Raw genomic sequence first — 72089 nt, 5'->3', positions numbered from 1 at the left:
AAGAAAATTCGGCCCAGGGCAACAAGTCGACCCAATCATCCTGACGGGAGGAGACGAAATGTCGCAGGTAGTCATCAAGGATCTGGTTAACCCTCTCCACTTGTCCATTGGACTGAGGGTGGTAGGCAGAGGAGAAGTTTAATTTGATCTTCAATTGGGTGCAGAGAGCTCTCCAAAACTTTGAGATAAACTGAACGCCTCTATCGGAGACGATGTGTGTAGGAAGACCATGGAGACGAAAAATGTGTAAAAAGAATTGCTTCGCCAGCTGTGGCGCAGAAGGGAGACCAGGAAGCGGGATAAAATGTGCCATTTTAGAGAACCTGTCGACAACCACCCATATGACTGTGTTGCCATGGGATACAGGAAGATCCGTGACGAAGTCCATTGCTATGTGGGACCAAGGCTGTTCAGGCACTGGCAGAGGGAGAAGAAGACCTGCAGGCTTCTGGCGGGGAGTTTTATCACGTGCGCAGACAGTACAGGCCCGAACGAACTCCGTTACATCTTTCTCAAAGGAAGGCCACCAATAGTGTCTGGCAATTAGTTGAGTCGTCTTTTTAATTCCAGCATGACCCGCCAGGTGAGAGGAGTGACCCCATTTGAGAGTCCGCAGGCGAAGTTGTGGAGGAACAAATGTCTTCCCTGGAGGAACTGGTACCAGTGAAGCAGGAGCAGTTGAAATTAGACACTCAGGAGGAATGATGTGTTGAGGAACGGTCTCATCCTCGGAGGCATCGGTGGAGCGTGATAGGGCATCCGCCCTAATGTTCTTATCAGCAGGACGAAAATGGATTTGGAAGGTGAATCGGGCAAAGAACAATGACCACCTGGCCTGGCGTGGATTAAGGCGCTGGGCAGACTGAAGGTACGAGAGATTTTTGTGGTCAGTATAGATGGTGATCGGATGAGGGGATCCTTCCAGAAGGTGTCTCCATTCTTCCAGTGCCAACTTAATGGCTAGTAGTTCACGATCTCCGATGGCGTAGTTCTTTTCAGGAGGAGAAAAAGTTTTTGAGAAGAAACCGCAGGTGACGTTTCTCCCTTTAGCAGATTTTTGAAGAAGAACCGCTCCGGCTCCAACAGAGGAGGCATCTACCTCCAGGAAGAATGGTTTCAACGGATCAGGCCTATTCAAGACTGGAGCAGAGGCGAAGGCGGCTTTAAGACGAGTAAAGGCTTCTTCAGCTTGGGGAGGCCAGGATTTCGGATTCGCTTCTTTCTTGGTTAGGGCCACAATAGGCGACACGATAGTGGAGAAATGGGGAACAAACTGACGGTAATAATTGGCGAATCCAAGGAAGAGCTGAATAGAGCGAAGGCCTGAGGGGCGTGGCCAATCCAAGACTGCAGAGAGTTTGTCAGGGTCCATTTGAAGACCCTGTCCAGAAACTAGGTATCCCAGAAACGGCAGACAGCTACGTTCAAAAAGACATTTTTCCATTTTGGCGTACAGATGGTTGACACGAAGGCGCTGAAGCACTTGACGAACATGGCGACGGTGTTCCTCCAGGGTGGAGGAGAAGATTAGAATGTCGTCGAGATAGACCACTACACAAGTATACAACATGTCCCGGAAGATCTCGTTGACAAAGTCTTGAAAGACTGCAGGAGCGTTGCACAGGCCGAACGGCATGACGAGATACTCAAAGTGGCCATCTCTGGTATTAAAAGCGGTTTTCCACTCATCTCCATCACGGATTCTGATGAGATTATAAGCGCCCCTGAGGTCAAGCTTGGTGAAGACCTTTGCTCCGCGCAGACGGTCAAAGAGTTCCGAGATGAGTGGCAAAGGGTAGCGATAGTCAATACATGGGCGTAGTGACCCATCCTTTTTGGCAACAAAGAAAAATCCTGCTCCGGCAGGAGAAGAGGATTTCCTGATAAAACCTTTCTTAAGGTTCTCCTGAACGTATTCAGACATGGCCTTGGTTTCAGGGATGGAAAGAGGGTAAATCCTGCCACGTGGTGGCGTGGTACCAGGAAGCAAATCAATGGGACAATCATAGGGTCTATGTGGTGGTAAGACCTCCGCCTGCTTCTTGCAAAAGACGTCAGAGAAGTCCAGATAAGCCTTAGAAAGGCCGAGCAGGGGTGAGGAAACGGAGACTTGTCTAGTCGGTACCGACTTGAGGCAATGAGTGTGGCAGGTAGGCCCCCATGATTTAATGTCCCCAGAGGTCCAGTCGAGGGTAGGAGAGTGGCATTGGAGCCAGGGCAGACCAAGAAGGACGTCAGAGGTGCAGTTCGGTAGAACAAAAAATTCAATGGTCTCTTGGTGGAGGACTCCTATGGTCATGAGCACAGGTTCTGTGCGATAACGCACGGTACAGTTTAGATTCTCACCGTTAACTGTGGAAATGAAGAAAGGCTTGACGAGACGAATCACAGGAATTTTAAAGCGGTTTATGAAGGAGGCTCTAATGAAGTTTCCTGCAGAACCAGAGTCCAAGAAGGCCTGTGCAGGGAAGGAGACTTTAGCGGCAGAAGAAATCCGTACTGGAACCAACAAGCGTGGAGAGGAAGACTCTACACCTAGTGACGCCTCTCCTACGTTCACTAGGTGCGAGCGTTTCCCTGACGCTGTGGATGAACTGGACAGTCCTTTAAGAAATGTTCGGAACTCCCACAATATAAACATAAATTCTCATTCCTCCGACGAGACCTTTCTTGCTTGGTCAGGAGAGCCCGATCCACTTGCATGGCCTCCTCAGCGGGAGGCGCAGCAACCGGTTGCAAAGGTTGCTGGAAGAGAGGTGCCAGGCATGGATAATGCCTGTTGCGAACCAGATTCTTTTCTTGGCGAAGTTCCTGGCGTCTTTCAAGGAAGCGCATATCTATGCGAGTAGCCAAGTGGATGAGTTCCGTCAGGGAGTCAGGTATCTCTCGTGCGGCTAGAGCATCCTTGATATGACTGGATAGACCTTTTTTAAAAGTTACGCAGAGGGCGTCGTTGTTCCAAGTCAATTCGGAGGACAGTGTGCGAAATTGTATAGCATATTCGCCTACTGTAGCGTCTCCTTGGACGAGGTTTAGCAAGGCCGTTTCTGCTGACGAGGCACGGGCAGGTTCCTCGAAGACACTGCGGACTTCAGAGACGAAAGACTGGACGGAGGCAGTGGCAGGATCATTGCGGTCCCAGAGTGGCGTGGCCCAGGCCAAGGCCTTCCCAGACAATAAGCTGACCATGAAGGCCACCTTAGATCGTTCCGTAGGAAACTGGTCGGCCAACATCTCCAGGTGCAGGGAACATTGGGACAAGAATCCCCGGCACATCTTAGAATCCCCATCAAACTTGTCCGGGAGAGACAAACGGATTCTAGCGGAGGTGGCGGCCACCGGCTGCGGAGGTGGAGCGGAAGCAGAAGCAGAAGCAGGCGGCTGCTGCAGAGCGGGAAGAAGCTGTTGCAGCATGGCGGTCAACTGTGCCAGTTGTTGTCCTTGTTGGGCAATCTGCTGGGACTGCTGGGCAACCACGGTAGTGAGGTCAGCGAGACTAGGCAGCGGCACATCAGCGGGATCCATGGCTGGATCTACTGTCAGGGTCCGGACTGGCGGCAGGTGACGGCACTGGAGGTGGATCCTCTGTGTCAGTGAGGGATTGGCATGGACCGTACCAGGGGACCGGTTCTAAGTTACTACCGGTTTTCACCAGAGCCCGCCGCAAGGCGGGATGGACTTGCTGCGGCGGTAGCAACCAGGTCGTATCCACCGGTAACGGCTCAACCTCAAAGACAGCTGATTCAGACGCGGTACAGAAGGACAAGGCAAAGGCAAGGTCAGACGGAGCAAAAGGTCAAGGCAGGCGGCAAGGTTCGTAGTCAGGGGCAACAGCAGAAGGTCAGATACACAGGCAGGGAACGATACACCAAAAGCTTTCTCAAGGTACCAAAGGCAACAAGATCCAGCAAGGACAGGAAGGGGAAGTGGTTTTTTATAGCATTTGGAGTGATTGGACCAGGCACCAATTAGTGGTGCACTGGCCCTTTAAATTTCAGACCAGCGGCGCGCGCGCGCCCTAGAGAGCGGGGCCGCGCGCGCCGGGAGGAAACCGAACGGGAGGTGAGTGGAGTCCGCGGGCGGGAACGTCCCGCCGCGCGGACCGACTGAGTGAGGAGTGCGGGGGAGCGGTGCTCATGGTCGGGGAAGGTGACCGGAGCGCTGCTACCCGCAGCATGCCTCGAGTGCTCCGGGGACGCTGCAGGACCCGGAGCGCTCGGCATGACACTATCTGGATATCCAAACCCTTACCACCTAGTATTTCGCCATACGAACTATGGTGTAATCAAAGCCCGGAGCAAAGCGGGGGGATCTCTGTGATCTACAAGTCACTGTCTACAGATAGCACTAAAACTAACTAAATGTTGACTTGGGAGAGGGATCTTTCACAGGTTTGGGATCTAGATGAACGGCATAAAGCAGTTCACAGTGCTTACAGTGGAATCATCAACATATCCTTAATAGAAGCAGATCTAAAAGTATTGGCACACTGGTATCTGATTCCCTCCAGGCTAGCGAAATTATACCCCTCATCCTCTCCCTTCTGCTTCAGAGGGTGCTCCCATTTAGGAACAATGCTACATATATGGTGGGAATGCCCCAAAATAAGAGGGTTCTGGAACAGGATTTTTGCAACCATAAAAAAAGACAACAGGGTTGGTCGTCCCCAGAACTGCCCACTGTCCAATGTTTGTGAATCTACTTAACTTACGATGTTGACTTTTTACCTCTTCCATACCTTTGTCAGATTGTTATACAGTGCACCTACTTTCTGGTTTTAATTGAAATGTACTGTACCTGCTAAACTTCAATAAAAATGATTGAAAGAAAAATTGTGAGGTATCTGGAGAATGTTGAGGTCGTCCCCGAGGTGGTGTGGTGCGGTTGGGGACTGTGTAAGTAGTTACGCAGATACAAAGTGGATAATTGATACTTGTTACCTTGAAAGATCAGCAAACTTATGTTTCTTGTTATTGTATTATTATTTTGGTTCCTGTTTTAAGGAATGTTTGTTATATTTTGTTAATGGTTTAATAAATTGCCGTTACGGCCAATTTTACTCCAACAATTGTGTTTAGGTATTTTTTCTGCAGGAAGTTTGGGTAAAAGGGGTTGGGTTGGTTAGAGTTTATGATGAGTTTGAGGATTACATCTGGGGTGCCTTAGTCATGTACAGTGGAGGGGTCCTCAATGGACATCAGAACCGATGCATGGTCAGACCATGTGATGCTATTGATGGTTATGGAGCTGATCCTGGATAAGAGTCATTTGTCCACCGGGAAAAGGTCAATGTGTGAGTATGATCTATGCGTAAAAAAAAATGTATAGTCTTTCTCACTTGCGTGGTAGCATCTCCATGCCTCGTATAGATCCTGTTTGTGTATGAAGTGCTGGAATGATGGAGATTTGTGTATGGGAGTGTAGGTAGAAATTGAACCTATAGCTGGATCAGGGGTTACATTAAAATCCCCGCATAGTAGTAAAGAGCCTAATTGGTGTTTACGAATCTTGCGAGTTTGACCATGGAAGAAGTGTAGTTGGTGTTTATTGGGACCATAAACATTTACTATACTTTATATGTACCGTACTTTATAGAATTGATATCAGGATCAAGTATCTGCCTTGTGGATTGCGGATTTCTCTATGTAGGGTGAAGGAGACAGTGTCTTTGATTGCTGTTAAGACTCCTCTTTTCTTTGTGTTCGCATTTGCAGTGAAGATGAAGGGGAAATTTTTGTGTGTACACTTTGGAGGAGCTAGGTTGCTGAAATGGGTTTCTTGTGCGCATAGAATGTCGCATTTGTTTTGCAGCGCCTCCTGCCACATGGATTTCCATTTTACTGGGTGATTCAGACCCTTGGTATTAAATATCAGAAAGGACACTCCCATCTTGTCAAGTGAAATATGCTGGAAAAGTGGTTATAGATGTGATTAATCACGATTGTGAAGTGACTCCCTCTTGTGGACTTATTGCGTATTGCCCGTTCCATGGCTACGAAATGCTCCAGAGACTGAAGAGCTAGCACAGGAAAAAGGAGAGTTATCAAAATGGATGACTGTATTGAAGAAACAAGAGCAAAAAACATAAAGAAAATAAAAATCAGGTATATTTCAACCAGTAGACCAGTAACAGTAACTACTATAAGACAGTAGGAAGAATAGAAAAAAGAAATAGGTTAGTAAACCCGGGTGCAGCACAACGCCGATTAGGCTATTCAAGGGGGGGGAGGGGGGGTAACTTAAGCCTGAAGAAAATCTCCATTTCCCAGGGGATCTGGTCGTTTGCTGCAGCAATTAACCAGGTTCAATGATGTTTTTTAGAATTTTTTTGCAGTTATCACCTGCCATTCCGGTTCAACCCTTTTGGTGTTAGGGGTTGAGTTTGCAGAGTCGGTGGGTCCATGAGTATCTTCCAGGATCTGAGTAGAGCAATTACCCTATCCAAGGAGTCGATGACAAATGATGATCCATCTTTTGTAACGGTAATCTTAGAGGGGTATCCCCATCTATAGGATAGATTGTGATTCCGAAGGTAATGGTATTGAGGTTTCTCCTTTTGTGCATTGTGGATTGGGATAGATCTGCGTATAGATGGAGTTTGGAGTATTGCTAAGAAACATGTTCCTTTTTGCACATGGCCGCCATGAGCTTTTCCTTCACATGATAAAAGTGAAGTCTTAATATGACATCCCTAGGGACGTGAGAGGGGAGGTATTCCGGTTTAGGGAGACAATGGATTCTATCAATTGTGACATCAATATCACAGACGTCAGACAGGATAGCTTTGAACATATCCACAGCAAAAGTTTTTAAGTCTGCTAAATGCCTCTAATTTTCAAGTTATTCCTTCTCAATCTATCCTCTAAGTCAGCCAGCTTCATTTTAACCCATTCCACCTCTTCATCCTTATCATCTGAAGCATCCACCAGATCACTGGTGGTATAGGCAAATTCCCCCATTTTGGTTTCTATTTACCTTACTCTGGATTCTACCTCAATCAGTTCATTGTTAAATCTGTGCATGCATGCCATCATATCTGCTTGTAATGAACTTCATGTCTTTCATTACAGGATCAAGCACATGTTGGTTGTTAGTGGGGAATACCTCAATGGAGTCTGAACGCTCTCTTGTGTCCTCCCCAGAGTCCACATTGTTGCTCACCTCTTGTCTCCTGCTGCGATCATCCATCTTAAACCTGGCTTTTTCAGGGCTGCCAGAGAGAGGAGTGGAGGGGCAGGGACTTGTATTGTATGTGGATCCTCTGCTGTGCTCAGACATATTCTGCTGAGAGATCCTATGAGAGGAGTGGGCTGCTGGCGTGGAGGAAGCTGCGGCGCCATCTTGTGTGTCCCCAGGCCGCCGCTATGTAAAGAAAGCGGTCAGCTTCTGGGGCTTCCTAGCTTATTTCCTCTTATGAATCATGGCCCTTGCAGTGCAGGCTGCTGAAACGCCGTGGTATCGAGTTGAAAGGAATGCCTGGAATGTCGGATTGGGCCATTGTTTCCCCTGTGTAGTCGGAGCGGTGAGTCTAAGCCGCCATTTCCATCGGTGCCAGGCTCTGGCCTGAGACCTGAGCCTTAGCCATCTGGCCTCTAACTGAGCTGACCAGCCTGAATATGGGCTGGGTGGGGACAGCTGGAACCCAAGAAAATAGCAGTCCTTCTATGAGTCCAGCTTTTACAACAGTGTAGGTCCGTCAGTTCCCTGTGTTTCCGGCAAATGAGCTGACGGACCTACACTGTTGTAAAAGCTAGACTCATAGAAGGACTGCTATTTTCTTGGGTTCCAGCTGTCCCCACCCAGCCCATATTCAGGCTGGTCAGCACACAATACCGAAATTGCATATCTGAGACTTTGTCTAACCTCAGAACCTTTTCTACTATTCTCAAACGGCACCCCTGATGTTTGGCTGAAGCACGCTGATTACTTGTTTTTAACATTTAAGGGCAGGCTATTTGTTCGAAATCACCACAGTGGAATATACCACTTTCCAAGGGCACCCCTGAGGAAGGAGTAATTACTGATACTCCGAAACGCGTCGGGTATTTACCCTGGGACCATGTGGTCACTATCCATCTGTTAATGTGATGTATTACACAGCTTGCCATTTTTCTTAACTTTTTGTATTAAATTTTCTAATAAATATTCTTTGATATTCAATTTGTGTATATGTTATAATCGAGTGCCTATAAAGTCCCACCAATTGGGGAATTTCTCTTTTTGCTATATATTTGGGATGTGGCACCTTTGGGAACATTCAACATGAGCACTATTCGCACTCTGCAATTGAGAAGAAATTGAGAGCCATTCTTGGACTTGTCAATTACTGCAGAGACTGGGTCCCCAATATATAATCCAAACTGGGACCCCTTTATGAATTAACATAACAAACACCTTTCTACTGCAAGATTGGTTAAGTACAAAGTGGCTCTCCTAACACCTACTAACCTGACTCTAAGACGATGCACCATTTTGAACCCAGCGTCTCTTCATCCTGGTATTGAGGAGGAAGAGGGAAGGGGGAGATAATGTTGTGAAAAAATAACAATTTTCGAAACTTTCAAACTAACAATACTGTCAGGGAAATGGCCGTAGGAGAACTGGCAATGTTGCCAGTAGTACAACAGCGAGCAGGCGTATGCAGTGGCACGAAGGCACGAATTGCGAACACATGTATGCAACTCCGCACGCAATGCGTGACTGATGCAGCCACTTGCTGGCCTATACAAGACTGCTGTGGGATCCTTCAGATTGCTGGATTATCGTCAGCCTTCTTGTGTTCCTGAGCTCTTGTATACCTCCCTGTTGTGACCTGGCTTGCTCCTGACTCTGCTCGATCTCCTCCTCCTGGCATTGACCCTCTGGCTTACTCCACCAATCTTGCTCCTGTTGATCTTCTGTGTATGACCCCGGCTCACGTTACAAACCTTGCTACCTTCTCCTGCCTGCTTCCTGGCTTAAAGACCTTGGTTAGTTCCTGTTTTGCTACCTGCCTTATCCTCAGACTGAATTCCCTTTTTTGACCCTCTGCCTGGACTTTACCACTGCTTCCATTAAGCACAAGGTTGCCCAGCTCCTCTGGAGCTCTCAAGAGACTTCCACCTTTGCTGTGTAGCCAGCTCTTCCCGGAACTCTCCAGGTGTCCTCCAGCTCAGCTATTCTGCACCCTGTTGGTAACCTGTGCTACTTTTGGTGCTACACCTCCTGTACCACCTTCAGGGCTGTGCCGCACTTAGCCGCAAGGGGAGCCATCTCAGCACCTTGGGCTCGGATCAGGTACGTGACAAATATTAATCTCTCCAACCTAGTAGGACAACACGTTGAGGAGCAACATGACTGCCTTTCTTTGATGGAATGTGAATCAGCGGCTTTCAGTCCAGTGAAGGAGACTCCCATCCAAGACGCTAAGAACTTTTTTGTCGATGGTTCCAGGTATTTTACCCCGTAAGTTGCTGGAGTCTAGATGAAACAATCAAGTCGGATCGCGTCTCCCACTTTACCGGTCAGATTTTTGCAGAGGTATGTAAGGCTCTTCACATCAACCAGGGATAACATACCCCTTATCATCCCCAAAGTAGCAGTAAGGTTAAATGGGATCATTAAGAACAGAATCTCAAAAATGATGGCTGATACTGGAAAACCATGAATGTCTCCCAATAGCTCTCTATTACATCAGGAATGCGCCTAGACAGCCCCATGGGTTATCACCCTACGAGGTTTTGTTTGGGAGGCAACCAAAGACTGGATTATTTGTACTTTTAATCAATGCTTTTCTGGAAGAAACAATTGATGAACACCTTCTGGTTCTTCTAATAGACACTTCCGATACACAATCCCATCTTCCAATCGCAGTTGGTCCCATTCCTTGTAAACTACTTTTGCGCCATCAACCGGACCTTTCAAGAGTATCTGAAAGTCTTTAGCCACCAATGCTTTCTTGACAATGTCACATAGGGGATCCCAGGGCCGGCCCCGCCATGGGTCCCAGTGGGTCCAATGGACCCAGGCGGCAGTTTAAGCAGGGGCGGCCATGGGTGGCCGCCATCTCTAATATGTCTGTCACAGACGGACAGCGTCACCTCACCCCCTCGGCTCCTCCTCCTATGTACATTGCTGCCAGGGAGCGACCAAGCGGGACCAGCGGTTATGGTTTGGAGATACGTGAGGTGGGCGTGGCTTGGGGCGGAGCCAGAAGGGGCATGGGTTAGGGAGCAGAGAATGTTTCCCGGCGGGAAGGTGCACAACAACATCGGAGCATCCTCATCACAGTCAGTGTCAGTCTGTCAGACACACAGCATAACAGTACCCACTCATCAGAGACAGTGCTTCAAGACGAAAGAGGCTTAGGCACCACTTTGCCAGATGGTGAGTTAAGATTTCTGCTTTCATAGTAAATGTGAGGGGCTGGCCTGGCTTAATTTGTTTCTCTTATGTATGTTGTTCACTCAGCTCAGGGCAAGATCTTTGCAATCTTAGTGCCATCAGTGCCCCCATCAGTGCAATCACAGTGCCACCTGTGGCCCATCGGTGCAATCACAGTGCCACCTGTGCCCCATCAGTGCAATCACAGTGCCACCGGTGCCCCATCAGTGCAATCACAGTGCCACCGGTGCCCCATCAGTGCAATCACAGTGCCACCTGTGCCCCATCAGTGCAATCAAAGTGCCCCATCAGTGCAATCACAGTGCCATCCATGCCCCATCAGTGCCCCATCAGTGCAATCACTGTGCCATCAGGGCCCCATCAGTGCAAACACAGTGCCCCATCGGTGCAATCACAGTGCCACCTGTGCCCCATTGGTGCAATCACAGTGCCACCTGTGCCCCATCGGTGCAATCACGATGCCCCATCAGTGCAATCACAGTGCCACGGTGCTCCATCAGTGCAATCACAGTGCCACCTGTGCCCCATCAGTGCAATCACGGTGCCATCCATGCCCCATCAGTGCAGTCACTGTGCCATCAGGGCCCCATCAGTGCAAACACAGTGCCCCATCAATGCAATCACAGTGCCATCCATGCCCTATCAGTGCAATCACAGTGCCCCATCAGTGCAATCACTGTGCCATCAGTGCCCTATCAATGCAATCACAGTGCCATCTGTGCAATCACAGTGCCATTTGTGCCCCATCAGTGCAATCACAGTGCCACCAGTGCCCTATTAGTGCAATCACAGTGCCCCATCAGTGCAATCACTGTGCCATCAGAGAAATCACAGTGCCCTATCAGTTCAATCACAGTGCCATCTGTGCAATCACAATGCCATCAGTGCCCCATCAGTGTAATCACATCGCCATCAGTGCAATCACAGTGCCCCATCTGTGCAATCACACTGCCATCAGTGACCCATCAGTGCAAAACATTGCCATCAGTGCAATCACAGTGCCCCATCAGTGCAATCACAGTGCCATCAGTGTAATCACATCGCCATCAGTGCCCCATCAGTGCAATCACAGTGCCCCATCTGTGCAATCACACTGCCATCAGTGCCCCATCAGTGCAATAACATTGCCATCAGAGCAATCACAGTGCCCCATCAGTGCAATCACTGTGCCATCAGTGCCCCATCAGTGCAATCACAGTGCCATCAGTGTCCCATCAGTGCAATCACAGTGAGTCATTACAGTGCCCTATCAATGTCAACACAGTGCCCAATCAGTGCCCCATCAGTGCAATCTCAGTGCCCCATCAGTGCAATCTCAGTGCTATAACAGTGCCATCACAGTGCCCCTTCAGTGCTATCACAGTGCCATCACAGTGCCCCATCAGTGCCATCACAGTGTGTTATCACAGTGCCCCATCAGTGTCAATACAGTGCCATTAGTGCAATCACAGTGCCCCATCAGTGCCATCACCAGTAAATCTGATTTCTAGTTTTAATTATCATGAAAGGAAATAATGGATGTGGGACCCTTTGGTGGGCGTGATTTTTTTTTTTGGGGGGGGGCAGCATTTTATTCTTGGACCCAGGCAGCACAATGTCTTGGGCCAGCCCTGGGGGATCCTCCCATTGGTCCCTTCTCAGGTCTTCCTTTGTCAGGTGAGACAACTTTTGACTACTCACTTGAGTCAGATCACAGTAGTAGCGAGGTACTCCAGCCAGGGTGACTCCACAGCTTTGGCTCCTGTAGCTCCCGTATGACGATGCTCTACCCTTGACACACCACCTGAACTCCTTCAGGGGTCAGCTGTATCAAATTCCGGGCACTATCATCTGAAACATATGATCTTCTGAATAAAGCATCTGCATCCTGATTTCCTCTTACAGGCTGAATTGAAACTCAGACAGTGCAGCCAACCACTGATGTCCAGCGGCATCCAACTTAGCAGTAGACAACAGATAGGTCAAGGGATTGTCATCTATTTTTACCACAAACAAAGCACCATACAAATAGTCTTGTAGCTTGTCTACTACTGCCCCCTTGAGGGCCAGAAACCCCAACTTGTGTACCGGGTAGTTCTTCTCAGAGGTGGTAAGACTTCGACTCACGTAAGCTACTGGACGAAGCTTCCCTGTCGTCTCCTGATACAACACTCCTCTGAGCCCATCTCGGTTAGAATTCACATGCAGTTCATAAGGCTTGGAAGGGTCAGCATAGGCCAAAACCGAAGCTTCTGTAAGGCTCTCCTTCAGACGTCTAAAAGCCTGTTCACACTTCAGGGTCCACTGATCCTGAACAGACTCACGTGGTCTTCAAGGCCCCAATGGCCATTGCTCCCTCTAACTCAACTTCTGCAACTCTTCGTTTCCTTCCCTCTGTAACAACTCGTTCAGGGGTCTCGCAATCTGCACAAAGTTCTTCACAAACCTTCTATAGTAGGAGCAGGATCCTTAAAAGGACCTCAGTTCTGTGACTATTCTTGGCCATGGTCAAGTGGTAACAGCCTCCAGCTTCCGCGGGCCAGTGGTTACTCCATTTGACAAGACCACATGCCCCAAGTCGGTAACTGATGTCTGGTAGAATTTACATTTCTACATTTCAGCCCCTTTGAATGAGGCCTCTGCAAAACCTTTTCGAGTCGTGCTTCATGTTGTTCTAGTGTCTTGCCGAACACAATGATACCATCCAGATACACAACTACCTCTATCAGATTCATATCTCCCACTGTGTTCTCCATCAACCTCTGGAAGGTGGCTGGGGCTCCCGCCAATCCCTGTGGCATGCGATCAAACTTGAAGAAACCTAATGGGCTGATGAAGGCCGTCTTTACCCGGTCATCTGGGTCCATTGGTATCTGGTAATACCCGCCCTTCAGATCTAACACATTGAACCACTTTGCTCCAGATAGACACTGCAACGCATTTTCTCTTCGAGGGGTAGTGTACTGATTGGGAATAGTCCTTCGGTTTAGGGTCCGGTAGTCGATACACATCCGAGTGGTTCTACGTTTCTTATGCACTACTACAATGGGGAATGCGTAAGGGCTGAAGGTCTTCAAAATCACTCAGAGGGATCCATAGTCTGTTGCGACAACGGGGTTTGCTCCACCACTTTTTTTGGCACATTTCTCACTTGTGACTTTGCAGTCTGAGCCCTAACTAACTTCATCTGTGGTGATAGAGTCCTCTTTTTCTTTCATTTAGGAGAGGGTGCATTGACCTCTTGTTTCTTTCCCCCCAACCTGGGCGACTCATTTTTAGATACAGATGGAGAGGTAGAAGGACACACAGGGCCGTGCCCTTTGCCTTTTCTTGGATATTTTTCTAGCGCTGGAGCTCTGTTTGGTCTTAGGACGCTCAATTGGCTCCTTCACTGAGGTCCCCGGAAGTTTCCCTCCTTCTTTGGGAAGAGTACCTTCTGTAATGCTTTCAACACATTCTCCAGTAACTCGGGAATAACTCCTTTCTTGGGGCACAGAAATGTCCAGCTTCTCCACGCCCTGAAATGTCCAACTTCACCCCATTCAAAACATCTCCTTTCTCTGGTTGGGAATAGCCTGATCCTCCAGGGTTAAATCTTTGCTCCTGTGTTTTCCCTTGAGTCTACATCACCCACATCAGCTCCTGATATATCTGAGCTTAAACTTGAGCAACTTGGGTCATCAACTCTGCCGATTTCGGAGTGTCAGCCGACTTTTTGCTGTCTGGGCTCTCATGCCCCTCTGGATCTACTTCAGTTTTACTGTCCTTATCTGAGAAACTAGGTTCCGTGTGAACAACATGGGCAGAAGTTCTTTTCTCCTTTTCCCCACTTGCCACTAGCTCTCTCGCCCATTGACTCTTTTCTTCCAACAAAGCTTCCTTCTCCCTTACTTCTCTCATCAGTTCCGGGTAAGTAGGGAGTGATCGTCCTCCATTCAGCAGTAATTTAAACACAATGGGATGATTTGGACGGGCCCCTTTTAGTACTCGATCCAGTCGAGCTTAGTCAGCGTCCTTGGGGTCTATGCCCCTCTTGATGATGATCTAATGTAACATCCTATCCACTCGAGAGATGTATTCAGACTGTCTCTCCCCCCTTTTGTTGGGGAGTGTGATTAAACTTGTACAACAGATCCGGGGTCTTCTCTACCCTTCCAAACACAACATACAAAGCATTAATATAATCCATAGCTACACAGTCCTTCTTTCCCATCCACAGGTTACGGATCATTTCAGCCGCTGGGCCCCTGAGGCTCTCACTAAGCCGCTGTCTCTTTACAGCCTCCGGCACACTCCATTCTTCTACCGCCTGAGTGGCCTGACTCATCCAGGTCTCAACTTCCTCTTCTCCAGCCAGAGTCGATAATTGCCCTGAGAAAAACCAGAGCTTCCTATACCCCTGGCCCGCATTACTGGAGCCATTCTTCACCAAGCTCTTGACTAGCTGGCTCATGTCCGTATAGAACAAAACGGGAACGGCACCAGTTCCGCAGGCGTCTGTACCAACTGGCCCCGTTGTCCCCGCATTGGCTTGCGGTGATGGTAGCTCCTCCGCGGTCTTTTCCCTCTGTTGCAGCGAGAACACTCTGCAATTACTTCTTCAGTTAAGGTTGCCTCTTCTTTCCGGAAACAGGCAGGAATATCTTCCTGCCACTACATCAGCACCCACACATAGTCCACAGTAAACTCTGCCTTCACATCCATAATGTGGGCCCTCTGCTCTGGCACTAAGGCCCTCACCCACTGTCCGATCTCCTTCTCTGTGCATTTACTTCCTGAGATCCCCAGAACAGTGCTTCGCTCCATACAAGCTCCTTGGGCCCTTCTCCAGGAGGCTGCAACAACCAAGTCCATCTCTTTCCCCTCTCATTGGCTTGTGACTGGGCTGACTAGAGCCTGCAGCAGACAAGAACATCCCGGACGAGCCCCCAAATATAGCCCTGCCCCTTGTGGGTGGCTGGTAATTGTATGTTCTTCTGTGATACTTTGACCCTGTGAACCGTCCAGCCCTGTGGGTGTTTCAGGCGTGCCTTATATGTCCACAGCCTCATCAACCCATGGAATGTAGAATATGTCCCTCCGCACTTTAATCGTTAGCGAATTCCCTTTAACAAGTGGAATGGCAGAGCAGCCTAAGGTGATTAAGGCTCCAGTCTCTTCGGGGTTGTGGGTTTGAATCCCACTGCTGCCAAGCTCTTTTAACAAATGCCTATCTTCAAGGGCTCAAGCATCTTTAAAGTTCCTTCTGCACTTTGCTGGAGTTTCTTGCCCAACACACTGGAATCTCAAAGAACAATCAGCTGTCTGCTTTAGCAGCTTTAGGAACCTGCATTCGTTGCATGTTTTGATTGAGAAGTCTTCCAAAGGGCACACTTCTGATTAGATTGTAGAACTGCCCCCTTGAGGGTTGCTGGTAATTGTATGTTCTTCTGTGCCACTTTGACCCTGTGAACCGTCCAGCCCTCCTGACACTCTAGGTTCAGACATGTTGTGTATACCTTTAAATGACACACTGACACAATGCAAATAGATTTTTGACCCCTTAGTTCAGCTTTACTCAAGGAAAAGGATTGAAAAGAGCATTAATCAACTAGGTCCTGGATAAACAGCCAGGGCTCAGTTGAAATAGCACTAAAGAACAGTGAATAACCAATTATAATAACAAGTAAATACATCAAATATACACAGTATCTTGCAGTAAGTGAATTAATCTCTTAGGAAGCTATAAATTGCTATAAGAAATGCTTTTACTAAAGGGGAACCCCGGGCCAGCCTATAATTCCTGTATCTTAATGAGAGATGAGATAATCTAGATACCAGTAAGGTGTCCCCTTTAAGAGCAATAATATAGCCATGTTCAATTTGGAAGACCTTGCTAAGATCTTCACCAGCAGTTGGAGCTCAAAGAACAAATGATTCCCCAGTGTAACACAGTGTGAAACAGGCAATGCAGAATAGCTGGTTCTGATTATCGATGATCCACTAACTGATCCGGATGTAGAGTGTCTATGTTCAGTTTGTAAGAGAAACTGTAGTAACTAGTAACTGGACTTTGAGCAGGTGCTCTCTCACCAATCCTGATGTCCTTCTTATGAGTCCTGGAAGAATAGGCAGCGGCAACTCTCCACGCTGTGAGACACTGAGATGGCTGCACTCTGCTGTCTCAGTGAGTCCCGCCGACTTCACTCGATCAGCGATACTGCAGTGATGGTCCCGCCTGGGCTGAGTCTGCAGGTGGTGTGCAGTAGGCCGCAGTCTGCGGCAGACTGATGTACACATGATGGATCCCGGGAAGCGATCAGCAGATCCCTTTATAGTCTCTCCCACAATTCTGTCCTGGAGCCCATGGCTTGCTGGAGAGTACAGTTCTTAAACAGTTCAGTAGTGCAGTAATATCCTTGTAGAAGATTAAAGTTCCCACAATGCCTTTCTCCCAGTCTCAAGAGTATGATGCATGAAACCTGAGACCAACACTAGGGGATTATAGAGACAGTCTGAGAGCAGAAAGTAAGTCTGCAGTGTCAGATAATGGTAGTCCACTCCCGGCTACAAGATGACAACTGAAATGTGGTCAACATTACAAAACAAGTTCAACTGAATGTGACTAACTCCTGAAAGCTAGATTCCACACTCACACTTTAAGTGTGGACATCAAAAAACAAGCAGCAGTAATGAAAAGCTCTTAGGAGAGTGCCAAGTGAACTTGCCAGAATGCTACAGCCAAAGTCCACTCTAAAGCTTAAGGTGACCACAGCCTGCGGCATGAATAAGAGGACTGAAGCACATAAGTTGGCATCTTTGCCATCTGTGTCAAACTTCAAGAACCATTTAAATGGGTTAAAGTGGTGAATACTTGGAGTGAGAGTTTTGAGACCTCCAGCGCAAGCAATGAATGCAGAACATCGGACCGCAGAAAGACACGGTTGTACACATACGTATGCCTGAGACAGTAGAGAGTTAAACATCAACCACATGGCCCATAGGTGAATCGAACCCACTACTTTGGTGGTATTAGTACCATGCTTTAACCAACTGAGCTAACCGGTCAACATGCTCTACTTCTGCTGGGGCTGTGTCTTGCTCAGACATCCCAGACTCTCATTTCGGACAAGCTGTGGGTGTTCCAGGCATGCCTTATATGTCCACAGCCTCATCAAGCCATGGAATTTAGAATATGTCCCTCCGCCCTTTAATCGTTAGTGATTGCTCTCTCACAGGTAGTATGGCCAAGTGGTATAGGGTGCTGAGTTAAGGCTGCAGTCTCTTTGGGGGTGTGGGTTGAATCCTGCTGCTGCCAAGCTTTTTAACAAATGCCTATCCTCAAGGGCTCAAGCATCTCTGAAATTTCTTCTGGACCTTGCTGGAGTTACTTGCCCAACACACTGGAATCTCAAACAAATCTTAGCTGTCTGCTTTAGCAGCATTAGGAAACTGCCTTCATTGGATGTTTTGGTTGAGAAGTCTTCCAAAGGGAACATTTCTGATTAGATAACTAGTGAAATGTGGTCAACATTACAAAACAAGTTCAACTGAATGTGACTAACTCTTGTAAGCTAGATTCCACACTCACACTTTAAAGCGGAGTTGCGGCCGCAAAATCGTCACAATAGATTTTGTGCCATCCGCTTCCTTAGTGTCACCTGAAAAACAATTGGATATTCCCGATTTTTTTTTTTTTACTTACCTTGTTTCAGAAGAAAATATACTTACCTTCCTTCCACTTCCTCCCTCTGCGGCTGTGGCCCGCGCCGTCACTTCCTGTCCTGCAATGCGTCCTGGGAGCTCTTACTCATCACTCCCAGGAGGCAGTGGGCAGTGACGTAGGCGGCCGGCCGCTCCTCTCATCGCGTTATTTGCAAACAGGAAATAACGCGATGATAGGCGTCCCTTACTATGCCGATCGCATAGTACTGGGCATGCGCGAGATTTCGCGCTGCATTCATCTGCCCCATCGAGCAAGAACCAGGAAGCAGGGCATACATTTTCATACTGCGGCTTTGGTAGACCACAAAAAAGATGGCGGCGCTCAGCAAACGATTTCTAAAGTAAGATTTTATGATTGCAAATCACTTATTAAACTGTGTAAAACCAGATTAGCGGATGTATGAAGGGTGGTGGATCACTATTTGGGAAGTATTTTTAAAACAAAAACGATTCTGTGGCCGGAACTCCGCTTTAAGTGTGGACAGCAAAAAACAAGCAGCAGTAATGAAAAACTGACACACCTCTTAGGAGAGTGCCAAGTGAACTTGCCAGAATGCTGCAGCCAAAGTCCACTCTCAACCATAAGGTGACAACAGCTGGTGGCCTGAAACACATAAGTTGGCATCTTGGGCTTCTGTGTCAAACTTCAAAAACTATTCAAATGGATGGGTAGGGTTGCCACCTCATCCCTTTAAACCAGGACACACATTATTTACACAGGTTCTGTGGCTGATTAGGAGTTAAATAAACTCACTCTGTGCCTTATGTGCATTATATCAGCCTCAGAACCTGTGTAAATAATATGTGTCCTGATTCAAAGGGATGAGGTGTCCACCCTACTTGCATAGTTGCCAACATTTGAAAAAAATTTCCAGGGACACTTTGCAGCACAGCTATTAATTACTCACCACACCCACTTCCCGAAAGCTCCACCCACTCTGCATAATTAATCTCCGCCTACTTATCATCAGCTTCTAGGGTCTACTCAATAAAGAGAGAATTACAGGAAATTGAAAAGGGAATTTCAAACTTAAAGCGGAGTTCCAGCCATTTGACTCACCTGTCCAACGGTCCAGCAATGCGGCCGCCCGAAGCCTCGATCCTCTCCCTCGGCGCCGGCATCACTGCTGTGGGCACCCGGCTGTGACAGTTTGCGGCTTCACAGCCGGGTACCCACTGCGCATGCGCGAGTCGCGCTGCGCGCCGTGATTGGCCAGCAATCTTCTGGGACCTCTGACATGTCCCAGAAGATTGCAGGGAGGGAGGGGGAGAGGAGAACTTCCGCTCAGGGTGCCGCGGCGCTCCGAGCGGAAGTGGGAGCGGGTACCTGTCAAAACTAGGTACCCGCTCCCCCCCAAAAAAAAAATGACATGCCAAATGTGGCATGTCGGGGGGGTAGGACCACCTAAAGCGGAAGTTCCACTTTTGGGTGGAACTCCGCTTTAAGACCAAAGTAGCAGAGTTGTAATAATTCTCCCATTCAGCTGCAATACTTCTGCCTAAAGTTTAAAATTCTCATCACAATTCCCTGCAATTCTAAAGTGTGAAATGTGCTCAGGTGTGACCATAGAAAAAATGTAATATGTAAATATAGTTAAAGTGCAAGGTGTAAATAAGTACGATTATACTATCTGTTATAATTAGGTTTTATCCTACTTATTTGCACCTTGCACTTTATATATATTTAGATATTACATTTTTTGTGTGGTCACACCTGAGCACATTTGACACTTTATTCACATGTCATGTTACCAGATATTTTTTCACATATAATTGTTGCTTTCATCCTACCTACCTTCATGTCTGTGAATGTATCTCCACTCTCCGGGGGTCCTTCTCTGCTCTGCTCTGGTGGCTAGGGCCTTTGATTTAACCACTTTACAACCGACTCACGAGGATTTACTGCGGCACTCTGCCACTTACAGGCAAAGCGACGTAGACCTACGTCGCTCGCCCACGAGCCTGTAGGGGGCGAGCGCGCGCCGCCGCCGCGCTCCCGCCCCTGCTCGTTTCCTTGGGAGCCAGCACGTGTGACCAGTGGCTTTGATGGCTGCCGGTGTTGTAAAATTTTGTCTGACCCGTGAAAAAATCGGACCTCGTCACTTCCGGTGGACAGAGCATCACAAAACAGCTGATGAGAGTCGTCCGTGCGCATGCGCAGAAGAAATTTTTTCGAGGTTTGGCAAAATTATAACAGAGAGCGGACAGCTGATTGAGAGGAGGCGGGGCTGAGGTGCGACGGAGGAGGGAGGACACCGCCGCTTCACTGAAACATTACAGGGACGGAGGCACATCTGCAGAGCTGAATAGAGGAGGCGGGACGGAGGTGCGGCCGTAATAGATGCAGGGCTTAAGCGACTCCTTCTGTTTTATTATCTTTAGTAATTATCGTATTATTCATCCTTAGGATTTCATTACATTTAGTATTTCTTATTTTGTATTATAGAAATACTAAATGTTATTAAATCCTAAGGATGAATAATACGATAATTACTAAAGATAATAAAATCGGAGTCCCGCCTCCTCTATTCAGCTCTGCAGATGACGCGGCGGTGTCTTCCGTCCCACCTCAGCCCCGCCTTCTCTCAGTCAGCTGGCCGCTATGTGTTATAATTTTACCAAACCAAGATAATGTCTTGTACGCATGCGCACTTGAGACTCCCGTCAGCTGTTTCATGACGTAGGACCACCGAAAGTGACGAGGTCCGATTTTTTCATGGGTCCGAGGAAATTTTAGAACACCGGCCACTCGAGATATCCCGCAGGAGAGGGAGAAAGACAGACGGCTGATGTAAACACAGCCATCTGTCATTCTCCCTGAAGTAAGCACAGAGGCTATGTGATCCTGCTATATAGGATCGTATGTCTCTGTGGTTACTTCACTAGCCACGCCCCCTGACAGTTAGAATCACTCCCCTAGGGACACACTTAACCCCTTGATCACCAATAAAGTTAACCCTTTCCCTGCCAGTGTCATTTTTACAGTAACAGTGCATATTTATAGCACTGATTACTGTAGTAATGTCACTGGTACCCCCAAAAGTGTCAAAAATATCAGTTAGGGGTCCGATCTGTCCTCTGCAATGTCGCAATCCCGCAAAAAGAATCGCAGATCGCCGCCATTACTAGTTTAAAAAAAACAATAAAAATGACATAAATCTTTCCCTTAGTTAGTAAACGCAATAACATTTGCACAAACCAATCAAAATAGGCTTATTGGGATTTTTTTTACCAAAAATATGTAGCAGAAAACAAAATTGGCCTAAAATGTTGAAAAATTTTGATTTTTACATTTTTTTTTTGAGAATTTCATATAAAAATGTGAACAATATTTTAATTTTTTTAAATCGTCGCTCTTTTTTTGTTTATAGCGCAAAAAATAAAAATTGCACAGGTGATCAAATACCACCAAAAGAAAGCTCTGTTTGTGGGGAAAAAAAGGGCGTCAATTTCATTTGGGTACAGCGTCGCACGTCCGCGCAATTGTCTGTTAAAGTCACGCAGTGCCGAATCGCAAAATAAGGCCTGGTCTTTGAGCAGCCAAATTCTCCGGGGCTAAAGTGGTTAAAAATGGCACCAGGCGGCGCTATTACGTAACTGCGCATGCGCCCGCCCGAGCTTGTACGAGCCTTCCCGAGCCCGGCAGGCGTCGGAACGGCGCATGCGCCGTTACAATGTCGGCCTGAAACCATTTTTTTTAAGGGCACCGGCAGTCCGGAACGGGCATTTACGGGCAGCCCGATTAACGGCGCTTGCCGGGACAATGTAAATTCCCCGGGACAGGCTCCTATTTGCCGGGACTGTCCTGGGAAAAACGGGACAGTTGGCAAGTATGTACTTGAGGAGCTGTGATCAGCGACTTATGCTGAGGCAACACCTCTGCAACAAAGCCACACCCTCTCCCAGCAGGAAAGCCACACCCTCTCCCAGCAGGAAAGCCACACCCTCTACCAGCAGGAAGTTTTGATGCTTCTATACTGGAAAGCGCTTTTTGAATTCTTTTACAAGGAACTGAGTGTAATGACAGGGTCACTTTAAACAGAAACACGGAGAGGGATTTGGGTTGGCTGTGGGCTCTGATGATGATATTATAACAAATGATAATCCCATGCTAAGGATTGTGCTTATCTTACACATCTAATGTCATACTTTCTGCTGTGTGTTGTTCTGTAAGTGACAGAACACAATCAGACCTGACACACTATTCCACTCCCCGCATGCGTAGAGTTCTGCAGTAACCTCTCTTGTTGTTCTGATTGGTTGGCTCCTACAAGCTGTGATTGGAAAATATGTTTGGTATTTCCGCCCTTCCTTTTCTGCCATTGGCCGTATGATTAATCGCAATATTTGATTGGCTTAGGTGAAGGGATTGGTTAGTGGAAACCGGAAGAGCCCGGCAGGTGAAAGATGGCCGGTGTTTGGTCGCTGTTAGTGTGTGCGGTGCTGGTGTTCGGGGCAGGCGGGGCGGAGAGTGTGAAGGCCGGAGATTCCTTTCAGGAGGAGCTACTGCTCACCCCCCTCCGCTCCGGAGATATCGCTGCCACCTTCCAGTTCAGAACCCGCCTGGACTCCGACCTGAGGAGGGAGAGAGGTGAGAGACACCGGAGAGCACTGAGCTCATCACCACCGTACTGTACAATACTGACCTCCCTCTACTGTACAGTACTGACCCCCTCCCCCCACCGTACTGTACACTGACCTCCTCCCCCCCGTACTGTACACTGACCTCCTCCCTGTACTGTACACTGACCTCCCCCCCGTACTGTACACTGACCTCCCCCCCCTGTACTGTACACTGACCTCCTCCCCACCGTACTGTACACTGACCTCCTCCCTGTACTGTACACTGACCTCCTCCCCACCGTACTGTACACTGACCCCATCCCCCGTACTGTACACTGACCTCCCTCCCCCCCCACCGTACTGTACACTGACCTCCTCCCCCCCGTACTGTACACTGACCTCCTCCCTGTACTGTACACTGACCTCCTCCCCACCGTACTGTACACTGACCTCCTCCCCCGTACTGTACACTGACCTCCCCCCGTACTGTACACTGACCTCCCCCCCGTACTGTACACTGACCTCCTCCCCCGTACTGTACACTGACCTCCCCCCCGTACTGTACACTGACCTCCTCCCCACCGTACTGTACACTGACCTCCTCCCCCGTACTGTACACTGACCTCCCCCCGTACTGTACACTGACCTCCTCCCCCGTACTGTACACTGACCTCCCCCCCGTACTGTACACTGACCTCCCTCTCCCCCTACTGTACAATACTGACCTCCCCCTACTGTACACTGACCCCATCCCCCGTACTGTACACTGACCTCCCTCCCCCACCACCGTACTGTACACTGACCTCCCCCCGTACTGTACACTGACCTCCCCCCCGTACTGTACACTGACCTCCCCCCCCGTACTGTACACTGACCTCCCCCCCGTACTGTACACTGACCTCCTCCCCCCCGTACTGTACACTGACCTCCTCCCCCCCGTACTGTACACTGACCTCCTCCCCCCGTACTGTACACTGACCTCCTCCCCCCGTACTGTACACTGACCTCCTCCCCCCGTACTGTACACTGACCTCCTCCCCCCCCGTACTGTACACTGACCTCCTCCCCCCCCGTACTGTACACTGACCTCCTCCCCCCCCGTACTGTACACTGACCTCCTCCCCCCCCGTACTGTACACTGACCTCCTCCCCCCCCGTACTGTACACTGACCTCCTCCCCCCCCGTACTGTACACTGACCTCCTCCCCCCCCGTACTGTACACTGACCTCCCCCCCCCCGTACTGTACACTGACCTCCCCCCCGTACTGTACACTGACCTCCCCCCCGTACTGTACACTGACCTCCCCCCCGTACTGTACACTGACCTCCCCCCGTACTGTACACTGACCTCCCCCCCGTACTGTACACTGACCTCCTCCCCCCCCCGTACTGTACACTGACCTCCCCCCCGTACTGTACACTGACCTCCTCCCCCCCCGTACTGTACACTGACCTCCTCCCCCCCCGTACTGTACACTGACCTCCTCCCCCCCCCGTACTGTACACTGACCTCCTCCCCCCCCCGTACTGTACACTGACCTCCTCCCCCCCCGTACTGTACACTGACCTCCTCCCCCCCCCCGTACTGTACACTGACCTCCTCCCCCCCCCCCCGTACTGTACACTGACCTCCTCCCCCCCCCCGTACTGTACACTGACCTCCCCCCCGTACTGTACACTGACCTCCCCCCCGTACTGTACACTGACCTCCCCCCCGTACTGTACACTGACCTCCCCCCCGTACTGTACACTGACCTCCCCCCCGTACTGTACACTGACCTCCCCCCCGTACTGTACACTGACCTCCCCCCCGTACTGTACACTGACCTCCCCCCCGTACTGTACACTGACCTCCCCCCCCGTACTGTACACTGACCTCCCCCCCGTACTGTACACTGACCTCCCCCCCGTACTGTACACTGACCTCCTCCGTACTGTACACTGACCTCCTCCGTACTGTACACTGACCTCCCCCGTACTGTACACTGACCTCCCCCCCCCTGTACTGTACACTGACCTCCCCCCCCCTGTACTGTACACTGACCTCCCCCCCCTGTACTGTACACTGACCTCCCCCCCCTGTACTGTACACTGACCTCCCCCCCCTGTACTGTACACTGACCTCCCCCCCTGTACTGTACACTGACCTCCCCCCCTGTACTGTACACTGACCTCCCCTCCGTACTGTACACTGACCTCCCCCCCCTGTACTGTACACTGACCTCCCCCCCCTGTACTGTACACTGACCTCCCCCCCCCCGTACTGTACACTGACCTCCCCCCCCGTACTGTACACTGACCTCCCCCCCCGTACTGTACACTGACCTCCCCCCCCCGTACTGTACACTGACCTCCCCCCCCTGTACTGTACACTGACCTCCCCCCCCCCCCCCCCCGTGCTGTACACTGACCTCCCCCCCCCCCCGTGCTGTACACTGACCTCCCCTCCCCCCGTGCTGTACACTGACCTCCCCTCCCCCCGTGCTGTACACTGACCTCCCCTCCCCCCGTGCTGTACACTGACCTCCCCTCCCCCCGTGCTGTACACTGACCTCCCCTCCCCCCGTGCTGTACACTGACCTCCCCTCCCCCCGTGCTGTACACTGACCTCCCCTCCCCCCGTGCTGTACACTGACCTCCCTCCCCCCGTGCTGTACACTGACCTCCCTCCCCCCGTGCTGTACACTGACCTCCCTCCCCCGTACTGTACACTGACCTCCCCCCCCCGTACTGTACACTGACCTCCCCCCCCCGTACTGTACACTGACCTCCCCCCCCCCCCCCCGTGCTGTACACTGACCTCCCCCCCCCCCCCGTGCTGTACACTGACCTCCCCTCCCCCCGTGCTGTACACTGACCTCCCCTCCCCCCGTGCTGTACACTGACCTCCCCTCCCCCCGTGCTGTACACTGACCTCCCCTCCCCCCGTGCTGTACACTGACCTCCCCTCCCCCCGTGCTGTACACTGACCTCCCTCCCCCCGTGCTGTACACTGACCTCCCTCCCCCCGTGCTGTACACTGACCTCCCTCCCCCCGTGCTGTACACTGACCTCCCTCCCCCCGTGCTGTACACTGACCTCCCTCCCCCCGTGCTGTACACTGACCTCCCTCCCCCCGTGCTGTACACTGACCTCCCTCCCCCCGTGCTGTACACTGACCTCCCTCCCCCCGTGCTGTACACTGACCTCCCCCCCCCCCGTGCTGTACACTGACCTCCCCCCCCCCGTACTGTACCCTGACCCTCCCGTACTGTATACTGACCTCACCACCATACTGTATACTGACCTCACCACCGTACACTGACCCCCCCCCCCCCCCCCAACGCCGTACACTGACCTGGAAGCATAGTTCGGGATTTTTCCCAGAAAAGGTGCCAGTCCCAAATACAGCCTGCTGACAACATCATGGCTGTATTTCCCCTTTTTTTACCGGGTAGTAGGATCTTCTCACTCCAACCTCCAGACACTTGTGAGGTCTGGAGGTTGGAGTGAGAAGATCCTACTACTCGGTAAAAAAAAAAAAAAGGGGGGGTATCCCCTCCCCCCTTCCATTGGAGCCATAAAGACCACGCTGCAATAAGGCCCATTACCCCTGCAGGGGTATATACCTCCGGTGAGTGCGGGAGTAATAGGAGGGGTGCACCTGTGTGTTATTGCCCATCACTCACCCCACTCCCTTAAAAAAAGCACTGCAAGCACCTTACTTTCACCCGAACAATTTTTGGCGAACAACCATTTCTATACTGGTTCCTTATTCACGGACTCACTCAGCAATATAATAGAGTTTTGGACTGTTTTCAGTTTGTTCACAGCACGAGCACTTTTTAGGATTGCTTGTATTTATTATTGTGAATGCACTGTGCTTATATATTTATAGCTTATGTTATATGAGGCACGATTTTACATTTATACTTATATTTGATCTTTTTGACACTATATTTACGCACATTCCACTATACCACTTTAAAGACACCCCCACTAATTTATTTATTAATTTTGATACCTTTATGATATTTTATTAATTTGCACCTTTTGCACACATTCCAATCGTATTCACTGTAATCGTATGGTTTATTTAAATGTTTTTCTCTGTCGCTCATTGACAGACGTAGTCTTCTTGATTCACAAGAACTGGGTTATGTTGTCTCCGCAGGAGTAGGACTAGGCAGAAAAGAAAAAACGTTCTGGCTCCACCTTAGGGGCAGTCCCAGAGGGTATATCCTCCCTCTCTCTGCTACAAGGCATCAGTTTTTTTCTGTCTAGTCAGGAGTAAGGACCTAAGTTCCTTGCTGGGATCTCTGGTCCTGGCAAGATTTTTTTTTTAGAAAAAATTTTTAGGTAGTTTTTTCTCCAGTGTTTTTTCCTGTGAGATCTTCAAGCAAATACGCCGGACTGGGCGACACCAGTGGTCACCCCAGCCGGCCTACGAGCGTGCGCAGACCATTGCATTGCGCTTGGTCGGCCGCGACACATTCAAGTAAGTATGCGGGGCCGGGCGACGGGCTGGATGTTGAGATCCAGTGGTCACCCCGGTTTCTGCCTACGAGCGCGTGCAGACCAGAGCTCCACGCTGGGTCGGCCGCGACGGAGTCCCATTGGAGGGACTGACCTTGCGAGTTAAGTCTCGCTTGGACGCCAGGAACCAGAGAGTCCAGGCGTCCGGAGTGGTCCACAAACCCCCACCCCGGTGGAGAGGGTATTGTGAAGAGAGGGTGCCTGTCGGTTCGGTATGGTGAGTAAACGTTCCCTTTTTTCCTCGTTATGAGGCAGTATGAATTATGGGCCCCTCCATATATGGTCAGTATATATCTGACACTAAAAGTCCCCCTTGTAAATACAGTATGTGTTTGGTGGGAAGTGGACTTGGTTTGAGAGCTAACACTCTACCCAGCAGACTGTAGTATTACAGCAGACATAGGAGGTATAATCCTACCTTAATTGTAGTGTAACTCCTGCAGATCGATAAAACCGCCATTTAGCAGAGATGCAGGTGGATGTGCTGGGAAAAACGATTTCGGCAGTCCGCCGCCATTTTGCCGTAGACCGGGTGCATGAATGTCCTCAGGTCACGCCGGCCGCCATGTTTTTGGAGTCTATTGTCTCCTGTATGGGGGCGGCCATATTTGATGAGCCCAGCTACCTCGTGGAGAGCTGGGAACGCCGGAAGGCGTACACAGGGGGCGGAGCCACGTCCTTCTACCCGGGAAAACTAACACAGCTCTTTCCAGTCTGTAAAAGACAGACGCTGACTGCAGTTGGTTGGAAACTTCTCTGCATCGGGTGGTGAGCCTTGAGGGTCCCTCTCTCTCTCTGTGGGGATCGAGAAGCAGGTACTCTGAGGGGCGCTATTGCGCTAGGGGGATACACATAAAAAAAAAAAAAAAAAGTTTTTGTTTTTTCTGGCAAAGGTGTCCTGAATTAACATGGACCCTGCCACTCATGTATCTCCACCGGATCCCCTCGAGGTGTCTGCAGGATCCTCCAGCACCCCACTGACGGTTGAATCATTGTCGGCTATTATGGAAACTTTTGTGTCCCGGGTGGAAGTGGCTTGTCAGGGACAGGGCGCAAGAAAGCGACCCCCGCCTAACCCCTTATTATCTGAAACTTCGGATTCAGAATCTGAGCCTATTTCTGCAGTTGCAGGTACTTCATCTGAGATTGGAGTCTCGGGTCCTGTCTCTTCAGACAGCGAGGAGGATGTTTCGGCATCAGCCATAGCCCGAGAGGAAGCGTTGGTAAACGCACTCATTCTATCTGTTCAAAGAAACCTTAAGATTACAGGGTATTCCGTCGGAAATAGCTGAAACTGAAATCCCCTTTGGGACTAAAAAACGCATCAAAGTAGCGAAGGTTTTTCCATTGCCCAAATGTTTTGGCAATCCAATCAAAGAAGAATGGAGTCTGCCAAAACGCACTTCTGCTATTTCTAAACGCATTAACAGGCGTTATCCGTTTGAGGAAACCCTCATTAAGAAATGGACAGAACCACCTGTGGTGGATTCACCTATTGCTAGATTGAATAAAGCCACGGTTATTTCTTTAGAAGACGCCCCATCTTTTAAAGATCCAGTGGATCGCAAGATATAAGCTATGTCTCGCACCATGTTTTCCTTGATTGGATCAGCTTTCAGACCAATAATTGCTATTGGACTGGTTTTGCAGACTGTAACTGAATGGACCAAGTGGTTGCGCCGGGACTTAGAAGAGGTCCCCCAGGCGGTATCAGATTTGTTGGAACAAATCATACAGGGGTTACAGTTTGTGTGTGATGCGGCGTTAGACGCCACTCCATTATTGGCGCGAGCATCAGTTTCAGCAGTGGTTCTCAGGTGTACACTGTGGCTAAAAGGTTGGTTAGCCGACCAAGGTTCCAAAAAAGCATTGGCTAATATCCCCTTTTTAGGAGAGCGTCTATTTGGAGCCAACTTAGATGAGATCATTAAGGATCTCACGGGAGGAAAGAGCACCTTTTTACCGCAAAATGTTAAAGGTAAAGGACCTCGTCAAAGACGAGGGCCTTCTTTCTCTGCTCACAAAAAGATTTTTCGTCCCGCGGGTGAAAAAATTAAGTCCTCCAAAGCTCCTTCAGGAGGCTTCAGGGGACGTTGGTCGGGCAAGCAAAAGCCCGCCCCCTCCAGACCTGAAGATAAATCGTCCAAAGCCTGAAGGTGCGCCCCCACCCATAACTGGGGTGGGGGGACGTCTTCGCCGGTTCCCGGATCCATGGCTTTCCAAGTGGGTTTGCGAAGTCATAAGGTCAGGGTACAAGATCGAGTTTCGATCTCTCCCACCGGCGCGATTCTTCCCTTCCAATATCCGACTATCCCCGGATCGTCGAAGATCTGCGGAAAGCAGTCACGGATTTACTACAACAAGGAGTGGTAGTCCACGTTCCTTGGACAGAACGTTTTCAGGGGTTTTATGCAAACCTATTTACAATACCCAGGAAAGAGGGCAAAGTGCGTCCAATTCTGGACTTAAGGGCACTCAATTCCTTTCTCAACATAAGAAAATTCAAGATGGAATCCATTCGCACAGTAGCAGCCTTCCTGCATCCAGGGGATGTCCTAGCGTCCATAGACATCAAGGACGCCTATCTTCACATTCCCATTTTCGCAGGACATCAGCGGTTTCTACGCTTTTCCGTAGAAGAGAACCACTATCAGTTTGTGGCGTTACCTTTCGGTCTCGCCACGGCTCCTCGGGTCTTCACAAAGGTGTTGGCCCCAATGTTGGCACTACTGCGCCAAAGAGGCATATCGATTCTAGGTTACCTAGACGATCTCCTGCTTCATGCAGAGTCTCCTCAGACCCTGCTACAAAACATAGAAATTACTATAATTTCTTTACAGGAATTCGGGTGGCTGGTGAACCAGCAAAAGTCATTTCTGGTTCCCACCCAGAGGCTCGAATATCTGGGTCTAATTCTAGACACAGTCAGGACAAGAGTTTTCCTTCCGGTAGGGAAACTCCGGAAGATTCAATCAGCAGTCCAGTTGTTACTATCCAACAGCTGGTCTTCTCTTCGAACTTGCATGAGGGTTCTGGGGTTGATGGTGGCTTCCTTCGAAGCAGTCCCATTTGCCCAGTCCCATACCCGAATTCTTCAGCAACAGATTCTTCTCAGATGGAATCGGAATCCGGAATCCCTGGACAATCGGATCCGATTGAGCAAACAGACCAGAGAGTCTCTGGTCTGGTGGCTTCGGTCTCCGATGCTCAGCCAGGGAAAGTCATTTCTGCCAATATATTGGACGATAGTGACCACGGATGCCAGCCTATCCGGATGGGGAGGAATTCTCGGTCAGTTATCTGTCCAGGGACTTTGGTCCCCGGAAGAATCCAGGTTGCCGATAAATGTATTGGAACTGAGAGCGATCAGACTTTCTCTGATTCACTGGACCGAGCAGCTCCAGGGGAGCCCAGTTCGGATCCAGTCGGACAACGCCACGGCCGTGGCTTATGTCAATCACCAGGGGGGCACCAAGAGTGTCCGAGCGGCCAAGGAAGTGGCTTGCATTCTTCGCTGGGCGGAACGATTTGTTCCAGCGATCTCTGCGGTGTTCATTCCGGGGGTGGAAAATTGGCAGGCAGATTATCTCAGCCGTCAGACTCTGGATCAGGGGGAATGGTCCCTCCATCCAGAAGTTTTCCACCAGTTGTGCCTACGTTGGGGCACCCCGGATGTGGATCTGTTGGCATCACGATTCAACAGAAAAGTACAGAGATTCGTAGCTCGCTCCCGCGATCCTCTAGCAGAGACCGCAGACGCACTGATCGCCCCGTGGGGGCAATACCAGCTAATGTATGCCTTCCCTCCTCTCGGGTTACTGCCAAGACTTCTTCGCAGGATAGAGGAGGAAGGAATTCCAGTAATCCTGGTAGCTCCGGACTGGCCTCGCCGAGCGTGGTACGCCGACTTGGTCAGACTGGTGGCGGATGTCCCGTGGAGACTTCCTCTCAAGGAGGACCTACTGTCTCAGGGACCGATCTTCCATCCTGCTTTACGATCGCTGGCTTTAACGGCCTGGCTATTGAGACCCAGGTGCTGAAGGACAAGGGTTTGTCAGCTTCAGTTATTCCTACTCTAGTTAAAGCAAGGAAAGCGACTTCCAGAAAGATTTATCATCGCACATGGAAGTCCTACATTGCATGGTGTGAACCTCTGGGGTTCCGTCCACGGTCTTATTCGGTTAGTCGAATATTAGCTTTTCTGCAACAAGGGGTTGAGCAGAAACTGGCCTTGAGTACTATCAAGGGTCAGGTCTCAGCCTTAGCTATCTTCTTTCAGAAGCCTTTGGCTACTCATTCCTTGGTGCGGAATTTCATCCAGGGGGTGCGACATCTGGCTCCGCCAGTGCGCACGCCGTTACCACCCTGGGATCTTAATTTAGTATTCTCGGTTCTTCAGAAACCTCCCTTTGAAGATATTAGGGAGATTCCTCTACCTACGTTGTCCCAGAAGGTGGCCTTCTTGGTGGCTATCACTTCTGCACGCAGGGTGTCAGAACTGGCCGCATTATCTTGTTGTTCCCCATATCTGGTGGTTCATAGAGATAAGGTGGTTCTTCGTCCAAATCCATCCTTCCTACCAAAAGTGGTTTCAGAATTTCATCTGAATGAAGAAATTGTATTACCTTCCCTGTGTCCTAAGCCCAGTCATCCTCGGGAGTTTGCTTTACACTCCTTGGATGTGGTCCGGGCGATCAGGGTATACTTGAAAACGACAGACTCGTTTCGCAAGACAGATTCACTTTTTGTGGTCCCGGATGGACCCAAAAAGGGTTTGCCTGCATCTGCCGCGACTATTTCCAAATGGATCAGACAGACGGTGGTACAGGCTTATTCTATTAAGGGTCGGGAGCCCCCGTTCCCTGTTAAGGCGCACTCCACTCGGGCACTTAGTGCGTCATGGGCCTTTCGCCATCAGGCGTCAGTGGTCCAGGTGTGCAAGGCGGCTACCTGGTCGTCGGTGCATACCTTTACAAAACATTATAAAGTTGATGTAATGGCATCGTCTGATGCCTCGTTTGGCCGCAAGGTTTTGCAGGCCGCCATTTGAGGAGACCAGTGGTCTACCTCGAGGGTTTTTTTCCGTTGGAATTTTTATTTGAGTCTCATTCTTTGTTTATAATGAGCCTTTAAAACTTCTAGTTTGGCACCGGTTGGGCCTTCTAGATTGGATTTTGATTTCTGTCAATCCCACCCCTCATTTGTGGCACTGCTTCTGGATGTCCCAGTTCTTGTGAATCAAGAAGACTACGTCTGTCAATGAGCGACAGAGAAAATCGGATTTTTGTAAGATCTTACCGTAAAATCCTTTTCTCTTAGCTCATTGACAGACGTAGTACCCGCCCCTCTATCATTGAGTTGGGTTGGGTTAAATTCTCTGTTGCTGCTTTGTGACAGAACTGATGCCTTGTAGCAGAGAGAGGGAGGATATACCCTCTGGGACTGCCCCTAGGGTGGAGGCAGAATGTTTTTTCTTTTCTGCCTAGTCCTACTCCTGCGGAGACAACATAACCCAGTTCTTGTGAATCAAGAAGACTACGTCTGTCAATGAGCTAAGAGAAAAGGATTTTACGGTAAGATCTTACAAAAATCCGATTTTTTTTTTTTTTTTTTTGCTAAGTATTCTATTCTATTGGATTCTATTATTGACTTTTTATTACCTCCCTTTCTATTTCCCAGTTTCTCACTACAGATTATTTCCCAAAGTTTTGGGTCAAGTGATCTCCAAATACTCCATCCAAGAGCTGCACCTGTCCTTCACTCAGGGGTTCTGGCGCACAAGATCCTGGGGTCAGCCTCTTCTGCAGGCCCCCGCCGGGGCTGAGCTCTGGGTTTGGTTCCAGGACACCGTCAAGGAGTAAGTAATTTTTCCTGTATCAGAAAGGGCAGCTTTATTGGTGTTAATCTGGTTTATACTGCTCCATAGTGATATTTTGTGGCATGCCTCACCCAACACATGACTGAATTTTAGGTTCAATGACATGGGACTGCTGCTCAAGGTCACTGTCACTTTGTCTCCCATCATCTCATCCTGTCAAATATCCTACATTTTGTTTTCAGTTTAAGATCGGCAAAATGTTTTTTAAAATGAAACCAGGCAGGGTTCAGGAGTGTGTGACACAGTGGGAGGGTGCTAACACCCGGGGTGCAGGGTTTAGGAGTGTTACTCAGTGGGAGGGTGCTAACACCCGGGGTGCAGGGTTTAGGAGTGTTACTCAGTGGGGGGATGCAGGGTCCTCGAGAGCGCTGACACCCAGGGTTCAGGGTCTAGGAGTGTGTTACACAGAGTGGGAAGGTTCAGGAGTTCGCTAAGCACCGGATGCAGAGTTCAGGTGTTCACTTATGTATAGAATGCAAAGTTCAGGAGTGTGTTACACAGTGGGAGGGTGCTAACACCCGTGGTGCAGGGTTTAGGAGTGTTACTCAGGGGTGGGGGGTGCAGGGTCCTGGAGAGCGCTGACACCCAGGGTTCAGGGTTTAGGAGTGTGTTACACACTGGGAGGGTTCTGGAGTGCATCACGCATAGGGTGAAGGGTTCAGGAGCGCATCTGCCTCCCCCATCACATCTCACTATTGCACAATTGTGTTCTATTAAAAAGTACAGTTCCTCTGCCATTGTGTTTTTTTTTTTTTTTTTCCCAATTCCCTGTGTTTATTCAACACTCTCTGTGAATGAATGATGCAGCTTCCAATTTGCAATAGCTGGGTAGAGAAGAACCCTCAAATTCTGTAAGGGGTATGTTTTAAAGGTGGGTTTGGGGGGGGGGGGGGGGGGGCGGTTGCATGCTGACCATGTTTGATTTTACAACCTGAATATAGGTGTAACATAAACATGGTTAGAACGGTAGAACTAGTATTTTGGGGTATGGAAAGGTTCCAACTCCCCCCCCCCCCCATGTCAAGTTTTACTTATCTCTGTGCTCCATTAGAGAGAGATTGCTTTTTCTTCCTGTTCTGGGGACAACCTTTTATCATACAGGAAGTGCGGGAAAAACTTCAGCAGGGAAAGAAACAATTTAAAGCTGAAGGGTTCTATTCCACACACACACACACACACTTAAAGTGATGCTAAAATTTGATTTTTGTTTAATAAACAGGTTCTAATAGTATTGCCCAGGAAGATCACTTGTTTCCTCTCCTGGCAGTCCCCGCCAGGGCAATACGCTCCTTCTTAGTTTGGGTATCTCCTGTAGAAAGCTGGGAGCTAAGGAAGGGACCTGTATATGTGAGCTCCCATTGGGTCTTGAGCTGGGCTGGGAACTGTGTGCATTTGTAGACTCACACAGCATCACTAAGCCTCACCCCTGCTCCGCTCCTCAGATTAGTTTGACTGAGGGCAGTAGGAATCTGTCTTCCCTTCCCTCAGTTTCTACTGTAAAAGCAGGAAGTGAGGGGAGTGCTTTCTTGGCCAAAAGACGGCACTGGAGCGTTGACATGGAACCAGGTAAATGTTTGACAGAGGAGGGGTAGGACAGGTAGTGGGTTTTTTTTTTTTTTTTTATCCTAATACACAGAATGCATTAAGGAAAAAAAAAAAAATTTAGACTTTAGAACTATAACTTAAAAAAATGCATTTTTGCTTCTATTTGTTGGTTGCTGTTGGAGAGCTTCCTAACTTTCTCTAGGGTTTTCTCCAGAACAGGAAGTGAAGATAAATCTCTCTAAAGCCTCGTACACACGCAACGATTTTCCACCGACCGGTCGTCCGTCTTTTGTCCAGAGTTGTGTTTTGTTGGTTGGAATGTGCTCTAGACTGCACACAAATTTTCTCACCCGACAAAATTCTACTTCAGAAGTGATGTCATGTGTTGGGTTGCTTTCTTTGTGTTCTTTCTTCTCTGAGCATGCCCAGTCTTGCTCATAAGATTTTTCCCTGTCGAAATCTGTACTGACTGCACGAAAATCGGACGTGTTTTGACGGGAGGACAAAAATTTTATAGCCTGCGCACCAGATTTTTTTTGGCTGAAAAGTCGAAGTTGTTGTCGGAAGCATCATACTAACAAGCTGAAAATCGGCAGATCGGTTGTCGGACGAAAATTCCCTGCCGAATTTCGATGCGTGTGTACGGGGCTTAACAGCGTCCCAGGTAGCAGTAAAACTGACTACTAAATCTCTTCCCATCCTATCCAGATCTAAAGTTTTTTTTTTTTTTTGGTATAGATTCATTTTAATGATGTACACATATCATCTACGGGTTTCAGTAGTTGTTTGACTGAACGCTACTTGGCTCCTTTATGTGTATGATAAAGGTAGGGTTGCTCCGATTGTTTTTTTCGGTGACTACCGATACTTTCGGTCAAGTACTCGCTGATACTGAGTACCAATACTTTGTGGACCGCCAATCCAGTGGGGAAAATAATTATTTGATCCCCTGCAGATTTTGTAAGTTTGCCTGCTTACAAAGAAATGAAGGGTTGATAATTTTTATCATAGATGTATTTTGAAATGATAGAGACAACCAAAAATCCAAAAAAAACACATGATGCAAATGTTATAAATTAAGTTGCAGTTCAGTAAGTATTTGATCCCCCAAGCAAAACATAACTTAGTACTTGGTGGAGAAACCCTTGTTGGCAAGCACAGAGGTAAGAAATTTCTTGTAGTTGGTGACCAGGTTTGCACACATCTCAGGAGGGATTTTGGTCCACTCTTCTTCACAGATCTTCTCTAAATCCTTAAAGGAGTTGTAAAGTCAGAAGGTGCACTCAAAGGCCACATGTAGATTCTTAGGCCACATGGAAAAAAGGTGTTTTGGTCAGATGAGACTAAAACTAAAATATTTGGCCTCCACACCAAACGATATGTCTGGCAGAAATCCAATACTGCTCACCATCCACATAACACCATTCCTACAGTAAAACATGGAGGTGGGAATACCATGTTATGGGGGTGTTTCTCTGCAGCAGGGACTGAAACAATTGTCAGGACAGAAGGAAAATTGATGGGTCAAAATACCATCAAATTCTTAAGAAAAATCTTCTGCCCTCTGCCAGAAAGTTATCAATGGGACGAAGGTTTACCTTCCAACGTGACAATGACTAAAAACCCAGCAAAAATGACCACACGGGTTGAAGGAGTAAAAGGTGAATGTCCTTGCATGGCCTAGTCAGAGCTCGGACTTAAGGCTACTTTCACATCTTGGCGTTGCTATTTACAGGCGTTTTTTCAGGTGTTTTTATGGGCGTTTTTTTTCAGGTGTTTTTAGGTTGACAAGTGACCAATGGAAAAAAAATAAAAACGCCTGTAATCTGCCCAAAAAGAAGCTCATGTACTTTTTTGAGCGTTGGGGGTTTTTCTTAAATCGTCAAAACGCTCAGATGTGAACAGGGGCCATTGAAATGAATAGGATTTGTCTTTTTGGGCGTTTTTTGAGCTGGCCCTAGAGCAGAAAAATGCCCCAAAACACCTACATGTGAACTTAACCTCATTGAAAATCTGTGGAATGACTTGAAGACTGCAGTCCACAAATGGTCACCATCAAATTTAACTGAACTTGAGCAGTTCTGCAAAGAAGAGTGGGCAAATATTGCAAAGTCTAGATGTGTAAAGTTGGGGGGGGGGGGGGGTTTTGGTGCCTTAGGCCAATAGGGTGGGACTTTGTGGGCAAGTGATGATATACACAAATATATAAAAGAAAATTGGATTTATTCCATTAAACATATAGTATACAATAGTGAAGACTGTGCTTGGGTTGAGAGCCCAAGAGTGAGAAAAAGGTAGAAAAGAGATTCAAGGGAATCTGTGACACATGTGGGTATCGTGACATAGGTGTGGATGTTGTCTCTGTTTCCTGTAGGTATTCCAGGAAATGGTGGGTCACAGAGTTCATCCAGATTTTTGACGCGTTTCGGCTATTGTAAAAGCCTTTTTCAAAGATTTGTCACCCAGTATAGATTTTGCCTTTTGTTTCTGCAACCTTTTTTCTGTGTCCTTGTGTAACTGCAACAGGAACCGTGGTAAATGCGGCAGTTGGTACTGCACACGTTTGCAGTGATGTATCGGTTGCCAGGAGTATTTAGAGCTGATTGGTTGTTTGCCAGGTATTCAGTAAAAAAAGGGGGGTTTTCCAGAGCGCTGCAGTCTCTGTCTGTCCTGTTCCCTCTCCTCGAATTTTACAATAGCCGAAACGCGTCAGCAATCTGGATGAACTCTGTGACCCACCATTTCCTGGAATACCTACAGGAAACATAGAGACAACATCCACACCTATGTCACGCTACCCACATGTGTCACAGATTCCCTTGAATCTCTTTTCTACCCTTTTCTCACTCTTGGGCTCTCAACCCAAGCACAGTCTTCACTATTTATATGTATACATGTATACTATATATTTAATGGAATAAATCCAATTTTCTTTTATATATTTATGTATATCATCACTTGCCCACAAAGTCCCACCCTATTGGCCTGAGGCACCAAAAACCCCCCTTTCTACGTATATAAGGACTGAGGCAAAACCTACTACAAACCTCCTCGAGATCAAACCCCCCCCCCCCCAGATGTGTAAAGTTAGTAGAGACATTTCCTAACAGACTAAAGACTGTAAAACGAAAGGTGGTTCAACAAAATACTGACACAAGGGGGTGATCATTTTTCCAGTGCTTTTTTTTTTTTTCTGGTCTGATGGTTTTCTATCTTTTACTTGGATGATATAAGATGCACTGTGTAAATACAGCTGGATAAAACATAAGCTGTGTCTCTCTTAATTTCAGGCTGCAAAGCAACAAAATGTGATTATTTTATAGAGGGGTGATTCTTTTCTATACCCACTGTATCTGCAGTGAATGGGTTTTGTCAGCTTAAGTCAGGAGGTATGTTGCAAGATCCCCAGTTTAAAATAAAGGGAGAAAAAAATATATATATTTTTTTTCCTACCACATCTCTAAGAAATGGTATTCGCTTTATATTTCTGTTCTTGGGTTTTCATATACATTGAGCGTGCTGCTTCTTCAATTTTTTGCAGTGTCGATAAAAACTGGAAGGAACTGACTAACATCTTGTCGGGGATTTTCTGTGCATCGCTAAACTTCATCGACTCGACTAACACCGTGACTCCAACTGCATCTTTCAAGCCCCTGGGATTAGCCAACGGTTGGTGTACAAGTCCTTTCCATTTACACCTCCCCATTTCTATCCATTATTTCTTACTGAAGATTTCTTTTTATTTATTTTTTTGTTTCACAACATAAATCAATTATTTAAAGCCTATTACAAATTTGTTAGTGGAAGAATGTTTTTGATGCACAAGGGCAAAGAAAGGTGATTTGAAGAAAAAATGATTCTGCTCTTTTGCTCCAAACTTGCTGTTAGTAAGAGAGGAAATTTTCGCTTTCTGCAGCCACCCGGGAGTGGGGGCAGCAGTTGTCTTTCATGCAGACCTAATGCTTTTTAGTTACATGCCCTGTGCAAAGCCAAATAATGAAGATGGAGGAATAAAGATTAACTCCAGGTGCAAATTTATTTAAAGCGGAGTTCCAGGCTAAAACAAAAATTTAAGCTAAAAATACCCCCGGGACAGTCAGGGCTAGTGCATTTAAGCAACGATAGCCTCTGAACTGTCCCCTGTTTCACTTACCTGTAAGAAGAAATACTTACCTTGAAAATGTATTGTCCAGCGCTGCCATCTCAGGTGTGGCCTCTCGGTGACGTCGGAGTCCCAGAATGCCCTGCTCGTCACTTCCGGTGCAGGGGAGTGGGTACCTGGTTTTCACAGGTACCGTTTCCGCTACTTCCAGTCAAATTGCCATGGCGGTCTGAGCAGATGTTGCCGCCCCCCCCCCCCCACCACACCCTCTTTTCCCTGAAGCCTTCTGGGACATGCCACATGTCCCAGAAAGCTGTGGGACCAATGAAACAGCACAATGCAGTGAGCATCCAAGTGTGAAGCTGCATACAGTCCCAGTCGGCTGCCCAGTTAGTATGCCGGTGACAGGGACCGACCCATGGTGAAGAAACCAGCCGGGTGAGGACAACCTGGGGCGGGTGAGTGTCCTATTATTAAAAGTCAGCAGCTACAGTTTTAATTTTTGAACTTTAGACCGGACAACCACTTTAACAACACCACTAACACAGCTCGCAAAAGCAATGCATTTTCCCCGCACTGGATCACATGACACAAAAGTACCATGCAGTCTGGGTGCAGTGTGTTTTCAAAAGTAGTGCATGTACTACTTTTGGTGCAGTGCGATTTTAAACCCATTCAAAATGAATGGGATGAAATCGCTACACACAGGACTGCGTGTGAATCACAAAGGAACGCACAGTGCATTTCTGGGCAATTCCTATGTGGGCATGGTGTGAACTGACTCTTAGGCCGGATCAAGTTCATTTATGCCCTTGACCACCTGCAAACAGCTTGAAGTAGGTAACATAAAAAAAAAAAAAATAATAATAAGTTGGGATTGTTGATACAGTTCGTTGTTCCCTACAGTGACAGATCACCACCTGCTGCGTTACGCCACTCTACCCAGAGAAATAGTATGCACAGAGAATCTCACCCCATGGAAGAAGCTGCTGCCTTGTGGCTCCAAGGTACTGTGTCAGTCTTACTATTGCTCTTTGTAGTCTGATCTAGGACCCTCTTTTCATTTCTTCTTTTATCTATACAGGTGGGCCTGGCCTCCCTATTGGAGGCAGAACGTCTGTATTACAGCAGCTACCACTCCCAGTCGGTACACATCCGGCCAATTTGTAGGGTAAGAGATGTACTTCAAGGTGATCCTTCTGTTTTTAGCCTAAAGCCCCGTACACATGTACTGATCGTCGGCGAACGATCGGCCGTCTTTTGTCCCCGGGCTGTCGGTGTCTGTTGAAAAGTGCAAAGACAGCACATGAATTTTGTCCGCCGACTGCAGAAGTGATGTCATGTGATGGTTAACTTTCCGTGTGTTTTTCCTTTTCTGAGCATGCCCAGTCTTGCAAATCTGCGGTCTGTCGGCCGAATTCTGTACTGACTGGCGAACAATCGGCCGTTCTGGTGTCGGCATACAAAAATTTTAATGCTTGCATGACAGATTCTTGTCGGCAGAATGTGCGCTGACGGCTGTCGGGGGCATCATACTAACAAGCGTACAATCGGCAGATCGGTCGTTGGCCGAAACTTTTCGGCCGACGATCGGTACGTGTGTACGGGCCTTAAGACAGCGCCATCTTGGCTTCTGTTTAGATCTATAGTTGCCATGGTACTGCACATGTGATCAGTTGCCTGCACATGTGATCACCAGCCATTTGAGGTTTTGGAAGCTCAGTTGGGAGCTGACATAAGCACACTGGCTACTGACAACTCTCACCAGAGACATGCCTAAAATGTAAATGTTTTTTTAGGCCCGTTTACACCACATGCAGTGCTTCTTTTTTTTTTTGCATTGAAAATGCATGGAAAGTAGGGTATATGGGTTCTGCTGGCATAGTTTACATCAGAGCAGTGTGTTCCAGTGCTTTTCAGTTCCAGGGGAAAAAAAAAAAATATATATATATATATTATACTGTATATATCATGGTAAGTGTAAAAAGAAAAAAAGCATCTGGAAAGACATCCATCATGGATCTTAAAGTTTTTGTGGTGTGAACGGGCACTAAGAAGCCTATAAATTGATGGTTTTGGTTTTATGCTTTTACAAATTCATTAGTTACAGCATGAGGTGTGTTTGTTTTTTTTTGTTTTTTTTATTGCGGTATTAAACGCAAACCAAAAATGTAATGTATTTTACCTTACCAATCATTAGATGAGGTGGCTGCATTGGTTTTCCTTTTTTTTTTGGTGTTATTCCCTCGGCTTTCACGTGATCTGGCTGGTAACACACCTCCTGTATTAGTGCCCCACTCTTGATGGAGGGGCACATTTAGACAGCAGCATTGTCATCTGGGTAGGGGGGCGGAGGGGAGTTAGATGTACTAGCAGATTTAAATACACTAGCTAATTGAAGCCAAACTCCAGCAGGCACTTGTAAACCGTTACAGCAAACTTTTTTTTTTTTTCTTTCCCCTTTTGGGATAAAGGTTTTTCATAAAACTGATCATTGTTACCACTCCTGTCAGTGTTGAATGGTTTCTCATTCATGTAACCGATACATCTGCAGGAGAGCTTGTTCTTTTGGAAAACAGACTTACCGGCCAGATCACTGGATGAAAATAGAAGAAAAAAAAAAATTAAAACAAATACAACCATTATATCTAAGAATTGGTTGTTCTAAAGGCAGACAGTTTTTACCCTAATGCCTTCAATGGTAAGGTAAAAAAAAATCCTTCTGGGGGCAATCAGCCTCCCCCCCCCCCCTATACTTACCTGAGCCCCATCCTGATCCAGCATTGTGCCTGAGTGAGAACTCTCATCTCCATCTCTATTAACACATTGACTGACTCACACAGCATGGGGAGGCATTGGCTCCTGCTGCTGGCAATCACAGCCAGTTAGCCAATAAGGCAAGAGTGGGGTCGAGGCCAAGTCACACTCCTTGTGAATAAACCATGTTGACTACTCTTGTAATGACTAGGTAAATGGACCTGGGAATTCAGAATCCCAGAGTTTAATGTGACATCAATATATGAAAACCTGGAGGGAGGATTTGGAGTTCCATCTACCAGCAGAAATATCTATTTCCTGTGGGCAAATAATCACATAAAGCCATATGATCTTGTGGTATTTCAGGAACCAGATTGTTCAGAAGTTTCCTGGGAGCTGCGCCAATCCTTAACAGTGGTGTTTGATATGTATACCAACGGACAGGGGAAAAGAGGTATGTTTTGAATATTGGTTGGTCCATATCTTGTTATATGAAAAGAAATGACTGACTCTTTTTGGTGGCTGCATTAGTTCTAGTCTTTCAGGCTTCTTTTCCTCTGGTGATCTGCCATTAGTGCGCTTCCTGTCCTAGAGTGTCAACACTCCCTGGACTGTACCTATGGAGGAGCATTCTTGTCACCCGAGGCTGCTGTCCTGGTTTAGACTATAAACCCCCCCCCCCCCTTTGCTTCCCTTTCCTCCTTATCATAATATATGGGGAGGTGTTCTGCAGTTCACAAAAGTTAGCTGGGCGAGCTGATTTCAGTTCAGTGCACACAAAGTTATGAGGTTACTGAGTTTCTGGCAGGGTCATTGGGTATTTTTCTTTACTTGTAGAAAATTGTTTTTTTACCTGAAAGAAGAAAGCATAGCTTGTGTGGATTATTCTAGAATCTGCATTTGTTTGCAGGGCATGCTGACTACACTCCTGATATATAGTTTAACCACTTAACCTCCGGAAGATTTAACCCCCCCCCCCCCCCCTTCGTGACCAGGCCATTTTTTGTGATCTGGCACTGCGTTACTTTAACTGGCAATTGCGTGGTCATGCAATGATGTACCCAAATTTTTTTTATTTTGTTTCTCCCACAAATAGCACTTTCTTTTGGTGGTACTTGATCACCTCTGCGTTATTTTTGCTTTTTTTTTTTTTTTTTTCCCCGCTGTAAGCAAAAAGACCGACAATTTTGAGAGCAAAAAAACATTTTTACTCTCTGCTATAAAATATATCCACTAAAATAAAAAAATGTCTTCATAAATACCCAATAAACTGGGATGTATTTATGGAATTTGTATTTATTTTTTTATACTAGTAATGGCAGCGATCACTGACTTATCACGGGACTGCGATATTGCAGTGGACAATCGGACACTTGCTGACACTTTGCTGGAATCAGTGACACTAATGCAATGATCCGTGCTAAAAATATGCACTGTCACTGTACTAATGACACTGGCTAGGAAGGGGTTAAATATTCAGCGCGATCAAAGGGTTAATGGTGTGCTTAGCCAGTGTTTTTGTGTACCATGTGTCAGCTGCTTTTACTAGGGGAATAAATATATTTTACTCCTTGCTTTGCAGGGACACAAAATCCATCCCTTCCAACCCCCCCCCCCCCCTTTACCCTATCAGAACAGAGATATTCCTTGTTAACATGGGCAGATCTGTTCTGTGTGTTGTGCTGGCGGACATCCAGCGCCCGGCACCCACAGATCCGCTTCTGCTGTGAATAATGACCGCAGAAGCAACCCGTCAGCAGCGCGTTCGCACCCCCTGTGGACAGACAGTGCAGAATCGCATATATACACATGATCCTGCACTAGAGAGTCGCCCTATAGCAGTAAATCTGCCATAGGGAGATCCAGAAGTGGTAAAAAAAAGTAGATTTACAGTATGGGACAGCAAGCATTTAAAACGTGACATTCTATTGCATCGGTGATAACAAACTGTAGTATCTTTTTCAATGAAATGCTATATAAACATGTAAAATCTGTTCTATAGTACTTCTTAGCTGTGCAGAAGTGCCAATCCCTTTTCCGTGTCATTTCTAATCTTTAGAGATAGAATGTCAGTGGTGCCTCCCATACAACTTCAGTGCTCCTCCTACTTTTACTATTTTTAATAGTGACGGTTCAAGTGTATCATTTTTGTCTTTTTAGACTGGTCGTTATTTAAGATGTTTGCTCGAACAGTAACAGAGCCATGTCCCCTTGCTACACAAAGCAAGATCTTTGTGGATTCATCTGGATTTGAAAAGGTAAAACACGCTACATTGACACTAAAATAGTGTTTTTTAAAGTGATTGTAAAATCTGGTTTCTTTTTTTTTTTTTTCTCCTAAAATAACAAACATGTTATATTTACCTCCTCTGTGTAGTTGTTTTTGCACAGGGCAGCCGGGATCCTCCTCTTCTTGGGTCCCTCTTCTGCTCTCCTGGTCCCTCCCTCCTGTCGAGTGCCCCCACAGCAAGCAGCCTGCTATGGGGGCACCCGAGATGAGTCCAAGCTCCCTGTACCCCTTTTCTGCTCCACCCCCTCTCTCTCCTGGCTAACTTGAGTTTGACAGCAGTGGAAACCAATGGCGCCACTGCTGTGTCTCAGCCAATCAGGAGGAGAGTCCTGGACAGTTCAGGTAAGTACTAGGGGGTGCTGGAGGGGGACTGCTGCACACAGATTTTTTTTTTTTTTATCTTCATGCATTAAGATAAAAAACCCTTTGACTTTACAACCACTTAAAAACTTGAAACTATTTTGCCCTCTTACTCAGCGAATCATTCCACCATTGACTTAGTTACATGTTAAAGTATAAAAAGAAAGTAAAAGTAAAAAAAATCCCAAATTGTGGGTTGCCCACATAAAAGTTAATAGAGGGAAATCTTCCAATGGGGCCACTAGTTCTTGCGACCTGGGGGCTCTAAGGAATTCCCTTAATTTTCAGGGATTTCCTCCTCCATTCCTGTTTGGCTATGGGACAGGAAGTGAAGAGAACTCTGCGCAATAGGACAGATGGCCAAAAAAAAAAAATAATCTCAGAGTTTATAATCCTCTTACTCTGTCCAAAATGGGGGGGGGGGTTTGCATATAGATCTACTGTAACCAGTTCCCACCTGGCCAATAGCAAATTGACGGCCGGGCGGTGGCTCTCCCATCCTGACTGGACGTCCTAAGATGTCCTGTCAGGAAGCGCCAATCACGTGGCCATGTCCACAGGATACAGCTGATGACTGATGAGAGTACTGGCTCACTGCCAGTACCATGTTACCCCCATGATGAATCACGGCAGGTCACATGACAGTTGTACCCAATGGTTGGCTTCTTTTCATACCATCCATTGTGTATATTGTTTTGCTAGCTGTGATTGGTCAATTTGATCACATGGTACAGACAGGGCTAATCACAGCCCATCTGTACCTTTTATGATTTAGTTATGACCAATCACAGCTAATCACAACCAAACACACTTTCAGTTTAATTTTAGTAAAATGCTTGCTTATAGAAATGTAATAACCTTCTATAAGCAAACATATCGTGTAAAAAGAAAAAAAAATCCGGATCACTTTTCCAGCATAGTAAAGGGTTACTGTGGTCGCAAATACCACTGCACATCAAACACCATGCCCACAGTGAAGCATGGTGGTGGCAGCATCATGCTTTGGGGCTGTTTTTCTTCAGCTGGAACAGGGGCCTTAGTCAAGGCAAAGGGAATTATGAACTGTTCCAAATACCAATCAATATTGGCACAAAACCTTCAGGCTTCTGCTAGAAAGCTGAACATGAAGAGGAACTGAGCATGAAAACAACCCAAAGCATACATCCAAATCAACAAAAGAATGGCTTCACCAGAAGAAGATGAAAGTTTTGGAATGGCCCAGCCAAAGCCCAGACCTGAATCTGATTGAAAATCTGTGGGGTGATCTGAGGGCTGTGCACAGGAGATGTCCTCACAATCTGACAGATTTGGAGTGTTTCTGCAAAGAAGAGTGGGCAAATATTGCCAATTCAAGATGTGCCATACTGATAGACTCATACCCAAAAAGATCGAGTACTGTAAAAAAAATCAAATGCTTCAACAAAGTATTAGTTTAAGGGTGTGCATACTCATGCAACCATAAATTATTTTATTTTTTTTTAGTTTTATTTTCCTCCACCTAAAAAATGTCAGTTTGTTCATCTGAGTTGTACAGTTTATAGGTCACATTTAAGGTGGAAAAAGTTCTGAAATGGTTTCTTTGTCTCATTTATTGTTTGTTTTTTTTTTTTTTTACATCACAGAAACCTGACCTTTTACCAGGGGTGTGTAGACTTTTTATATCCACTGTATAGTTGAGGTGCAGAGGCTTGTGTACAGTGTGCACCCAGGTTCAGGGGGCTGACCGGGCACAAAAAAGATGCTTTGCTGACCTAGTATGTGTTATCAGTTTTAGTTTTTGATATAAATAGTACAAAAAACATACCAGATATGTAAAATTGTCACAAAGCTTTCGGTTCCAGATGTTTTCTTTGATGCACAAATCTGCCGCTGTTCTGATAGGAGGGTCCTGGAGATATTATGATCAGTATATTAAGTTTGCAAATTGATTTAAAAAATGTGACTATTTCTTTAACTTTTGGGATTTCCTTCTTGTATGAGGCATGTGGATTATTGAATACTGTGTTTTTTTTTGTTTTTTTTAATATACTATAGGAGCCTGATCTGTTTGAGGTGACTCCTCCCTCATCTTTGGATATCCAGGTTCAGATCCACAGTGATCCAAGAGTGTACACGGTGTATGATCTTCTAGAACCCAGCTTCTTCAATACTTCCAGAAACCTTAATATAGCACTGAGGTGGAAGGGAGGCTCTGCTGACTCTGGTGAGTTCTGTTTTGGTGTACCTGGATCTTGACAGGGAAAATCAGTCTAAGGATACAGAAATATCAGGGATAGGGGGTGAACGTTCTCAGCAATACATAGACATCAGCAGTGACGCCATCAGACAATCTGTGGAACAGTAAAAACAGCATTTGACAGATGACATTATAGCAGGGTTGTATACAATATCAATGCTTTTTTTTTTCTCTGTTTATGAAGAGCCGTATTTATGAACGTACTGGAGAAAGCTGAAATAGGGAAGTAGAGGCTGAAGCTTCTAGATCCGGGGGAATTGTATTAAAATTCAAGGAGGTCTGGTCACTAAAATTTTCTTTCAGCCAAAGTCCGAGTCTCAAGTTTGTGCGATGACTCAAAGATTGTAGTCACCGTAGGTCTATCAAAAACTGAGAAATGTAAAATTTCAATAGCATTTCAACAAAGTTTGTCAAGTTTCAGTTTTGACATTCTTACATCAGCTGTCCCCATCAGAGTGCCCTCTTACATCAGGTGTCCCAGTAAGAGGGCCTCTTCCGTCAGGTGTCCCAGTAAGAGGGCCTCTTCCGTCAGGTGTCTGCATCTGAGTCCCCCCTTAAGTCAGGTGTCTCCCATCAGTGTGCACCCTTACATAAGTTGTCCCCATCAGAGTGCCCCAATACATAATGTTCCACCATCAGAGTGACCCCTTAAATAGGGTGTCCTCATCGAAGTGCCCCTTTCCATCATATGTGTCAGAGTGCACCCCATAAATTCACCCCAAGTGCACAGCATACCTGCATATGTCCAGTACCTGGGCGGGAGAAGGGAGGAGCTGCTGGCAGAAGGAACGAGCTGCAGGGGGCGTTAGCTGGGCTGAGAAACTTGCTACAGGGGATGGGACGCACATGTGACGTCACTGGTTGCTGGGGGACTGGTGGTCCCAGCAACTGAACTGATGATTGCTGAGCAGCAGGGTTCAGGTGCTGCATAATGGCAAACTGACAGTCCAGACACAAGCATCACACGGTCCACGCTGGACGGCGCTCTGCCATTTAATACAGGCTGTTATAGACGGGTATTTACGGTATCTCACAAAAGTGAGTACACCCCTCACATTTTTGTAAATATTTTGTTATATCGTTTTATGTGACAACACTGAAAAAATGTTACAATGTAAAGTAGTGAGTGTACAGCTTGTTTAACAGTGTAAATTTGCTGTCCCCTCAGAATAACTCAACACACAGCCATTAATGTCTAAACGGCTGGCAACAAAAGTGAGTACACCCCTACGTTAAAATGTCCAACTTGGGCCCAATTATTAATTTTTCACTCCCCAAGTGCCATGTGACTTGTTAGTGTTACAAGGTCTCAGGTGTAAATGGGGGGAGCAGGTGTGTTTAACTTGGTGTTATCGCTCTCACTCTCATACTGGTCACTGGAAGTTCAACATGGCACCTCATGGCAAAGAACTCTGAGGATAAAAAAAAAAAAGAATTGTTGCTCTACATAAAGATGGCCTAGGCTATAAGAAGATTGCCAAACCCTGAAACTGAGCTGCAGCATGGTGGCCTAGACCATACAGCAGTTTAATAGGACAGGTTCCACTCAGGACAGGCCTCGCCATGGTCGACCAAAGAAGTTGAGTGCACATGCTCAGTGTCATATCCAGAGGTTGTGTTTGCGAAATAGATGTATGAGTGCTGCCAGCATTGTTGCAGAGGTTGAAGGGGTGGGGGGTCAGCCTGTCAGTGCTCAGACCATACGCTGCACACTGCATCAAATTGGTCTGCATGGCTGTCGTTCCCAGAAGGAAGCCTCTTCTAAAGATGGTGCACAACAAAGCCTGCAAACAGTTTGCTGAAGACAAGCCGGCTAAGGACCTGGATTACTGGAACCATGTCCTGTGGTCTGATGAGACCAAGATAAACTTATTTGGTTCAGATTGTATCAAGTGTGTGTGGTGGCTACCAGGTGAGGAATACAAAGACAAGTGTGTCTTGCCTGCAGTCGAGCATGGTGATGGGAGTGTCATGGTCTGGGGCTGCATGAGTATTGCCGGCACAGGGGAGCTACAGTTCATTGAGGGAACCATGAATGCCAACATGTACTGTGACATACTGAAGCAAAGCATGATCCCCTCCCTTTGGAGACTGGGCCGCAGGGCAGTATTCCAACATAACAACCCCAAACACACCTCCAAGATGACCACTGCCTTGCTTAAGAAGCTGAGGGTAAAGGTGATTGACTGGCCAAGCATGTCTACAGATGGAAACCCTATTGTGCAGCTGTGGGGAATCCTCAAACAGAAGATGGAGTAGCGCAAGGTCTCTAACATCCACCAGCTCCGTGATGTCATCATGGAGGAGTGGAAGAGGACTCCAGTGGCAAACTGTGAAGCTCTGGGGAACTCCATGACCAAGAGGGTTAGGCTCCATGTACACCGGACGCTGGAAATGGGCGTTTAGCAGCAGTTGGGCGTTTTTTTCAGAAGTCCCTGAACCCATCTACATTTTATCTTATCTGTCCATGTACACCAGGTCGTTTACAGTCATTTGCAGGCAGTTGCGTTCAGGGACTGTTTTTAGAACGCAATTATTTGCGTTCGAACGTGTGTTTCCCGGCGTCTGAACGTGATGACCCGTGTTTAGCGTTCGCGTTTTTCCATTTTAAAGGGGAATAATTTTTTTGACACCTAGGAACGCTTCTAAACGCAAACGCCGCTAAACGCGGGTACAAACGTGACCGAACGGACGTTTCAAACGTCCTAAAAATTCCAGCATTCAAAGGGACTTTTAACAACGTCCCGTGTACATGGAGCCTAAAGGCAGTGTTGGAAAATAATGGCGGCCACACAAAATATTGAGACGTTTTGCCCAATTTTTTTACATTTTAACTTGGGGGTGTACTCACTTTTGTTGCCAGCGGTTTAGATATTAATCGCTGTGTGTTGAGTTATTTTGAGGGGACAGCAAATTTACACTGTTATACAAGCTGTACACTCACTACTTTACGTTGTAGCAAAGTGTCATTTCTTCAGTGTTGTCACATGAAAAGATGTAATAAAATATTTACAAAAAATGTGAGGGGTGTACTCACTTTTGTGAGATACTGTATATTGTTGGCTATTTTTTTTTTTCTTTATCTAGACATAAAAAAAAAAAAGGCAAAAAACATTTAACAGGGTTAGGGTAGAGTAGGATAAGAGAAATGTCCCAGCTTTTAATTTTGCTAAGAAGGGGGAGGTGGTATTTTAATAATTTTATAGGCCAGAAAACCATAAATATGGTCATCTTGGTCCTCAGTGCCCCACCCTCCAAGATGTTGTAGTTAAGCCACTAAAAAATAAATTTTGTCGTTGAGTACCACTAAACCTTCTGCATCTTTCTGGAGTTGACAAGTAAAAAGTTTAATCCAAAGGGTCTTTTCACACGGGCTTTCCGCCCGGCCGATTCAGTTTTGCTCAGCGGGGATCGATCTGCCGGTCCCCACTGAGCAGGTGGATGACAGGTCCGTCTCCGCTTACTTGCAGAGACAGACCTGTCAGATCCCCGCTCTCCACTATGGGAGATTGGATAAAAACAGACCGCCCGTCCGTTTTTTATCCGATCCTCCAGACGGATTGAAAATAGGGTTTCCATCCGTCTGGATTCCACGGACAGGATCGGATAGCAGCAGGTGTCAGTGGACATGTCACCGCTGACATCCGCTGCTCCATTGGGGTGCACGGAGCATCCGATCAGGTCCGCCTGAAAAAAACTGACAGGCGGATCTGATCAGAAAGCCTGTGTGAAAGGGGCCTTAGTTGTCTTTCATGCCATATAAATTCTAGAGACTTTAAATCTACAAGTTAATACCATTTCTGAGATGGCCATATAGGAGAACTGTGCAGAAAATGTAGAGGAGTTGAGGGGCCCATATGGTCCTGAGCAAACAGCTGATGGGGGGGGGGGGGGGGGGTGGCCTGCACTAGGATTTTTATTTTTTTTTTAATCTTTGAAGCAGGAGTGAACAATTTATGATCCAAGTAGTCTTGAATAGAAGGAGTAACTCTCTCCACCCTAGGTAAATGAAGGAATTCACTTATAAAGCACAGTCTGGAAGAGGTTTCAGTAGACAGTCGAGGGGAAGCAAAACTGATTTCCATAAACAAATATTTTTAAAGTGTGTATGTACAGTGCTCCGAATAAATGAGTACACCCCTTTTGAAAAGTAAGATTTGAATCAATATTTCAATGAACACAAGAACAATTTCCAAAATTTTGACAAAACTGAGTTTTATAGAACATTTGTTTTGGCTCCATTACATGAAAGTAAGGTTAATAAAAAAAATAAAACTAGACATAAAAAATCTTCTAAATTGGTTAATGCAAAAATTAATACATCCCACAACAAAAACTACTCCATCTAGTATTTTTTGTGACCTCTATGATTTGTAAGGACAGCACCCCAAGTCTTCTAGGCATGGAATGATCAAGTTGGCGACATATTGCAACATCTTTTTTCTGTTCTTCAAGAACGACCTTTTTTAGAGCTTGGATGCTGGATGGAGAGCAATGCTCAACTTTTCTCTTCAGAATTCCCCATAGGCGTTCGATTGGGTTCAGATCAGGAGACCTACTTGACTTTCACCCTGTTCTTCTTACAAAATGCAACAGTGGCCTTTAGATGTGTTTTGGTTCGTTGTCATGTTGGAAAAGTTCACGACGACCAAAGGGTACAGAGTGATGGTGGCATCTTCTCTTTCAATATAGAGCAGTACATCTATAAATTCATGATACCACCAATGAAATGTCGCTCCCCGACACCAGCAGCACTCATGCAGCCCCACAGAAGGACACTGCCACTACCATGTTTCACTGCAGGCACCATGCTTTTTACTTTGTACTCCTCACCTTTGCAACGCCATACAGTTTTTAAACCATCAGTTTCAAAAACATTTATCTTGGTCTCAACGCCAGAGTACAGAGTCCTAGTTCTATTCTTCTTTTTCAACATGGGCCCTGCCAAATTCTAGGTGGGCTTTTTTGTGCATGGGCTTTAGGAGAGGCTTCCCTAGTAGATGACACCCATGCATGCCATTCTTCTGCAGTCCATGCCGTATTGCGTCATGGGAAGCAATCACCCCTAGTTTGGCTTTTTACTTCTCTAGCGAACTGCAGTGGACTTGCATGGTGTTTTTTCTTCAACCCTTCTCATCAGAAGACGCTCCTGTCGAGGTGTTGACTTCTCTGTGAGATGGTTGCAGTTCCATCTTTGTTACATTTTTGTACCACTTTTGCTACAATATTCTCTTAAGTAAAGCTTTGCTGATCTTTTTGTAGCCTTCACTTTTCTTGTGTAAAGAAATTTTCTTTTTCAGGCCTTGTGACATTTATCTTCCGTGTGGTGCCATTGCTGACCGCATGAAATGGGAAGGAGTTTTCTTTGTTAGGGAACGCCCTTTTATAACCAACTGTCTGCTGGACACCTGTTAATGAATAATTACACTTACCTGTAGTTTAATTCTTGTTAATTAAGATTTTGTGAAAAAAATTTTAGCTTTGCTCCTAATGCCTCGTACACACGCATCGATTATTGGCCGGGAATTTTCGGCCAACGTCCGATCGGCCGATTTTCGGCTTGTTAGTATGATGCTTTCGACAACCGACTTCGGCTTTTCGGCCGAAACAAATCTGGTGTGCAGGCTATAAAATTTTTGTTGGCCAACAACACAACGACCGACTTTCCGTCAGTCAGTACTGATTTCGGCAGACAAAAATCTGATCAGCAAGTCTGGGCATGCTCCGAGAAGAAAAAACACAAAGAAAAAAAGCCAACACCTGACAATCACTTCTGAAGTAGATTTTTGTTGGCCGAGAAAATTTGTTTTCAGTCTAAGCACATTCCAACCAACAAAACACAACTTGGACAAAAGTCGGACGATTGGTCGGCCGATAATCGTTGCGTGTGTACGAGGCTTTAGACTTTCATTGGGGTGTATTCATTTTTGCAACATGGTCTTGAATTAATTTGTAAGGAAAAATACTTTTTTGTGTGTGTAAATTTAACAAATCTTGGTTGAAATCAATGCCCTGCTTTTGTGGGAGTATTTTGTAGTATAGTGTCCCATAGAAAATGATTCTGGAAATAAAGTAAAGGTTTTCTGACTAAGCTTTTAGGTGTACTTATTTATGCTGAGCACTGTAAGAAATTTAAAGAAACACTGAAAACACATCAGATCTCAATGGGGGAAAAATATAATACTGGATATCTGTACGGATATGGACTGGGTAATGTTAGGATCGAAAGGATGCCACTTTGTTTGATGGAAATTAAAATGATCAACCTACAGAGGGCTGAATTCAAAGATCCCCAAAAATAAAAGTGAAAAAATGATGCAGCAGGCTAGTCTATTTTGATAAATTTCATTGCAGCAACTCAAAATGGTTCTTTAGTAGTTTGTATGGCCCCCATGTGCTTGTATGTATGCCTGACGACAACGTCGGGGCATACACCTAATGAGACGAAGGATGGTGTCCTGGAGTATTTCCTCCCAGATCTGGACCATTGCATCACTGAGCTCCTGAATAGACTAAGGCGCAACCTGGCGACGTCCGATGGACCGAAACATAATGTCCCAGAGTTGTTCTATTGGATTTAGGTCAGGCGAGCATTGGGGCCATTCAATGGTATCAATTCCTTCATCCTCCAGGAACTTGTTGCATACTCTCGCCACTTGAGGCTGGGCATTGTCTTGCACGAGAAGGAACCCAGGACCCACTGCATCAGCATAGGGTCTGACAATGGGTCCAAGGATATCGTCCCGATACCTAATGGCAGTCAGGGTGCCATTATCTAACCTGTCGAAGTCTGTGCGTCCCTCTATGGATATGCCTCCCCAGACTCTGGATATGCTTCACTGACCCACCACCAAAACCAGTCCTGCTGAATGAGGTTAAAGGCAATATAATGCTCTCCAGACCCTTTCACGTCTCAGAGTGAACCTTCTTTCATCTGTGAAAATCTAAGGGCGCCAGTGGGAGACCTGCCAATTCTGGTGTTTAATGGCAAATGCCAATCGGGCTCCACGGTGTTAGGCAGTGAGCACAGGGCCCAATAGAGGTTGTTTGGCCCTCAGGCCACCCTTATGAGGTATGTTTCTGATTGTTATGACAGACATTCCCACCAGTGGCCTGCTGGAGGTCATTTTGTAGGGCACTGGCAGTGCTCATGTTCTTTCTTGCACAAAGGAGCAGATACCGGTCCTGCTTATGGGTTAAGGACCTTCTACTGCCCTATCTAGCTATTCTAGAGTAACTGCCTGTCTCCTGAAATCTCCTCCATGCTCTTGAGACTGTGACTGGGAGACACTGCAAACCTTCTGGTAATGGAACGTATTGATTTGCCATTCTGGAGGAGGTGGACTGCCTGTGCAACCTCTATAGGGTCCAGGTATCCCCTCATGCTACCAGTAGTGACATTGACCCTGGCCAAATGCAAAACTAGTGAAAAACAGTCAGAAAAGATGAGTAGGGAAAAAAAATGCCATTGGCCTCCACCTGTAACACCGTTCCTGTTTTGGAGGTCGTTTTATTTTTGCCCATCATCTATTGCAGTGGTCCTCCACTCCGGTCCTCGGGGCCCACTAACAGGCCAGGTTTACAAGATAACTAAATTACATCGCAGGTGATCTCATTTGCTGCTTAGTGTTTGCAGTATTCTAGTCTGCATCTCCCCAAGGTACTAGCTAAAATCTGGCCTGTTAGTGGGCCACAAGGACCGGGGTTGAGGACCACTGATCTAGTGCACCTGTTAACCAAAGCAAATGAAACTGATTAACAATGCCTCCTGCTACTTAACTGACCAGATCAATATACCAGGAGTTTAATTGACTTGATGCTATACTCTGATTTAAAAAGTGTTCTTTAAATCTTATATATTAAATAATAATGTGCACCCAAACCTCCAGTATGTTTCTTGTTGTTCCAGGCTGGACAGGGATAGGCCTGGGCAAAAAAAACTTAGGGAACCGTGGAGTTATCTTATTGAAAACACAATGTCTACTCCAGTTACTGTTTTTAGCTGCTTGGAACCCTGAAACACATTGGCTGTGCAACTAGCGCGGGAAATAAATTAATCTGGACTGTCAGCCAATACTTTGGCATTCTCTTCTTGTGCAAACTTTAAAAATATATGTAACATATTAAAGACAATAATGTAATGGCATACTACCATTTTATATAAAAAAATACAACTACATAGAGTGCTTTTGTAAAAAAAAAAAAATTCCCTAAATTTTTTTTTTTTTTTTTCTTTACAGGTCAGCCAAAGCCCCCTGTCTTTCACGCTGAACGCTATGTGAGTGGTTATGGTCTTCAAACTGGTGTGATCAACACCATGATTTACAACAACCACCCATACCGAGCCTTCCCTGTTATGATACTGGAGACTGTTCCCTGGTACCTCCGACTGTATGTCCATACACTGACCATCATCACCAAGGGCAAGGACAACAAGCCAAGTGAGTATTCAAGGAAGTTCAGCAATAGCATTTTCAGATATCCACAATGTAATTATAGATTGTAGGTTGGTGACCCAGGAATTATTGAATTTGTTCACTATGTAGAAAGTGTTCCTTTAACCCTGAGCAGTGTGCATGGTAGATAGAAAGATAATTTTCCTGCTGTGTAGCCAACTACGGCCTAAGGTATGAAGTATGTTGTATCTGATGAATAGTTATTAAAATCGGTCTCTGTGTTTGCCATTTTAACCACGGACTTAAAGACTATCACTTTGTACATGCTAATCACAATCACCTTGTTACTAATCCGTGCCCTCCATTTGAAATCAACACACAATATGTATGAAAGATACAGGGCTAGGAGTAAATGGTTGCCCAGTAGATTTTAGAATGTGGAAATTCCCTTTTGTTATGTGTGGGTATTTTTGATAATCTATAAATCTTATGTAACTGTTGTTTTTTTTTTTTTTTTTCTTTCTCCCTCTCAAAGTGGATGTTTTGTCATCTACTGTAATAACAAATGATTATTATACACCTAGGTTATATTCACTATGTACCGGCAAAGGATCGCCAGCGCCCCCATCTCCTTGAGATGTTAGTTCAGCTGCCTCCTAATTCCATCACAAAGATTAGTATCCAGTTCGAGAGAGCTCTGCTGAAGTGGACAGAGTACCCACCGGACCCAAACCATGGATTTTATGTCAGGTAATCTTTAACTATTTAGATCTCTCCATGTAGAAAAACAGTTTTTGTTTGTTTTGACCAAACAAAGTCTTAAGCTGGTCATAGATGGAGCGATTTTTCTTTCCTGCAACCACGGGTTGCAGTGGTAGCATCCCTGCATCAGGGGGATTTTCTTGCCTCTATCGACATCAAGCTTACCTTCACATTCCAATATGCGCCAGTCACCAGCGCTTCGTCCGCTTTGCTGTGGGAGAGTAGCATTATCAGTTTGAGGCGTTACCTTTGGTCTCGCCTCTGCTCCTCGGGTCTTCAAAAAAGTGTTAGCCCCAGTGCTAGCGTTGTTGCGCCAACAGGGGATCGTGGCACTGGGCTGCTTGGACGACCTCCTTCTGTGAACTGCTCTGGTGGAAAAATTGGAAATTACCATATGAACTCTGAAGGAGTTAGGATGGATTCTGAATTTTTCAGAAGTCTGCTCTGGTTCTGTCCACAAAGCTGGACTATCTGGGTCTGACTCTGGACTAGGCCTTAGCCCGAGTGCTCCTTCCTCTGGACAAGCTCCAGAAATTGCAGGCTGCAACTCGTCTCCTGCTGTCCAGCAGATAGTCATCCCTCCGGACTTGCATGCGGATGCTGGGCCTGATGGTGTCTACCTTTTTGAGGCAGTTCCATTTGCACAGTTCCAAACGAGGTCCCTGCAAAGGGAGATTCTGGCCAAATGGGACAAGACTCTGCAGTCTGTGGACATTTTTCATGAGTAGATTGACATTAATTTTATTAAAGAGTCAGATGGTAATGCACTAGACTGGTGCATTTCCTTCTTATGCTTGCTTTACAGTAAAGGTTTGGGGAAGAACATTTTCTGTTCCCTAATACTGTGCCCCTGTGCTCCAAGCCAACTCCATAAAGTCATGGTTTGGTGTGGAGGAACTTGAGTGCACAAATCTATAACTTAAGCTCTATTGGACACCTTTGGGGTGAATTGGAACACCTTTTGCGAGTCAAGTTGTTTCATCCGCCATCAGCACCTGACCTCATAAAGGCTTTATGGGAATAAAATTCACACATATACACACCAAAATCTTGTGGAAAGCCTTCATAGAGGAGTGGAGGCTGGTATAGCCACAAACAAGGAAGCCAACTCCATATCAAAGCCCATTGCTTTGGAATTGGATGTCCAACAAGCTCATAAGTGTGACAGTCAGGTGTCCACAACAAACTTTTGGCCACATTGTGTATATGTCTAATCATATTCTGTAATGATGTTAGTAAGCTTTATTTACATTTTTTTTTTACTTTGTTTAGCCCTTCAGTATTGAGTGTTCTGATCCCCAGTGTAAGGAACCTGAAAACAGACGAGCTAGAGGAAAGCCCACTTTTCTCCACACTGTAAGTATTTTTTACCTTCTACATTACTGCAAGGTGCATTTTTATCTGCCAATTGGAGCTTGGCTTTAAAGGAGAAGTTCACCTTTTTAAAAAAAATGATAAATGCACATCTTTTTGCAGGTAAAATTTTTTTTATTTTACTTGGAGCCTGCAAAGCATTGCACCCTCAATCAGCAGATCATGGGTGCAAAGCAGGGTTCCTGAAGACTGTTTATGTTGTGTGCTTGTACCTCCTTTGGGCAGGCAGCTACTCACTGACAGGAAAAAAAAAACATGAACTACATAGAGTGCTCAACAGCGCCCAGGGTGCTCACAGGGCTTTGAATTTTATACGCATTGAAAATAATCCTGGATATAAAGGGTGCACTTTATCTCCTTCATGATTGAGAGTAACACCTGAACACAACCCTGTGCAGGTTTGACTTGTGTAATGCTGGTCATACACTGTTAGAAAATTGTTGGAAAAAGCATTTGATGCGCTCGATTGTTCAACTTTCGAAACTTTAGTGGGCTAATTCCGAAATGCAATGTTTATAATAAATTCTCCTGCTCCTGACGATCGCAGTGATACCACAGATGTGTATATTATTTATTATTTGTTTGTACCCGTAGTACAGCCCAGAACAATAGTGTGCGTTTTCTCCTTTTTTTTTTTTCTCTACAGTATCTAACGCTCTGACACAGATACTAATTTATGCTGGGTTCACACATGTCTGGATGCGGTTTGCAGCCCGGAGACCACTTCAATTTTGTTCACTGGTTTAGGTGCAAATTTTTACTTGAAATCACAACTAAATTGCTAAGGGCTCTTTTTAAAAAAACAAACTGTGGTCGTTCTGGACATGTGTGAACCGGATCCATTGAAAGCTGGTCCGGTTCACATGTTGTGCAAATTGGATGCGGTTAAAAACGCATCAGATTCGCATATATGTGAAGCGAGCCTTAACCACTTGCCGCCCGCCCTATAGCAGATGGACGGCGGCAAAGTGGTTGTACTATCCTGACTGGCTGTCATATGCAAAGCGGCGATCGGTGCTGCGGTGTGTCACTCTGACTCACCGCATCTCCGATCTCGGTAAAGAGCCTAATGACGTAGGCTCTTTACCATGTGACCAGCTGTGTCCAATCACAGCTGGTCACATAGTAATTAGGAAGTGCCGTTGATCAGCTTTCCTGATGGGCAGTTTGTGCCTGATGGGCACGAGTAGAGGAGAGCCAATCTGCGGCTCTCCTGAAGGGGGGGGGGGGTCTGTGCTGGTAATCAGAGCATTGATTACCAGTGCAGACCCTTGGGGGATGCCACTGGAGCCACCAGGGATTGCCCACCCATGGCCACCAGGGATTGCCCACCCATGGCCACCAGGGATGCCCACCTATGACCACCAGGGATGGAAATCAGGGCTCAGGGACCCTTTCAGTGCCCTCCCTATCAGAGCTGCCCATGATTGCCATCTATCAGTGCTGCCCACCAGTGCCCCCTATCAATGCTGCCTATCAGTGCCCACCAATGCTGCATATCAGTGCTACCTATCAGTGCCTCCTCATCAGTGCCTGTCAGTGCGGCCTCATCAGTGCAGGAAAAAACATATTTATTTACAAAATTTAATAACACATTTTTTTTTTTTCAAACTTGTGGTGATCAAATACCACCAAAAGAAAGCTCTATTTGTGGGGAAAAAATGACATAAATTTGGTTTAGGTACAGTGTTGCATGACTGCGCAATTGCCATTCAAAATGCAACAGCGCTAAAAGCTGAAAATTGGCCTGGGCAGGAAGGGGGTGAAAGTGCCCAGTATTGAAGTGGTTAAAAAGGCTTCTTTTTTTTTTTTTCCTACCTAAAATACACTGACCTTGACCCTGACTCTAACCCTGACACTGACCTAAATAAAATCCTGATCTAGCATTTTTTTTTTTTTTTCTCCGCACATTTTTTTTTTTTTTTTTTTTGTATTTTACTCAAAGATACACTGAGATACAATGTGATACAATGTATCCTATACCATGAGATACAATGTATCCTATACCATATCCAGTATGTATGCAATGTATCTTTCTCTTCATTCAGAGGAGAAAACACACAAATGGTCAGGGCTGTACAGTGTCTGATCACTGTGATAGCCAATTGGAGATGATTACAGTGATCAGGTGATTGGGAATCGGCTCTCCCAGTTCCTGATCCTTCATACGAGACCCAGGGCTCTCGGTGAGAAGCCCGGTCTCTGTGCTGGGAGCGCACTGTGCTACCATTACAAATACATGAACCCACTTCAGTAGGGACGCACATATGTGTAAAGTCGGTGGCAAGGGGTTAAAGAAGAACTTCCCCATGTAAGGCCCAATCCCTCTTTACAATCCCTCTTTACCTTTTTACTGTTTAAGCAGATTAACCATACTTACCAGCCCAGGGACTTACCCGTGTTGTCCACTACTAATCCACCACTCTGCTTCCACACGCCTGGTCTCCCGCACTGCCATCCTTTCTTTTTTTTTCATTGACATCCGACTGTCTCCTCCTGGTTATTGCAGTCGGCCCCCTGATGACGCAGCGCCAGTTTGTATACATTCCCAGACAGAGATCTGGTGCCATGATGAATACAGTAGTTTCTTTTAGAGATCTCATGTGACTTCTCTGCTGAATGGAACTGCAGCCTCCTGGAAAGTGTGGCATGGGTATTCCAGGAGGCTGTGCAGATATGGGCTGTTGCATCATTTTTGCCTTGGTGAGAACTAACGAGGGGGTGGGGGGAACCAACTAAATAAAGGAAAACTAAACTAATTTTAAGCAATAAATATTTAAAATCTGAGAGGAAGTAAGGAGGACATTGTTGTTTTTAGTGGTAGTGGAGCCTAAATAAAGGTTGTACTTCAAAGTGTACAGTATCTAAATCTTCTTCTACTTCTTTTTTTTCATATTTATTTATTTTTTTTTTTTTTTGAGATCGAGTGGTGAGCAGTTAGAACCAGTCAGGTCTCTGTCCCTGTTAGGGAGATTCATTCTCCCGATTTGTCCTGGTGACCGCTGATTATCTGTCAAGGAGAGAGAAAATCTAAAATTTTACATTGTCCCCATAACAGTAGTAGAAGGGAATTCTTCATTGGGGACACTTGCTCTGATGACAACTAGCTGAAAGGGTGGTTCCCTCACTTTGGAGAGGTTTCCTCTTACTTTCTGTTCTCAGTGAGACACAAGGGGGAAAAAAAAGTTTTGAGTTCAGAAACAGCCTTAAAGCGGTAGTTAGTGATTGTAAAGATTAGCTTTTTTTTTAAAACAAACATGTTATACTTACCTGCTCTGTGCAAGGGTTTTGAACAGCGCAGCCCTAAACCTCCTTTTCTGGGGTGCCCCGGTGGCACTCCTGGCTCCTCTCTTAAACTGGTGCTCCCAGGAAGAGCTCCTTTCCATGGGGGCACCCGTGCGGGTGCACTTATGAGTCCCGCTGCTGCATCCATTGACACAGACAGCAGGACTCAGCTCTACCCCCATCTCCCGTGTCACTGGATTTGATTGACAGCAGGGGAAGCCAATGGCTTCTTCTGCTATCTATCCAAAGGACCCGAGACATTGGCTGGAGCCGCTGGGCCCATGCTAGTCGCTGGAACGATCGGGTTCAGGTAAGAACAAGGGGGGGGTCTGGGGGACAGCTGAAGCACAGAATGCATTAGGGTAAAAAACCATGAGACTTTACAATCCCTTTAACTCTGTATTAGAACTTGTACCTACAGGTAAGCTTACAATATGGCTTACCAGTAGGGACAAATAATATCTCCTACACATGCACCAATTAGGGGATATTGACATCGGCAATAGCCGATGATGTCCCCCGTGCATACGATCTGCATTCAGGGCACACAAAGCGTGCCATGGACTGCAGAGCACCGCGCTGCATCATGACGAATGTAGTGCATACTGGAACATTATGGCATAAACCTTCATGGGGGCCAGATATTTGTGTATTTTTCGTTTTTTTTGTAAGTTTATTACCATTTTAATTGGAGCCTAATTCAGAACATTACAAACTGTGCACTTTTAAAATCAGAAAGTAATTTCTTTTTTTTTTTTTTTTTCTCCTTTCTTTCATTCTGTGCTGTACAGATTTCCATCATCAGACGGTTTCAGTTACTTCATGCGGTTGTACACCGAGCCTCTCCTTGTGAATCTGCCTACTCCCGATTTTAGCATGCCCTACAATGTTATCTGTCTGACATGCACTGTAGTAGCTGTGGGCTACGGCTCTTTCTACAACCTTCTCACAAGGACTTTCCAGGTGGAGGACATAAAGCAGGGAGGACTGGCGAAGAAGATTGCCAACCTAATTCGTAGGTTGCGTGGAGTGCCTCCTTTGTGAACATTATGTTGCTCATACAGACTCATTATTCTGGACTTTGAAAATTGTTGTCCAACTGATCCATTTTGGATCTAGTGAAATCCGTTTCAGCAACCTATTTGGCTGTTAAAAAAAAAAAAAAAAAAACCTAAAGTACTGTACTACACTGGAGGCTTCTTGATTGCACAATGCCGTATGTAAAGACAAAGTTCTACTAAAAACTTGGATTTTGCAACAAATGAAAGTCAATCTCGTTACTGAAACGGGTCTCAGGGCCAGTAATCATCAGAGGCAAGCAAAGAACTCCGTTGTATGTAACTGACACGGCTCTGCATCAGGTGATGATTGTTATTTGTTGTAAATCCAGCTACCAGTAATAGGTAGTGATTGCTATTCTTGATCAAGCAGCGGCATGATTGCGAAAATTTCAGAACTTTAAAGACTCTGTCACTTGGGGATAAGGGGGAAATGAAAAGCCTGCACCTATAGCACTCACCTAAACCTTCCTGTTACAACTGAATCTCAGGCCGTTCTGCCAAGTAAAGTTTCCTTAGTGCCAGCCTCTTCCTGCCTCCTGCACATTTTCATTGGCTAGTAAGGTTACCTGTTATTGATGATCAATAAAAAATGTATGGGTAAGGCTAAGCTGCAAGCTCAGACCGTGCCTGGAATTGCTGGAGCTTTTTCTGTTGGATTTGCCTGAGTTTCAGCATTATGGGAGGTTAGTAGGGAAGCTGCTGCCAGTATGTGCACCTCCTAGGTGGCTTCACTATTTTGCTTCAGCAGTTTGCCTCTCCTTACCCCAGTGATAGTCTCATTAATTGTTGGTTTATTTTCCTTTTCGGGTACTTTATTTTGTATCAAAATGGATTGCACTGCTTGTCTATTTATTTTGGGTTTCTTTTTATGTTTTTTGTTTGCTTGATTTTATTTCTAGGTTTTGTAAAAAAAATAAAAAAATCAGTATATCTAAAGCAAAAACTCAATCTATCTACACTATTACCAGAAGTGTTGATTCCTGCCTTTACATGCACATAAGCTTTAATGTTATAGCTGTGGAGACTGTGAGCCAGGTCTTCTCGTCTACATCAGTGCCTGACCCGACAAATGTGCTTCTGGAAGAGTGGTCAAACGTTCCCATAGACAAATTTCTAAATCTTGTGGACAGCCTTCCCAGAAGAGTTGAAGTTGTTATAGCTGCAAAAGGGTGGGCCAACTCAATATTGAACCCTACAGACTAATGCCGCTTTTCCACTGCATGGTACGGCTCGGTTTGGTGCTTTTCCACTGCATGGTACGTGTTGGAACGGTCCGGTACGGTTTGGTACAGCGGCACTTTTCCACTACATGGTACGGCTCGCTTAAACAGTACTACCTCGGTTGGGGTTCCAAGCGGGCCATACCTATACCATATCCCACAATCCTTGGCATGCAGCCTTGATTGTTCGTCACTACTAGCCACTGATTGGTCAGAGAATTGTTGTAATCCCACCCACTTACTACTTTAGTGGAAAAGCAAACCGAGCTGAGTAGAGCCTATACAGTGCTGAAACGCGCCGACACGTACCACGCAGTGGAAAAGCAAACTGAGCCGAGCAGTAGGGCTGAACGATAGTCGATATGATATCGACTATCGTTCTGCAGGCGTGGGTGATATTCATATCGCCGAAGACGCGATATTTACCATAAGGCAGGGAGAAGTCCGGACTCGGGGGGGGGAGGCCTCAGTGCTGACAGCCGTCCCGCATGTTCAGCGGTGAGCAGCGCGGCGTGAGCAGCTGCACGGCTAACCAATCACGCGTGCTTGCAAATCTGATTGGTTCCCTGTGCCGCTACTCACGTGATTGGTTCGCTGTGCCGTGCTCACCGCTCCGTCAAGAGAACTAGCTCCAGGGCGGCAGAGGGAACGTGTGGGACAGATGTCATGTCGGCTCTAGGGCGGCAGAGGGAACGTGTGGGACAGATGTCATGTCTGCTCCAGGGCGGCAGAGGGAACGTGTGGGACAGATGTCATGTCTGCTCCAGGGCGGCAGAGGGAACGTGTGGGACAGATGTCATGTCGGGCTGTGTTTTTCTACCTCCTACCACAACTGTGAGTCCCGACTCTGCCTAATCCGTCTTCTGCATTCCACCCAGAGAAATATCACGATATATATAGTTGAAAACAAAATATCGCAATGTTCTTTTTTTCCCCAATATCGTGCAGCCCTACCGAGCAGTGCCGAGTGGAGCCGAACCGGTACTTGCAGTGGAAAAGTGCCATAAGATAAAAAGTATTGGGACGCTTGCCTTTACACGCACATGAACTTTAATGGCATCCAAGTCTTAGTCCGTAGGGTTCAATATTGAGTTGGCCCACCCTTTTCAGCTATAACAGCTTCAACTCTTCTGGGAAAACTCCACAAAGTTTAGGAGTGTCTCTATGGGAATGTTTGAGCATTCTTCCAGAAGCAAACTTGTGAGCTAAGGCACTGATGTGGATGAGAAAACCTTGCTCACAGTCTCCACAGCTATAACATTTAAAATTTAATGTGCGTGTAAAGGCAGGCGTCCAAATACTTTAATCTATCGATCTATCTTATATGCACACATTTTGCCCATGATGCTACAAATTTGTTCATAAGGTTTAAAAAAAGAATGGTGTCCATCAACCTTCAACAACTACTTTTTGGTTGTTAATAAACAATTCTTCATTATTATTATTTGATTATTTTCAATGGAATTGGTCTGCCTCAGGCTTTATGTTGTTATGACTAATCCATTTAAGTAATGCGTAGGGCCTGGAACCCATAAGATGACGATACAGATACACATGCAGTAGGGTTTACAGAGAGCTGAATCTCCAGAAGGAAAACCTGAAGGTAAGCGCCATTCACTTGGGTGCGACCACTGCATTTTCTGCACCACAAAGTGTTTGTTTTTTTTTCTCTATGGTACCAATTGTTTCAACTTAGTATTTTTTTTTTTTATGTAAGAACACTTTACATGCAGCAAACCACATACTGTGCATAATCTATAGAAGTGAAAAGTACATATTGTGTTTTTTTTTTTTTTCCTAATTTGAGCTGTGGTGAACTTAAAAATGCCTCAGCCATCCGGGGCTCCCCTTCTCCTTAGCTAAGCCAAATCAGCAGTGCCATTGGCTCCTGCTGCTGTAAATCAGTTAGACAATGCGGAGAGAGAGGGGGCAGGGCTGAACTGCAGCTCGGTGTCTGAATGGACACAGGAAGCTGTGACTCGGCTCAAGTGCCCCCATAGCAGGCTGCTTGCTGTGGTGGCACTCGAAGGGAGGGAGGGGCCAGGAGAGCCGAAGGACGACCTGGGCTGCCCTGTGCAAAACCAACTGCACAGAGGAGGTAAGTTTAACATGTTTGTTATTTTTATTAAAAAATGGGAGTGTACAATCGCATTAAGCTGCAGCCTAGCCTAGGCCAGGCCTCTGATTTTTCACTGCTGAAATGTGGGCAAGTACACCTATAGGAGCAGCTATGTCCCATCCTAATTACAGGATATGGCCATTGATTACAGTGCAGGTTTGATGTTTGAGAAGGATGGCAACAAGCCCAGGGCTTTGAAGTGATTTGTCAAGAGTCAAAAAGTTACACTAACCTGAGAGAAAAGCAGTGTTATTGCACTCCATATCTGTCCATGGGCCCGTTTTGCTTAAACTTTGCTCTGCAATAATCCACACTTCAGTGTCTGTGGAAAAGCGGATCTCCCGTAGGCAGCAAACGCACAATCTGCGCTTGGGAGAGGGCCGCAGAGATAAGTTGCCTATATTTCCATCCTGGGTTTAATGAACATGACTCGCCTTGCTGCCCTCTTAAGACTGAGGAAGTCTGGATACATTGAAACCATAAAGCAAAACCGAGCGCACCGACCTAGTGCATTATCCTCAAAACATATCTTTTATTAATAATGGGGTAAGTGTTCTTCTCACAAACCAACAGGTGCATCAAAGCTTGTCATAATAAAACTGCAACTTCCAGTCCACGATACATCTCATCATATAATGGGACAAATGGAAATCCAACAGGCTAACGCGTTTCGAGGACTTTCCTTTTCCTCGGAGTGGCAAGTCCTCAAAACACTTTAGCCTGTTGGATTTCCATTTGTCCCATTCTGTAAAGTTAGGCATCGTGTACTGGACTTTGATGCACCTGTCAGTCTGTGAGTATAACACTTACCTCCATGTTATTAATAAAATATATGTTTTGAGGATAATACGCTAGGTTGGTGAGCTCTCTGTTTTGCATTATGATTTCAGGATCTCTCATTGGCTCCTGTGATTCTTCCCGGTGACCCCTACTTATTTGTTGTGTCCTGCAGTGACTAGGGTTTAGCAGGGAGGACCACAGTTACATAGTAGGTGAGGTTAAATAAAGACAATAGTCCATCCAGTTCAACCTGTGAAGGTGTGTGTGTGGCTGTAATCATCTCACATAGCCCTGAATGTTCTGATCCTTTAGATGTACGTCTAATAATCTTTTGAAAGCCACCATACTTCCCGCAGAAACCACCTCTTGTGGTAGAGAATTCCACAATCTTGTAGCCCTAACAGTAAAGAACCCCCCACGTTGCCTGAGGTTAAAACGCTTCTCCTCTAATCACATTGTATGCCCCCGAGTCCTCATGCTGAGATCCCCATTGAGATATTTAAAAATTGCTATCACGTCCCCCCTCAGGCGTCTCTTCTCCAGGGAGAATAAATCAAGCGCATGCAGACGTTTTTCATAATTAAGGTCCTCCAATCCCCTAATTAGTTTAGTTGCCCTTCTCTGGACTCTCTCCAGCTCCAACACATCCCTCCTGAGGACTGGCGACCAGAACTGGACAGAATACTCCAGATGCGGTCGGACCAGAGTTTTATAAAGTGGAAGGATTATAGTCTTATCTCTGGAATACATCCCTTTCTTTATGCATGCTAATATCCTGCTGGCCTTGGCAGCTGCCGCTTGACATTGCATGCTGTTGCCTAATCTATCATCAACCAAGACTCCCAGATCTTTCTCCATTTTTGATTCCCCCAAGGGCTCCCCTCCTGACGTGTATTGTGCCTTTATGTTTCTAGTCCCCAAGTGCAAAACCTTACACTTCTCCACGTTAAACCTCATTTGCCAAGTCGTTGCCCACTCTGTTATTTTGTCCAGGTCATTCTGTAGGATATCTGCTTCATGCTGTGCGGTTATTGCCCTGCCCAATTTTGTGTCATCTGCAAAGACTGATATAGAACTACTGATCCCGTCCTCAATGCTGTTTATGAATAAATTGAACAAGGTTGGTCCCAGGACTGAGCCTTGGGGGACCCCGCTTACTACCTCAGACCAGTCTGAGTATGCGCTGTTTATTACCACCCTTTGGACACGGCCTTTTAGCCAGTTCCATATCCCAGAGCAAACCCTGCTGTTGATACCTGCAGACCTTATTTTATAAATTAAGCGCTTATGGGGAACTGTATCAAACGCCTTAGCAAAATCTAAGTACACCACATCCACTGGTCTGCCCCTATCTAGCTCACAGCTCACCTTCTCGTAGAATGTTAAGAGATTGGTTTGACAAGAACGCCCATTTGTAAACCCGTGCTGGTTACTGCTGATGATGCTGTTGTCTTTAGCAAACTCTACGATATAGTCCCTTATCATCCCCTCCAGAAGTTTATATACTACTGATGTCAGACTGACAGGCCTATAATTTCCCGGGATATGCCTCTGACCCTTTTTGAATATCGGAATTACGTTTGCTTTCCTCCACTCCCCTGGTACATTTCCTGTCCTAATACTGTCAGCAAAGATCAGGAACAGTGGTCTGGATATAACCTTACTGAGTTCCTTGAGTACTCTCGGATGTACGCCATCCGGGCCTGGTGATTTGTTTGTGTTAATTTTATCCAGCCTTTCCCTGATTTCACCCTCTGTTAGCCATAGCGGCAAGTCCTGTGTATTACTACTAACCATACAGTCATGGTCAGTGTACCCTTCCTTTTCCTGCGTAAAGACTGATGAGAAAAAAAGCATTCAGTGATCAGTGAGAGGACCCGCTATTTGACCATCCTAAGGAGTCGATTCAAATTAGCACTGTGAGCTCTGCTACAAAACAAGTCTTCGCAAAAAGGCCAATGTCTAAGTATGTGTAACACTAATATCTTTTCATGTTCGTGCCTTTTAACTTTTTTGACGCCCTGACCAGTGTTACATTTAAAGGAGTTGTAAAGGTAGAATGTTTTTTGTCTTAACGCATTCTATGCATTAAGATAAAAAGCCTTCTGTATGTACAGTATCTCACAAAAGTGAGTACACCCCTCACATTTATGTAAATATTTTATTATACCTTTCATGTGACAACACTGAAGAAATGACACTTTGCTACAATGTAACCTAGTGAGTGTACAGCTTGTATTAAAGTGTAAATTTGCTGTCCCCTCAAAATAACTCAACACACAGCCATTAATGTCTAAACAGCTGGCAACAAAAGTGAGTACACCCCTAAGTGAAAATGTCCAAATTGGGCCCAGTTAGCCATTTTCCCTCCCCAGTGTCATGTGACTCGTTAGTGTTACAAGGTCTCAGGTGTGAATGGGCAGCAGTGTGTTAAATTTGAAGTTTTAGGGCTCTCACTCTCTCATACTGGAAGTTCAACATGGCACCTCATGGCAAAGAACTCTGAAGATATAAAAAAAATTGTTGCTTTACATATAGATGGCCTAGGCTACAGTGCCTTGCGAAAGTATTCGGCCCCCTTGAACTTTTCAACCTTTTGCCACATTTCAGGTTTCAAACGTAAAGATATAAAACTGTAATTTTTTGTAAAGAATCAACAACAAGTGGGACACAATCATGAAGTGGAACGAAATGTATTGGATATTTCAAACTTTGTTAAATAAAAAACTGAAAAATTGGGCGTGCAAAATTATTCAGCCCCTTTACTTTCGGTGGAGCAAACTCTCTCCAGAAGTTCAGTGAGGATCTCTGAATGATCCAATGTTGACCTAAATAACTAATGATGATAAATAGAATCCACCTGTGTGTAATCAAGTCTCTGTATAAATGCACCTGCACTGTGATAGTCTCAGAGGTCCGTTTAAAGCGCAGAGAGCATCATGAAGAACAAGGAACACACCAGGCAGGTCCGAGATACTGTTGTGGAGAAGTTTAAAGCCGGATTTGGATACAAAAAGATTTCTCAAGCTTTAAACATCCCAAGGAGCACTGTGCAAGCGATAATATTGAAATGGAAGAAGTATCAGACCACTGCAAGTCTACGAAGACATGGCCGTCCCTCTAAACTTTCAGCTCATACAAGAAGAGGCCCATGATCACTCTGGATGAACTGCAGAGATCTACAGCTGAGGTGGGAGACTCTGTCCATAGGACAACAATCAGTTGTATACTGCACAAATCTGTGGAACAGCAGTTTTCACAAAGAACTGAAAACTGCTGTTCACAAACGCTCTCCATCCAACCTCACTGAGCTCGATCAGTTTTGCAAGGAGGAATGGGCAAAAATTTCAGTCTCTCGATGTGCAAAACTGATAGAGACATACCCCAAGCGACTTGCAGCTGTAATCGCAGCAAAAGGTGGCGCTACAAAGTATTAACTTAAGGGGGCTGAATAATTTTGCACGCCCAATTTTTCAGTTTTTTATTCGTTAAAGTTTGAAATATCCAATAAATTTGGTTCCACTTCATGATTGTGTCCCACTTGTTGTTGATTCTTCTCAAAAAATTACAGTTTTATATCTTTGTTTTGAAGCCTGAAATGTGGCAAAAGGTTGCAAAGTTCAAGGGGGCTGAATACTTTCGCAAGGCACTGTATAAGAAGATTCCCAAGACCCTGAAACTGAGCTGCAGCACATTGGCCGAGACCATACAGCGGTTTAACAGGACAGGTTCCACTCCGAACAGGCCTCGCAATGGTCGACCAAAGAAGTTGAGTGCACGTGGTCCGCGTCATATCCAGAGGTTTTCTTTGGGAAATAGACGTATGAGTACTGCCAGCATTTCTGCAGAAGTTGAAGGGGTGGGGGGGGGGGGGGTCAGCCTGTCAGTGCTCAGACCATATGACGCATAATGCATAAAATTTGGTCTGCATGGCTGTCGTCCCAGAAGGAAGCCTCTTCTAAAGATGATGCACAAGAAAGCCTGCAAACAGTTTGTTTAAGACAAACAGACTAAGGACGTGGATTGCTGGAACCATGTCCTGTTGTCTGATGAGACCCAAGATAAACTTATTGGTTCAGATGGTGTCAAGCGTGTGGCGGCAACCGGGTGAGGAGTACAAAGACAAGTGTGTCTTGCCTACAGTCAAGCATGGTGGTGGGAGTGTCATGGTCTGGGGCTGCATGAGTGCTGCCGCCACTGGGGAGCTACAGTTCATTGAGGGAACCATGAATGCCAACATGTACTGTGATATACTGAAGCAGAGCATGATCCCCTCCCTTCGGAGGAGACTGGGCCGCAGGGGATTATTCCAACAGAATGACCCCAAACACACCTCCAAGACGAGCACCGCCTTGGTAAAGAAGCTGAGAGTAAATGTGATGGACTGGTCAAGCATGTCTCCAGACCTAAACCCTATTGAGCATCTGTGGGGCATCCTCAAATTGAAGGTGGAGGAGCGCAAGGTCTCTAACATCCACCAGCTCCATAATGTCGTCATGGAGGAGTGGAAGAGGACTCCAGTGGTAACCTGTGAAGCTCTGGTGAGCTCCGAGCCCAATAGGGTTACGGCAGTGCTGGAAAATAATGGTGGCCACACAAAATATTGACACTTAGGCCCCTATTTGGACATTTTCATTTAGCGGTGTACTCACTTTTGTTGCCAGCGGTTTAGACATTAATGGCTGTGTGTTGAGTTATTTTGAGGGGACAGGAAATTTACACTGTTATACAAGCTGTACACTCACTACTTTACATTGTAGCACAGTGTCATTTCTTCAGTGTTGTCACATGAAAAGATATAATAAAATATTTACAAAAATGTGAGGGGTGTACTACTGTAGCAGCCCCTCCCCAGCACCCCTAATACTTACCAGAGCCCTGTCTCCATCCTGTAATCATGAGTTCTCTGCCGTCCGGGACTCTACCTCCTGATTGGCTGAGACACAGCAGTGGTGCCATTGGCTCCCCTGGCTGTCAGATAGCCAATTGGGAGAGAGAGAGAGGCCGGGCCGAACGGCAGCTCCGTGTCTGAATGGGCACACAAGGCTGCACTTGACAGGAGAGACGGTCCAAGAGGGACCTGAGAAGAGAAGGATATAGGCTGCCCTGTACAAAACCGTTACACAGTGCAGGTAAGTATGACATGCTTGTTCGTTTTTTATTCATTTTTTTTTTTTTTAATGAGACTTGACTATTTAATTTAAGCTTTTTTATGTTTTAGAGCTGCACGATTAATCATTACAAAATTGTGATCTCAATTCACCCCCCCCCCCCCCCCCCCACGATCTTAAAGCAGATCTAATGCCCCGTACACACGTGCAGATTGTTTGCCGAAAAGATTCGGCCGACGACCGATCGGCCGATTGTAGGCTTGTTAGTATGATGCTTCCGACAGCCGACAGCGCACTTTTGGCCGAACAGAATCTGTTGTGCAAGCATTAAAATTTTTGTATGCCGACACCAGAACGGCCGATTGTTCGCCAGTCAGTACAGATTTCGGCCAACAGACAGCAGATTTGCAAGACTGGGCATGCTCAGAAAAGAAAAAACACAGGGAAAGTTAACCATCACATGACATCACTTCTGCAGTCGGCTGTTGTTGGCCGACAAAATTCGTGTGCAGTCTTTTGCACTTTTCAACAGACACGACAGCCCTCGGACAAAAGACGGCCGATCGTTCGGCCAACGATCGGTACGCGGCATTAAAGCTGTTCTCTGCTCGCTCAATCAGATGTGTTTATCAAAATTGTTAAGGCTACTTGATCAGTATAAACACAATCTTTTTTAATGTATCATTGTTCTCTTTTAGATCATCAAAGGAATAAATTTCTGTAAAGGAGGGCAGTTTAATCTCTTAAAGACTGACCCTTTTTCTGACACTTGTTGCTTACAAGTTAAAATTTCTATTTTTGCTAGAAACCCCGAAACATTTTATTTATTTATTTATATATATATATATATATATATATATATATATATATAATATATATTCAATTTTGTATTTTTTAAGCAGAGACACTAGAGCATAAAATGGCGATCGTTGCAATCTTTTACGTCACACTGTATTTGCACAGAAGTCTTTCAAACGCAGTTTTGTGGGAAAAAATACACACAATGAATTAAAAAAAAAAACAGCAAAGTTAGCCCAATTTTTCTGTATAATGTAAAAGATGTTACGCCGAGAATTGTGAGAAGCGTGATCTTTATTCCAAGTAAAAAAAATTGTGATTCTCATTTTTTCCAGAATCGTGCAGCTCTAACAGGTGTGAACCGGGCCTTAAAAGAATTGCCATACTTGTCTTGAGTAAATTTATGATTTTCTGTATGAAAAATGTTCAATACAAATGAATTTCTTGAATAAACTGTATTATTTCCATCAAATATATATTTAAAAAAATCACATTCCTAAAAATAACTATATTAGCTAAGGTGTTGTGGATATTTCAGATGTCCTGGAAAACCTGCACTGCATTGCACAGGGTTAGTATGTATAACATTTGTTATTTTATTTAAAAAAAAATTACCTTTTTACAAATGCTTTAAAGCCCAGGTATTGAGGGACATGGGCATCTTTGAAAATGTCATTCCTACAATGCTTATGGCAAAGACGTCCTACTTCCTCCAAGGTCATCGGATCAAGCCCATCAGATGTTAAAACTAGGGATGCACCGATCCGATATTCGGATCGGATATCGGCGCCGATATGGCCAATTTTAGATGGATTGGGGGATCGGTAACATTGACCGATCCGGTTTTTGCTTGGTAACGGCTCAGCCATC

The 72089-nt window shown here is 46.1% G+C and overlaps 1 protein-coding gene across 1 annotated transcript; it reads left to right on the top strand.

Moving 5' to 3' along the window:
- Positions 1–22450: 22450 nt before the first annotated feature.
- Positions 22451–61174, top strand: PIGT (phosphatidylinositol glycan anchor biosynthesis class T; the record flags this gene model as incomplete). The annotated part of the gene is made up of 12 exons (XM_082272327.1): positions 22451–22657; positions 32825–33002; positions 38110–38237; positions 39577–39677; positions 39755–39841; positions 41794–41881; positions 43588–43685; positions 46112–46280; positions 54554–54754; positions 55294–55459; positions 56744–56827; positions 60922–61174. The coding sequence occupies exons 1-12, from the start codon at positions 22474–22476 to the stop codon at positions 61172–61174; spliced, it is 1737 nt and encodes a 578-aa protein (XP_082128453.1). The 5' UTR covers positions 22451–22473.
- Positions 61175–72089: the final 10915 nt, after the last annotated feature.

Source organism: Pelophylax lessonae (genome assembly GCF_965119305.1).
Source record: "Pelophylax lessonae genome assembly, chromosome: 11".
NCBI classification, from domain to species: domain Eukaryota; kingdom Metazoa; phylum Chordata; class Amphibia; order Anura; family Ranidae; genus Pelophylax; species Pelophylax lessonae.
Note: the sequence above shows the minus strand (reverse complement) of the source record. Positions and strands in the feature narration are given on the sequence as shown.